The sequence below is a fragment of the Hypanus sabinus genome, unplaced genomic scaffold (genome assembly GCF_030144855.1).
Source record: "Hypanus sabinus isolate sHypSab1 unplaced genomic scaffold, sHypSab1.hap1 scaffold_1107, whole genome shotgun sequence".
In the NCBI taxonomy this organism is placed as follows: Eukaryota; Metazoa; Chordata; class Chondrichthyes; order Myliobatiformes; family Dasyatidae; genus Hypanus; species Hypanus sabinus.
Window position 1 is genome coordinate 38,006 of NW_026779164.1, and position 71,758 is coordinate 109,763.

Genomic DNA, 71,758 nt, shown 5'->3' on the forward strand with positions numbered 1-71,758 from the left:
TATGCAAAACCTCACCCATCTCGAATATGAACACGGATGAGATCTGGGCCTGATTGTTGATGATTTGCATGTTTGTAACAACAGGCTGTCTCTGGCAAGGCAGTGGACAAAACACTGTTATAAGGTGGGGAATATCTGGAGAGAGAGACCCGTCACTGTTCCCTCTCAACTGCGCGTCTGCGTAGCCAAAATGCTCCCTCGAACGGAGCCTTTGTTGCAGCGCAGATGGAATTAAACACTGTTGGATAAACGTTTATGAAACCTGAAAGTTTTTTCTTTTTGTACTGCATTTTTATCCTATCCTTTAATTAGTAATTAAAATCAAAAGAATGTTTGTTTTTTCTCTTGTCTGTCTTCATCCTAAAATATTCATAGATGCATTTTACAAAAGAGGATGTTGTGCTTTTCTCAGTCCGTGTGAAAATTCCCGGCTCAGAGCAATGGCTGATCCATGCAGCTGCAAAAATAGTCATTAGATGGAAAATTGGAGACCGACCCACGTTACATTCTATGCATATTAATCACGATTGAATATGATACATTATCGTGCTTCCTGTTATAGAGAAGTTGTTAAAATTCAATAGAGTGGACAAAACAGTTTCACCGGGAGCCTGTCTGGTATCCAGGAAATAGTAATGAATAACGCAAGAAAAATTATTAATAATTTCGCCTTCTCCGTGGGAGCGTACAGTGAGGCAAAGACGCTCAGGTGCATAAAAATACAGAACTATTTCTGAACAGCGAATAACTAGACGGTCCATTAACTATAAATTCAAGAGCTTTTCGTTTTCGTCTCTCGAAAGATCCCCATTAATGCCCCGATAATCACTTTTACTACCTTTTCAGAACACTGTGTGTAGTACCTCCCCCATTATAGGTATGAGCAAGGATGAGATCTGGGCCAAATTACGCAATTAAGCGTTCAGCATATCACCCGTCATCCTGGATAATCCCAGTTCTGATACTGGGTCTTCCACAGTGTCTTTTTCCACAGATGCAATCTGATGTACCGAGTTTCCAGCACTTTATAAGAGGACGCAGGAATATGGCATTGAGGCAAAAAAAAAACATCAACCATGATTGAATGATGGAGGAGACTCGATGGAATGAATAACTTCATTCTGTTCTGATATCTTATCATGACTGAATGATGAATCCTTTATATCCCGTATCAGGATTTGTGATGTGTGAGGGACAATTACAAATTTGTTCAATGAGATCTTTTTATTTGTCTTCAGCGTTTAAATTTCAGTGAGATTCGCTTTTGAAAAAAATGAGCAGAAATATTTTTTTCTCCTTTGTATTGTTAATGTGCTTCATTATCTCTCTGGTTATAGTTAGACCTGCGGTGAGAGATTTATTGGAAGAAAAGCCCACAGCTGGAAAGAAGCCACGACTGAGAACGAGGGAACAGCGACAAGTGAACCAGCCCTAGGACTGAGAGTACCAACTGAAGAGAACCCTCTTACTCAGAGTTTCCATTGATTCAGTCAGGAGAAAGTTTGGTGAGCCTCATTCACTCGAACACTGGTCCTGTAGACATTACAGACCTTTACAAAGGAAGGTACGAAATAGGTGGAATGCCTCGGTCAGAGCAAGTTGCAATCACTCCAGGTCTGGTAATGTGCTTTCAGAAGCCCAGCTCTTTAAAGTCACTCACATTCTCTGAGTGTTTGCTCATTTGAAGGTGCTGCATCATCTGAAGTAGCTTTTGGTTAGTTCTGATGTTTCCTTGTTACGTTATAATCAGCTTAAAATGCGTTGACAATTTCCTCACTTTATAAGAAGCCCCAACTGTGTCATGTTGTAGTGATTGTAGAAATGTGGAATTACCATGAACTGCAGCAACATGCCCTTGATCCCATTGGCTATTGCAATCTGCAGTGATATACTTACCCTCGAATATATCGTCGCGTAGGCCTCTGCAGAGAACAGACCATTTATAAAGCAACATATCCCAACACTGCATTTTATTCAGTCCTAACTAGCACATGGCAACCCATAATTTACATTGACATACCTTGGCCTCATCAATTACTTTTCTGCTAATTACATTGCCAGAACCTATGAACGTGACATTAAGCAGAGGTGGAAATTCAAAGTTATGTTTCCATGGATGTTGTGCAAGGGCCTTCAGCAAAGCCTTTGACAAGGTGTCACATGGCAGCTTGGTCTCGATGATCAGGTCCCACGCTGTCCGGAGAGAGCAAATTGGATGTATTCAAAATTAGCTTCAAGGTAGCAAGCAAAGAGTGGTGGTTGAAGATTTCTCCTCGCAATGGAGGCGAGTAATTAGCGGTGTGCCGTGAGGCTACAAGTTGGGACCTTTGATATTCGTTATTTTATAGCAATGATTTGGATGCGGTTGCACAAGGATTACTTGACTGGTAAGTTCGCAGAATGCACAACGTTAGTAGTTGTTGTTCACAGAGAAGATTATCGTAGCATCTAGGGGATCTAAATGGACAGGGGCTGGTAAAGAGATTGCAAACCCAATCTGATCAGCAGCGGATTCATGCAGATGTTGGGGATCATGTGGAGGAAACAACCAGAGGAAGTGGATGAGGCAGGTGCAGTTCCATAATTCAAAAAGCATTTGGGGTGTGTAGATGGAGTGAAAAGGCCAGAACGGAGATGGCCCCATCACAGGAAATTGTGACCATCTCAGTGGGCACTGTGGTTGGCATTGTCTCGTTGGGCTGAACACTCTGAATTTGCATTTTATTGCTCTGTGACTCTGTCAGTAGATGCGCCAGGTATCAGTGAACAGGTATGGTGTGGAAGTGGTTACTAACAGGGAATGTTTGGTCCCCATGCCAAATGCTACAGGGGATGGAAATACTGTCATATTTGCAAAGTAGTCGTGCTCTCTGACTCACAGTCTGCTTGTTGTGAAATTTAGAGAATCACCAGCAGGTGGCGGTGTCCTGCAGAGCGACCGAAGTGTGAACAAGACGACGACAATCAACAATCGTCAGTCAGAATCAGAATGGACAAAGGTATGATCACAAGGGTCTTTGAATTAAACTTTTGTCGCGTTTGTACACAATAGTTCAGATGAAAAAAAAAGCTGACAGAGGTGTTAACAGTGCATAGAAAGCAGTGTCATTTATCCCACTGGTAAAGCGGCCTTGAGTAATTGATCAACCCAACAGTTCCAGCGCAGGGACCTGACACCAGTAATGGTCGAATCACTCCGCTCATCATACAAAGCTTCAGGTGAGTGAAAGGAGCAGGGACTCCTGAATCAGGTGGTCGTGAATGAAACACAGACAGGAATGTGACAGTGATCTTGTGGTTTATGTGAATGTTCAGGGTCAGGGTCCATTTCACCTCCAGACAAGCCCTGATATGTAAGACATCTTCAACTTTCATTTATAAAATTCAGAAGCAGATGATAGGAGCATTTCCGGTATTTCAGAGATTCTATGATAACACAGTATTTCAGGTTTTGGAAGGAAAGCTACCAACTCCCCCCTGGTTTTTCTTGCCTGCTACTCAAAGGAGGAGGGGTGTCACCGAAATCTGTTTTCTGTAGCGGAGCGGAGATCATTGCCGGTGCTGGGAATGGCTGAGGATCAGGAGGCAGCTCATTGTAGATACATTTGTGATCTGCTTCGGAGTTTTAACACCCCAGTGAATGTCTGGGCTGTGGAGAAATGGTGAACCTGAGTTTCTAAGTATTTCTCTCTTGATGCGATCTTCTACCTGAATTTAAATTCCCAGGATCTTGGCTGGGAAATCCGGCATACCCAATGACCAAATATCTCTGTCACCTGTAGACATTGTGATTGTGCTCAAATCTGAGATTCCAGGTGGAATAGAAACGATGCTCCAGCCTGGAAACGGATCCTTCGGCCCATATAATTCAAGCTGATCTAGATTTCCCATATTCCTGCAGTTTGCCCAAACTTCCCTCGTAAACTTGCACTCCCCTTTTTCCTGCCCACATGCTCTCCATTTTGTAATTTTATTTGTGCTTGTGGCCTCTTCCGGATGAATGTAATTTATAACCATCAGCCACCACGTGAAAAAGTGCCCCTTTGGTCCCTTTTAAATCTCTGCCCTCGAGTCTCAGACTCCCCTACGCGGGGAAAAAGACTGTGACCATCTACCCTATCTGCACCCCTTATTACTGTGTGTGTGTGTGTGTGTGTGTGTGTGTGTGTGTGTGTGTGTGTGTGTGTGTGTGTGTGTGTGTGTGTGTGTGTGTGTATGTGTGTGTTTATGTGTAGGTGTGTGTGTAAGATCACCCTTCAAGCTCCTGAGCTCCAGGGCAAGCTGTCCCAGCCCAACCATATAACACAAAAAACAACACCCTAGCCCAGTACCGTAGTGTTCATTCTTCACTTCACACTTTCCAGCTTCATCACCTCCATCCTATAGATTAGCAACTGCAACTACACACAAAGCTCTATAACCAAGACTTTGCCAATGAACTGCATAGTTGTTACATGATGATCAGCAGGTAGGGGAGAAGATGGCAACCAGTGGAGAGGACAGCATAGATCGCAAGGGAATGTTCAGCCTGCGACCCGGCGACTGGACAACGTGTGTCTCAAGGGAATGGTCAGTCGGTGACCAAGGGGACTCCAGTCCCCTTGTCCAGTCTCCAGCTCCTCGTGTGACAAAGCAACTGGAGAATGTGTGATCCAGCAGACTGGACCATGTGTAATCCCGTTGCTGGTCTTTGTGTGACACAGACTACTGGACAGTTAGTGACCGAGGGAGATTTTAGCTTGTGGAAGATAATCACAGTGATATTTCCCAGTATCACGGGACACCGCTGCATTATGATCCCGTGGTCATCCGTGCGTTCAACTGCTGTGATTACTATTACTGTGCCGATCCTGCTATTTTACTGGGAGTAAATGTGTCCGGTCACCGGCTTATCGGGATGATCACCTGACAGGATGTACGGTTCACATTCGGGGAAATGTGTGCGCCAGGATGGAGAGAGTAACTCCGGGAAGCGAATATTACCAACAGTCCCATCTTTTATGCCCATCCAAATTTAAATATGTGAATGGGTCGTATGGGGGATAGACTGGCTTATATTAAATTTGGTCCTTCTATTACGTAATGCCTAGAACATTGTTGGGTAGGCTTTAAGGCAAGTGTTAGATTCAAGTCAAGTCAAGTCACTTTTATATTGCCATTCAACCATAACTGCTGATACAGTACATAGTGAAAATGAGTCGTTTTTCAGGACCATGGTGTTAGATGACATATTACACAAACTAGACTGAACTACATAAAAAAAACACAACAGAGGAAAAGAAAAAAAAACACACAACAACTACACTAAACTACACACCTATCTAGGACTGCATGAAGTGCACAAAACAGTGCAGACATTACAATAAATAATATACGTGACAATAGGGCAATAAGGTGTCAAGCCAGGCTCTGGGTATTGAGGAGTCTGATAGCTTGGGGGAAGCAACTGTTATTTGGTCTGGCCGTGAGAGGCCCAATGCTTCGGTGCATTTTCACAGATGGCAGGAGGGAGAAGAGATTGTTTGAGGGGTGCATGGATCCTTTATAATGCTGCTGGCTTTACGGATGCAGCGTGGGGTGTAAATGTCCATAATGGCGTGAAGAGAGACCCTGATGATTTTCTCAGCTGACCTCACTATACGCTGCAGAGTCTTGCGATCGGAGACGGTTCAATTTCCGAACCAGGCAGTGGTGCAGCTGCTCAGGATGCTCTCAATACAACCCCTGTAGAATGTGATGAAGATGGGGGGGTGTAGGAGATGGACTTTCCTCAGCCTTCGCAGAAAGTAGAGACGCTGCTGGGCTTTCTTTGCTATGGAGATGGTGTTGAGGGACCAGGTGAGATTCTCCGCCAGGTGAACACCAAGACATTTGTTGCTCTTAACGATCTCTACTGAGGAGCCGCCGATGTTCAGCGGGGAGTGGTCGCTCCGTGCCCCCCTGAAGTCAACAACCATCTCTTTTGTTTTGTTCACATTGAGAGACAGTTTGCTGGCTCTGCACCAGTCCGTTAGCTGCTGCACCTCCTCTCTGTAAGCTGACTCGTCGTTCTTGCTGTGTGTTGCAGCACAGTCGTGGGTCAGCAGAGTGAACAGCAGTGGTCTGTGCACACAGCCGTTGGGGGAATCCGTGCTCAGTGTGATGGTGTTGGAGATGGAGAATTAATTCAGTTTTGTATCTGTTGGCAGGTTCAAGTCACGGTTTTTTGTTTTTTGAGTTGGGTGAGAGCGGTGGAGACGAGGGGTATCTGAGTTCAAGCCTACATTTTCCTTTTTATATTCACAGAGCCAGAGTTTACAATCTCCGACCTCCTGGCACAGGGGGAGGAATATCGACTGTACCAACTGACAAAGTTCTACAGGGACAGACTCATACAAGCAATTGAAGAAAAGGTTGAGAGACTGGGTTGGATGTTGACAAAGGAGGGACATTTCAGTAGAGAAGAAAATGAGGTGAGAGCAGTTCGTGTATTGTCACTGATCTGCTGGTTTCAGAGGGAATAGCGATCAACATTAATCTCCTGCATGTTTTAGGAGATCAACTTGGGAATGGAGACTTTGATCTCTGACTTGTCTCTCGCAGATCTGGTTTCAGTTTTTAAGGTGGGGAGCACTGGGAACTGCAGGTTTAGCATCACCTTTTCTTGTATCACCTGCTGTATTTATCAGTGTGAAGTAAGAGCAGTGGCTGCATATCTGGACTTCCAAAAGGCATTCGGTCTGAAACATTTCAAATCTTGGCTGAACCGACGGGTAGCTTCACCTCATCTCATTAATCCAGGATGAGCATTAAACTGTCAATTGGGCCAACCGGCTTCACTGCGGTACCTGAGGGAGGGAAACCAGATAACCACAGCTTGTCTTGGCTCCGTGAGTTCCCAAACAATGTGTGGCTGACTTGTCATAGTCAGAGCAAAGTACAGTACAGAAACAGGCCTTTTGGCCCATCTATTCCATGCCAGACTACAGAATCTACTTATTCCCACTGACCTGCACCGGGCCATGGCGCTCGATACACTCATTACGCAAGCATCTATTCAGAATTCTCTTCATCATTTGCACTACTTGCCCTGCTAGCTAGTTTTGCACTCTCACCACCCTCTGAGTAAACCGGTTTCACCTTTGTACCCTTTGAACTTCTCACCTTTCACCCTTTAGTGATAACCTCTTGTTGTAGTACCTCTTTACCTCAGTACAAAATGCCTGCTTGCATTTATCCGATCTATATCCCAATGTAATTGTGTACACTTCTATCAAATCTCTGCTCAATCTTTCATGTTCCAACGAATAAAGTCCTAATCAGTTCACTCTTTTCTTATAATTTAGGTCTTCCAGTCCAGGTAACATCATTGTAATGTTTTTTTTTCTGTACTCTTTCAAACTTATTTCCATCTGTCCTGCAGTTAGGTGTGCAGAACTGCACATAATATCCAAATGAGGCCTCTCCAGCGTCTTATATAACATCATATCGTACACGATATTTTCATTTACCAAGGTTAATGCACTAACAAACTTTCTTTCAGAGCCTAGCAACATTTGCTGCCACTTTCAATGGCTTATGCACCTGTATTCCCGATCACTTTGTTCTACCGGTCTCTCTGTAAGATCTACCCTGATCGGTCCATCCAAAGTGCAACATCTTGCACCTGTCTGCATTAAATTGCATCGGCCCCTTTTAAGTCCATTCTGCAGTTGGTCCAGACCTCACTGCAATCTCGTGTAATCTTCCTCTTTGTCCACTGCTCCTTCCCAATGTTGGAGTTATCAGCAAATGTGCTGATGCTCTTAACCGTAATTTCATCCAGATCATTGATATAGATGACAAACAACAACAGGCACAGCACCGATCCCCGTGACACTGCACGAGATACAGGCGCCAAACAGAAATGCAACAGTCTATAGTGACACTCCGGATTCTTTCCAAAAAGTTAGTGTCTAATCCAGTTTACTACTTTATCTTGAATGCTAAGCAACTGAATCTTCTAGACCGACCTCCTATACGGGACCTTGTAAAAAACCGTGCTGAAGTCCATGTAGACAACATCCACAACCTTCCCTTCATCAACTTTCCTGGTAACTTCCACGAAATACTCCGAGATTGATTGGATGTGAAAGATCACGCACAAAGCTGATATCTCATGACCACAAACATCAATAGTTTGATCTGAAAGGGCGGAAGAAAGCACAAAACATAGAATAAATCTGGTGACTTGCTGATATCCCATGATCCCAAAAAATCAACAGGTTGTCCTGAAAGGGAAGAAGATCAATAGGATTTCCTGAAAGGGAAAGGGCAAACAAAAAGAACTGCTAACTTGCTGAATATCTGACTAAAGAGAGACAGGGACACACCATTTCAGGTCACTCTCTTTGGAGCTCAAAAACAATGATTGTCTTGTCCTAGATCTGACCTATTCAGCCATGAGTGGTATTAGAAAATCAAGTGTGTTACACCCGTGAGTAACTCTGTTCTCGTTGGGATTCATTGGCTCTGTCTGTAATGAATCACACAGGCATTATCCAAAGGCAAGAGATAATCTGTAAATCTGATGCTGATCTATAAATTCATCATATAACCATATAACAATCACAGCACGGAAACAGGCCATCTCGGCCCTCCTAGTCCGTGCCGAACTCTTAATCTCACCTCGTCCCACCTACCCTCACTCAGCCCATAACCCTCCACTCCTTTCCTGTCCATATACCTATCCAACTTTACCTTAAATGACACAACTGAACTGGCCTCTACTACTTCTACAGGAAGCTCATTCCACACAGCTATCACTCTGAGTAAAGAAATACCCCCTCGTTTCCCTTAAATTTCTGCCCCCTAACTCTCAAATCATGTCCTCTCGTTTGAATCTCCCCTACTCTCAATGGAAACAGCCTATTCACGTCAACTCTATCTATCCCTCTCAAAATTTTAAATACCTCGATCAAATCCCCCCCCCCAACCTTCTACGCTCCAATGAATAGAGACCTAACTTGTTCAACCTTTCTCTGTAACTTAAGTGCTGAAACCCAGGTAACATCCTAGTAAATCGTCTGTGCACTCTCTCTAATTTATTGATATCTTTCCTATAATTCGGTGACCAGAACTGCAGACAATATTCTAAAATTAGCCTTACCAATGCCTTGTACAATTTTAAAATTACATCCCAATTTCTGTACTCAATGCTTTGATTTATAAAGGCTAGCGTTCCAAAAGCCTTCTTGACCACCATATCTACATGAGACTCCACCTTCAGGGAACTATGCACTGTTATTCCTAGATCTCTCTGTTCCTCTGCATTCCTCAATGCCCTACCATTTACCCTGTATGTTCTATTTGGATTATTCCTGCCAAAATGTAGAACCTCACACTTCTCAGCATTAAACTCCATCTGCCAAAGTTCAGCCCATTCTTCTAACCGGCATAAATCTCCCTGCAAGCTTTGAAAACCTACCTCATTATCCACAACACCTCCTACCTTAGTATCATCGGCATACTTACTAATCCAATTTAACACCCCATCATCCAGATCATTTATGTATATTACAAACCACATTGGGCCCAAAACAGATCCCTGCTAGTCACCGGCCTCCATCCCGATAAACAATTATCCACCACTACTCTCTGGCATCTCCCAACTAGCCACTGTTGAATCCATTTTATTACTCAGCATTAGTACCTAACGACTGAACCTTCTTAACCAACCTTCCATGTGGAACTTTGTCAAAGGCTTTGCTGAAGTCCATATAGACTACATCCACTGCCATACCCTCGTCAACATTCCTCGTAACGTCTTCAAAAACTCAATAAGGCTTGTCAAACATGACCTTCCACGCACAAATCCATGCTGGCTACTCCTAATCAGATCCTGTCTATCCAGATAATTATTAATACTATCTCTAAGAATACTTTCCATTAATTTACCCACCACTGATGTCAAACTGACAGGTCTATAATTGCTAGGCTTACTTCTAGAACCCTTTTTAAACAATGGAACCACATGAGCAATACGCCAATCCTCCGGCACAATCCACGTTTCTAATGACATCTTAAAGATCTCAGTCAGAGCTCCTGCTATCTCTACACTTCCCTCAAGGTCCTGGGGAATATCCTGTCAGGACCCAGAGATTTATCCACTTTTAAATTTCTTAAAAGCGCCAGTACTTCCACCTCTTTAATTGTCATAGGTTCCATAACTTCCTTACTTGTTTCCCACACCTTACACAATTCAATATCCTTCTCCTTAGTGAATACCGAAGAGAAGAAATCGTTCAAAATCTCTCCCATCTCTCTCGGCTCCACACATAACTGACCACTCTGATTCTCTAAGGGGCCAATTTCATTCCTCACTATCCTCTTGCTTTTAGTATAACTGTAGAAACCTTTCGGATTTACTGTCACCTTATTTGCCAAACCAACCTTGTATCTTCTTTTAGCTTTTCTAATCTCTTTCTTAAGATTCCTTTTACATTCTTTATATTCCTCGAGCAATTCCTTTACTCCATGCTGCCTATATCTATTGTAGACATCCCTCTTTTTCCGAACCAAATTTCTAATATCGCTTGAAAACCATGGTGCTTTCAAACCTTTAACCTTTCCTTTCAACCTAACAGGAACATAAAGATTCTGTACCCTCATAATTACACCCTTAAATGACATCCATTTCTCTATTACATCCTTCCCATAAAACAACTTGACCCAATCCACTCTGTCTAAATCCCTTCGCATCTCCTCAAAGTTAGCCTTTCTCCAATCAAAAATCTCAACTCTAGGTCCTGTCCTGTCCTTCTCCATAATTATATTGAAGCTAATGCTATTGTGATCACTGGACCTGAAGTGCTCCCCAACACATACATCTGTCAGCTGACCTATCGCATTCCCTAACAGGAGATCCAACACTGCCCCATCTCTAGTCGGTAATTCTATGTATTGTTGCAAACAACTATCCTGCACACATTTCACAAACTCTAAACCATCCAGCCCTTTAACAGAATGAGCTTCCCAGTCTACGTGTGGAAATTTAAAATCTCCCACAATCACCACCTTGTGTTTACTACAAATATCTGCAATCTCCTTACACATTTGCTCTTCCAATTCACGCTCCCCCTTAGGTCCTATAATACACTCCTATCAGTGTTACTACACCCTTCCCATTCCTCAATTCCACCCAAATAGTCTCCCTAGAAGAGCTCTCTAATCTATCCATCCAAAGCACCGCCATAAGATTTTCTCGGACAAGCAATGCAACACCTCCTCCTCTGGCCCCTCCTACTCTATCACACCTGAAGCAACTAAATCCAGGAATATCATCTGGAGACGTCTGCTTTACTGGTTAAATCTCTTTCACAACGGTAACTCATCAGACCTGGTAGCAGTGAAACTGAAGGATTATTTTACAGTGCAGTGGACCATCAGGGAATTATGATGATTTATTTCAGTACAGCACAGTACGGGCACTTTGGCCCTCAATGTTGTGCTTCCCCTTAAACCCTGCCTCTCTTATTTCTCAGAACAATGTCCTAAGCCCATCCATATTCTGTTACCTTAATTCCATCATCGGTGTATGTTGCTTGAAGACTAGTCAACGTTTTGTTCATAATTCCTGAGTTAATCAGGAAACCCATGCCTGCATTCAGGAAGTCATTACCATTTTACGGTATGACCGCCAGGCAGTAACCACCTCCATTATAAGATAGCCTCACTGATTGATACTGAATCTTCTTTTGTCTTTACACATCATGAGACCATAAGGCATCAGAGCACAATTGGCCATTAGGCCCATCGATTCTGCTCCGCCATGACATCATGGGTGATGTACTATCCCTCTCAACCCCATTCTCCTGCCTTCTCCCAGTGAACTTTGCTAACCAGACTAGTCAAGAAGATACCAGCCTCTGTTTTAAATATACTCAATGACCTGGTCTCCGCAGCTGTCAGTTCCAATGGATTCTGCAGATTCACTACTCCTAGGCTAAATAATATCCTCATTTCTGTTCCAAATGGACGTCCCTCTAATCTGAGGCTGTTTCGTCTGGTTCTAGACACCCCCACGTAAAACAACATCTCCACATCCTCTCAATGTCTTTCGATATTCCACAGGTTACAATTAGATTCCCCCTCATCCTCCCACACTCCAGCTATTACAGGTGCATCCAGGATCCATTCCCATCAAAATCTGGTTTAATATCACTGGTTCTGTTCATTTAGATTCCTCTCTGGACTTTTCACAATGCCATCACAAACTTTCTCTGATCAGGGGATCAAATTATGCGAGTGCGGTCTGGCCAGTGCTTGTTCTTATATTCTGATCCTCTCGAAGTGAATGCTAGCTTTGTATTTGCCTTTCATAACACCGACACAAACTGCACGGAATCATGCACCAGGTCTCCAGAGACTCTTTACAAATCCAATTTCTGAATTTTCTCCCAGATTCAGAAAAAGACTACGTCTTCATTATTTCTGCTTAAGTATATGGCCACGTACCTCACTACTACATTCCAATTGCCACTGATGTGTCCATTTCTTCATAGGTCCATGTCCTCCCGCGAACTCCCTGCTTCCTCAACACTTCCCCTCCCTCCCCATATCTTCGTAATGCCTACAATAACGGCCATAAAGCCTACAAATCATTGACATAACGGAAAAAGAAACTGTCCCAAAACCAACCACTGCAGAACACCACTGGTCACCAACATTCGACCAGAGAAAGCCCTATTTGTTCCCATTCTGTGCTTCCTGGCAGTCAGACAAATCTGTCTGGAGAAAATCTTGGATCCTCTATCCATGCCAGTGTCTTTCTTGTCCTACTGTCGGCCCTTGTTAAACGGCGTCATGTGGGACACCTGGTCAAAGGTCCTCGGGAAGTCCAAGTAAACAACTTGCACTGACTCTCTGTTGTCGACCCAACATGCTGTTCTCTCAAAAAATTCCAACAGTTCTGTCAGGCAGGATTCCCTTCCATGGATGTTGGCCTTTTTCTTATCATGTGCATCCAAATACCCCGAAACCTTATCCTCAATTATCGACTACTGACATCTTCCCAAACGCTGATCAGACTAACTGGCCTATAGTTTGAAATGATCAGTCCTCCGGAACCATTCCAAAATCTAGTGATTCTTGAGTGATCATTACTAATGTCTCCACAATCTCTTCCGCCTCCTCTTTCAGAAGCAATCGGGTGAGTTGATCTGGACTCATCTATCTTCAGAACTTTCAGCTTACCAAGCGCCTTCTCCGCAATAATTGCAAATACGCTCACTTCTGCCAGCTGACATTCTCAAATATCTGGCACGTTCTAGTGTTTTTACAGTGAGGACTGACGCAAAATGCCGACCAATATCTTCCGGCATTTCCTTGTCCCCTGACAGTACCTCTCCACAGTCATTTTCCGGTGGTCCAATATCCACTCTCCTCTATTTCAATCTTCATATATCAGATGTACATTTAGGTAAGCTATTTTACATCATTCTCTAGCCTGCCTTCCTATTAAATATTTTCTCTATTTACGGCTTTTGAATTGCCTTCTGTTGGTCTGTAGAAACATCCCAGTCCTCCAGCTTTCTACTATATTTTGTAATACCCTGTGCTGTTTCCTTTGCTTTTCTGCTGCTTTGACTACCTCGTCAGCCATGGTTAATCATCCTCTCTTTAGAATTGTGATCATTTGTCCTGCACCTTCTGAATTGCTCCATGAAACTTCAGCCATTCCTGCTCTGCCATTGTCCCTGTTAGTGTCATTTCCGAATTTATTATTGCCCAGCTCCTCTCTCATGCCGAGGTAATTCCTTTATTCTCGTGTAGCACTGATACCTCTAACTTTACCTTCTCCCTTTCAACCTGCTGGCTGAGTTTTGCTATTTTATGATCACTGCCTCTTAAGGGTTTATTTAGCTGAAGCTCCCTAATCAAATCTGGTTCAATACACAACACAGAATCCAGATCTGCCTTTCCTATAGTGGGCTCAACCATAGGCTTCTCTCAAAAGCCATCTCATAGGCATTCTATAAATTTCCTCACTTGGGATTCAGCACCGACCTGATTTTCCAAAGCTACCTGAATATTGAAATTCCCTGTGAAAATTTTAGCATTGACCATTTTCCATGCTCTTCTCTCCCCCGTTGTAATTTGTAGCCTACATCCTGGCTACTGTTAACACGCCTGTATATAATTTCCATCAGGGTCATTGTACCTACGCAGTTTCTTAACATCCTCATCGTCTAATCCGACATCACCTCTTTCTCAGGACTTTTCATTTTTATTGACAGCAGCTTCGACCCAACACTTTCACCTACCTGCGTATCCTTTTGATTCAATATTTATCCTTGGGTTTAAGCACCCAACTATAAACTTCTGTCAGCCACGATTCAGTGATGCCCGCCATCCATTTGTTTTTGTTCTCTCTCTCTCCCCTCTCTTCCGTTCTTGTTGTCACATCTTGTTGATGTAATGCTGCACATTGACAGATCGAGGAAATTAATCACATTGCATCTACTGCAGGGTGTCAGTAAATCCTTATTCTTACACACTATTGATTTAGAATTTCCTTCAGTTACTGTTTCTCTGTTAATGACTGAACCCAGGGAGGATGAGGCAGCAGCCCAGTGACTGCATCTGTTCTGAAGCTACTGGGGCCATGAACAGATACTTTCCTGCACATTCTCCATGTCTGTCTGTCTGCTCCACAATAAGTCCATTGTTTCCTTTTCTAGAAAGTCACTGAGCTGACAGAGAAGGGAAACCGGGCAGAGAGTTCCAGACTCTTCCTCAGTCTGGTGAATGGCAAAGGCTCCCGGGCCCGGAGGGCGATGTGGGAATCCTTTCTGATGTGGAGGACTGAGTTACCGAAGTTGGACAGAATACTGAGGGAAATACAGGAACTCGGTATGTTAAGACCACGCTCTGAACACAAAGGCACATTGAGATAAACATTTTAGTTATTTTAATTATTTTAGCTCTGTTTCCATGGTTTTTTTTTCATATTTAAACAGGTCCTGATCCACAAGAATACATGAACATCGGCCAAGGTTTATCTGAATTACCCCCTCAGCTGATAGGTGAGTGATCAAATGCCACATCTCAAGTGTTAGTCTGTGACTTGGCAAAGCCTGGGAATCAAAGTTCGCCATTAATCATTCACTGATCTCTGGATTTTAGTAACAGTTCAACGAGTGTCTCTTTGCAGCCTGAATATTCTACAATATACTTTTCTATTAATCCAGCTGTTGGTTCTGCTGAAGCCTTCACTCCAGGTCCTCACGCTCTGGGAATCCCAACACACCCCAGGCAGGCTCCTGATACACTGTATGACCCAGTCCAGGTGACTTTTCTATCTTCAGACCTTTCATCTTCCAAGCACTTTTCCTTTGTAATAGGCCTACACGCAATTGTGTTCGCTGATGTTCTTTACCTTTTGGAATTCTGCCAGTGCCTTGGACAGAGTTTGTCTGGCATTTCCTTTTCACCCGTTACTGCAACTACAACAGCAGTTTCTAGTGGTCCGATATCGACCCTCTCCCATTTTCCACTCTTTATATATCCGGGAAAGAAAGGAAAAATACTTTGGTATCCTTTCTTATATTATTGACCATTTCCTTGCATTTCCTGCACATTCATGTATAACTAGAAGCATCTATAACATAGTTGCCTCCGACATGACCCTAGTCACTACACTCTAGACACTAGAATACTACAGCACAGTACAGGCTCTTCCGCCCCGGATGTTGTGCCGACCCATGTATTCCTTTAAAAAGGGTACTAAACCCACACTACCCCGTGACCCTCTATTTTTCTTTTATCCATGAGTCTGTCCAAGAGGTTCTTAAATACCCTTAATGTTTTAGCCTCCACCACCATCCCTGGCACGTTGTTCCAGGCACCCGCAACCCTTTGTAAAAAACTTACCCCTGATGTCTCCCCTAAACTTCCCTCCCTTAACTTTGTACATATGCCCTCTAGTGTTTGCTATTGGTGCCCTGGGAAACAGGTTCTAGCAATCCACCCCATCTATGCCTCTCATAATTCTTTAGACCTCTATCAAGTGCCCTCTCATCCTTCTACGCTCCAAAGAGAAAAGTCCCAGCTCTGCTAACCTTGCTTCACATGACTTGTTCTCCAAACCAGGCGACATCCTGGTAAATCTCCTCTGCACCCTCTCCACAGCTTCCACATCCTTCCTATAATGAGTTGACCGGAATTGAACACAATACTCTAAGTGCGGTCTCACCAGAGTTTTATAGATTTGCAACTTGTCCTCTCTACTCTTGAACTCAATCCCCCTATTAATGAAGCCGAGCATCCCACGGAGTTCTTAACTATCCTGTCAACCCGTGCAGCGACCTTAAGGGATGTATGGGTTTGAACCCCAATGTCCCTCTGTTCATTCACACTCTTAAGTAACCAACGATTAAATTTGTACTCAGCATTCTGGTTTGTCCTTCCAAAATGCATCACCTCACACTTATCCGGATTGAACCCCATCTGCCACTTTTCCGCCCAAATCTGCACCCTGTCTATATCCTCTTGTAACCTTCAACAACCAGCTCCATCCACAACTCCTCCAATCTTCATGTCATCCACAAGTTCACTCACCCATTCTTCCACCTCTACATCCAGGTCATTTATAAAAATCACAAATAGCAGGGGTCCCAGGACAGATCCCTGCGGCACTCCACTAGTCACCGACCTCCAGGCAGAATACTTTCCTTCCACTACTAAACTCTGCTTTCTTCCAATTATTTATTATTTATCCAAACAGCCAAGGTTCCAATTATCCAGTGCCTCATGATTTTCTGGATGAGTCTCTCGTAAGGGACCTTGTTAAATGCCTTGCTAAAATCCATCTAGAGCACATATTACACCGTACCTTCATCAATTGCTATTTGTTACCTCGTCAAAAAACTCAATTAGCGTGAGGCACGATGTTCCCTTCACAAAGCCATGTTGACCCAGACAGTAAATTCCAGGCATCCACAACTCTGTTAAAAAACTACCCACAATTGCTGTAAATTTACCCCATCTCACCTTAACCAAATGCCCTCTGGTATTAGACACCAGTCATATGAAAACAAAAACAACAAGCAAAATACAGGCTATCGACCCAGACTTATATCTCTCAAACTTGTACACCTCAGTCAGATCTCTATTCTAACTCCAGAATAAACAAACCAAGTTTATCAAAACTCTACTTGTAGCACATGTCACCGAATCCAGGCAACATCCTGATGAACCCATTCTGCACCCTCTCCAATCCTTCCAAGAGCTGGACAATCAGAAGAAAACACAATACTCCAGATGCTCCCTAAAACCATAAGACCTAGTAGCAGAATTAAGCCATTCGGCTCAGTGAATTTGCTCTTCAATTCCTCTCCACCCCATTATCCCAGTAAACGTGGACACTCTTCCTAATCAGGAACATATCGACCTGCATTTTAAATATATCCAATGAAGAGTCTTCCTCAGCCGTCTATGACAATAATTTCACAGATTCACCACCCGCCTGCCAAGACATTTCTCCCAGTTTGTCCCCGGCAGCCAGGACAATTCCCCACAGTTCTCAAGCATGTTAATATTCTGTATGAGCCTCCCTTGTGGGACTTTGTCAAACACTCTCACAATATACAAGTAGACAATATCCATGTGTAACTACATGCATCACCTTTGTCACCTCCTGGAGGAACTCAATCAAGCTGGCAAGACACAAACCCGACTCAAAGCCTTTCTACTTAACCCCAAACCACCTCATACATCCTCTCTGTCACACTCCCATGGGGGAGAACATATAAAAGGCTGAAGGTATGTACCACCAGCCTCAACGACAGCTTTATTCTGCATTTATAAGACTACTAAATGGTCACCTACTATGTTATTATTGGCTCTTAATAATAATAAGACAATTTTATATCTACAATTATAGCATCTTACGTCTTGTAACTAATAACAACTCAGATAACAACTTAGATAACCACAATATACTCACAGGAGAGCAGACAGAATACAGTAATTCTAAACAGATTATGTAATTCTATTTCAAACCCTGTGGAAAGCAGAAAACTTTCACTGTTATATTGTCAATCAGAAAAAAAATCACATCTGATTCTGTTCCTCGTGTGTTTAAGAGAAGTTCCAAATATATATACAATTCATACAATGCTTGTGAAATTTCTAGAAATGATGAAGCATTCGCGTAAAATAATCGTCCTAGTAACAACCAGAGAGGAACAACGACCACTATCAAAATAAATGGAAGGATTTTCCAGAACGACTCACTGAGCCCACTATGGTTTTGTCTCGCTTTAAGCCCACTCATAATTTACTGAAACAGATAAAAATCAGGTATCTAATCAGAAAAAAAATACGAATTATACCTTGACACAGCTATACATTGATGATTTGAAATTATTTGCTCGCATCAGTAAAGCTGAAATAAACAATTCAAATAATGGAACTAATTTCCATATATGCAAGCATGAACTTTAGACTAGAAAAGTACAGAACATGATTAAACATAAAGAAAGGTACAATAGAACCGGTAGAATATCAAACAGAGCATCAGGATGCAATGCAACAGAATATGAAACGGATATTTAGGATATCAATAAGCAAAGAAGATAGATCATCGTGTGATAAAGGAAAACCTTCCAACAAAATTTACTTCAAGGCTGAAGAAAATCTGCATTTACTGCAAGGCTGAACAAACTTTGAATTTACATCAAGGATCAAGAAAATCTGCAAAACAGAGCTGAACAGTAAAAATATAACAAAGGTAGTAAACGCTCACTGTGCCCATTTTGATGTATAATTTTGGTAAAATCTCCTGGTCTGAAACAGATCTGGAAAATATGCAAAAAAATAAGAACTTAGATAACAATTTCTGGAAAATACCATGTGCACTGGAGCGCACTTGGATTGATATGAACGAGGATGATGAATAACAGATCTAAAAAAAAAAATGTGACAACAGCCAGATAAAAAATTTCAGGATCAGGGTTAATATCATGGACATGTCGTGAAAATTGTTTTTCTGCTCCAGCAGCACGATTACGATAAAGTGCGGGCAGTGAGTCTGTATTTATGTATACAATTGTGGAAATAGAATTGTATCAGCGTGAATTAATCAGTCTGATGGCCTGGTGGAAGAAGCTGTCACGGAGCCTGTTGGTCCTGGCTTTTCCGCTGCGGTACCATTTCCCGGATGGCAGCAGCTGGAACAGTTTGTGCTTGGTGTGCCTTCAGTCCAGATTGATCCTTCGGGCACTTTTTACCCCGTCACTGAAATTACCTGAATAGTAGGAAGTTCACACCTACAGGTGCACTGGGCTGTCCGCACCACTCTCTGCAGAGTCCTACGATTGAGAGAAGTACAGTTCCTATGCAAGGCAGTGATGCAGCCAGTCAGGATGCACAAATTGTGCTCATATAGAAAATCGTTAGCATTTAGGAGCCCATCCCAAACGTCCTCAACCATCTCAACCATCTGTTTTTCTGTTTTCCTTTTTTTTGTTCAGACTAGAGAATATGCCAGGCAGGATGTTGGAATGCTCCTCTTGCAGGATGTGGGAAGTCAGGGAGACCTCCAGTGTCCCTGACAACGATACCTGCAAGAAGCGCATCCAGCTGCAGCTCCTAACAGACCGTGTTAGGGAACTGGAGCAGGAGCAGGATGACCTCCGTATCATTCGAAAGACTGAGCAGATTATAGATAGTAGCTTCCAGGAGGTAGTTACACCTAAGGAACAGGGCTCAGGTAATTGTGTTACCGTCAGGCGAGTGAAGGAGAAAGGGCAGTTAATGCAGAGATCTTCTGTGGCCATTCCCCTCCAAAATAGGTATACCAATTTGGATACTGTTGGGGGGCGGGGGGAGGATGGCTTACCTGGGACAAGCTGCGGCAGCTGGATCTCTGGCACTGAGTCTGGTTCTGCAGTGCAGAACGGAGGGAGGAGGAAGAGGAGAGCGGTAGTGATAGGGTTCTCCATAGTCAGGGGTACAGACAGGAGATACTGTGGTTGTGACAGAGACTCCCGGATGGTTTGTTGCCTCCAGGGTGCCATGGTCAGGGATGTCCCTGATCGCCTGCACAGCATTCTGAGGTGGGAGGATGATCAGCCAGATGTCTTGGTACACATCGGTACCAATGACATAGGTAGAAATAGTCAGGATGTCCTGAAGAGTGAGGACAGAGAGCTTGGTAGGAAATTGAAAAACAGGAGATAGAGGGTAGTAATCTTCGGATTGCTGCCTGGATCACGTGCCAGTGAGGGTAAGAGTGCGATGCTCTGGCAGATGAACACGTGGCTGAGAAACTGGTGTAGGGGGCAGGGTTTCAGATTTCTAGATCATCGGGACCTCTTCAGGGGCAGGTGGGACCTGTACAAGAGAGACGGGTTACACATGAACTACAAGGACACCAATATACTTGCAGGGAGGTTTGCTAGTTTTATTGGGGAGGGTTTAAACTAGATGGGAACTAGAGTGCCAGAGTCGATAGTGGAACGGGGGTAAAAATAAATGATGTTGGTAGTTCATGCAAAGTCACAAATAGCAAGGTTGTGTGTGTTGGTAATAATCTTCTGAGGTGTGTCTATTTCAAAGCGTGGAGTATTGTGGGAAAGGCAGACGAGCTGAGGGCCTGGATTGACACATGGAGTTATGACATCATAGCCATTACTGAAACTTGGCTACAGGAGGGGCAGGACTGGCAGCTCAGTGTTCCAGGGTTCCGATGTTTCAGACGTGATAGAGACAGAGGGATGAAGGGTGGGTGGTGGGAAAATATTACAGCAGTGATTCAGCAGGACAGATTAGATGGCTTGTCTACTGAGGCCATATGGGTGAAGCTGAGAAACAGGATGGTACGACCACATTAATAGAGTTGTATTATGGACTACCCAATAGTCAGCGAGAATTGGAGGAGCAAATCTGCAAACAGATAACAGACAACTGCAGGAGACAGAAATTTTAATTTTCCACACAAGTATTGGGACTCCCATACTGTTAAACGTCTAGATGGGTTAGAGTTTGTAAAATGTGTTCAGGAACGTTTTCTAAAACAATATATAGATGTACCAACGAGGGAAGATGCAATATTAGATCTCCTATTAGGAAATGAGTTAGGGCAGGTGACGGAAGTGTGTGCAGGGGAGCACATTCGTTCCAGTGATCATAACGTCATTAGTTTCAACTTGATCATGGATAAAGATAGATCTGGTCCTCGGCTTGACGTTCTAAACCTGAAAAGGGCCAAATTTGAAGAAATGAGAAGGGATCTAAAAATCGTAGATTGGGACAGGTTGTGATTGTGATTGGTAAGTGGGAGACCTTCAAAGGAGAAATTTTGAGAGTGCAGAGTTTGTATGTTCCTGTCAGGGTTGAAGACAAAATGAATAAGAATAAGGAGCCTTGGCTATCGAGGGATATTGGAACTGTGATAAAGAAGAAGAGAGATGTATAACATGTATAGGCAACAAGGAGGAAATAAGATGCTTGAGGAGTATAAAAAGAGTAAGAAAATACTTAAGAAAGAAATCAGGAGGGCTAAAAGAGGACATGAGGTTTCTTTGGCAGTCAGGGTGAACGATAATTTTAAGAACTACAGGTATGTTAAGAGCAAAAGGATAATAAGACATAAAATTGATCCTCTTGAAGATCAGAGTGGTCGGCTATGTATGGAACCAAAAGAAATGGGAGAGATATTAAATGGGTTTTTTGCATCTGTATTTACTAAGGAAAATGGAATGGAGTCTATGGAAACAAGGCAAACAAGTAGGGAGGTTATGGAACTTATACAGATTAAATAAGAGGAGGTGCTTGCGGCAAATCAGAGTAGATAAATCCGCATGACCTGATGTCGATATCCACGGATCGAGTGCCAGAGGATTGGAGGATAGCTCATGTAGTTCCGTTGTTTAAAAAAGGCTCAAAAAGTAAGCCGTGAAATTATAGGCTGGTAAGTTTGACATCGGTAGTAGGTAAATTAATGGAAGGAATACTAAGAGATAGGGTCTCCAGGTATTTGGATAGACAGGGACTTATTAGAAAAAGTCAGTATGGCCTTGTGCGTGGTAGATCATGGTTAACCAATCTATTAGAGTTTTTCGAGGAAGTTACCAGGAAAGTGGATGAAGGGAAGGCAGTGGATGTTGTATACATGGACTTCAGTAAAGCCTTTGATAAGGTCCCGCATGGGAGGTTAGTTAGGAAGATTCAGTCGCTAGGTATACATGGAGAGGTAGTAAATTGGATTAGACATTGGCTCAATGGAAGAAGCCAGACAGTGGTAGTGGTGGATTGCTACTCTGAGTGGAGGCCTGTGACTAGTGATGTGTCACGGGGATCAGTGCTTGGTCCAGTTATTTGTCATCTATCTCAATGATCTGGATGAGAATGTGGCAAATTGGATCAGCAAATTTGCTGATGATACAAAGATTGGAGGTGTAGTGGACGATGAGGAAGGTTTTCAAAGCTTGCAGAGGGATTTGGACCAGTTGGAGAAATTGACTGGAAAACCGCAGATGGAGTTTAATGCGGACAAGTGTGAGGTATTGCACTTCGGAAGCTCAAACCAAGTTAGAACATAGAAGGTAAATGGTAGGACACTGAGGAGGGCAGTAGAACAGAGGGATCTGGGAGTATAGATACATAATTCCCTAAAAGTGGCGTCACAAGTAGATAGGGTCATAAAGAGAGCTTTATAAATCATAAATCATAAATCAAAGTACTGAGTATAAGAGTTGGAATGTAATGGTGAGGTTGTATAAGACATTGGTGAGACCGAATGTGGAGTAATGTATGCAGTTTTGGTCACCTAATTACAGGAAAGATATTAATAATGTTGAAAGAGTGCGGAGAAGGTTTACAAAGATGTTGCCGGGACTTGAAAAACAGAGTTACAGGGAAAGTTTGAATAGGTTAGGACTTTATTCCCTGGCATGTAGGAGAATGGGAGGTGATTTGATAGAGGTGTATAAAATTATGATGGGTACAGATAGAGAGAATACAAGCTGACTTTTTCCACTGAGGCTAGGGGAGAAAAGAAATCAGAGGTCATGGGTTAAGGGTGAAAGGGGAAACATTTAAAGGGAACATTAAGGGGGGAGCTGCTTCACACAGAGAGTGTTGGGAGTGTGGAATGAGCTGTCAGATGGAGTGGTGAATACGGGATCACTTTGACATTTAAGGAAAACCTGGACAGGTATATGGATGAGAGGGGTCTGGAGAGATATCGTCCAGGTGCAGGTCAGTGGGACCAGGCAGAAAAATGGTTCGGCACAGCCAAGAAGGACGAAAATGCCTGTTTCTGTGCTGTAATGTTCTATGGTTCTATCTGAGGTGAAAGAGGTGCTGTTGTGCCCTTTTTCACCACACAGTTGATGTGTACAGACCACGTGAGGTCCTCAGTGATGTGAATGCCGAGGAACTTGAAGCTGTTCACTCTCTCATCCCCAGATCCATTGATGTCAATACGGGTTAGCCCGTCTCCATTCCTCTTGTCTTTGAAACATTGCATCCAGCTCCTTTGTTTTTGCGACATTGAGGGAGAAGTTGTTTTCCTGTCAACACTGTGTCGGGGTGATGACTTCTTCTGTGTAGGCTGCCTCGTTATTATTTGAGATTTGGCCAATAAATATAGTATCCTCAGCAAATTTAATTAGCAGATTGGAGCTGTGGGTAGCGACACAGTCATGCGCATACAGAGAGTAAAGGAGGGAGCTTAGGACACAGCCCTGAGGGGCTCCTGTGTTGAGGGTCAGAGGGGCAGAGGTGAGGGAGCCCACTCTTACCACTTGCTGGTGATCTGACAGGAAGTCCAGGACCCAGCTGCACAAGGCAGGGTGAAGGCCGAGGTCTCTGAGTTTCTTGTCAAGCCTGGAGGGAATGATGGTATTGAATGCTGAACTGTAGTCTAATAACATCATTCTCACACAAGCATCCCTCTTCTCCAGAAGTTTAAGGAGGTGTGCAGAGCAGTGGCTGTTGTGTCATCTGTTGATCGGTTGTGTCGGTAGGTGAATTGTAGGGGATCCAGTGTGGGTGGTAACAAGCTGCAGATGCAGTCGTTGACCAGTCTCTCAAAGCATTTGCTTATTATTGAGTTGAGTGCGACAGGACGCCAGACGTTCAGACATGTTGCCTTAGTTGTTTTAGGTACAGGAACAATGGTGGATGATTTGAAGCTGAAGGGAACTCTACACTGGGAGAGGGTGAGATTAAAAATATCCGTAAATACACCTGCCAGTTGTGGCGCGCGCATCCTGAGTACCCGCCCTGGGACGCCGTCCGGTCCCGCAGGCTTGCGACTGTCCACTCGTTGGAAACACCTGCGAACTTCAGCCTCAGAGATGACCAATGTGCAGGTCGCTTTGTCGGCTCTCCCCGGGGTCTCAGTGTTGGCGATATCGAACCGAACGTAAAGAGACTTAGATCCTCTGGGAGACAGGCAGCGATGTTGGCAGCACCATTGCACTTAGCTCTGAAGTCTGCATTGGGGTGCAGAGCTTGCCATAAGCTGTGTGTGTTGTTGGTGGAGAGCTGTGCCTGAATACGATCTCTGTATTGTCGTTTCGCTGCCTGGATGACTTTACACAGATCGGAGCTGAATTTCGTGAGCTCCTGCTGTTCACCGGCAATGTAAGCAGTCAGTCACACGGCAAGTGCTGTTCACACAGAACTGTTGTTACAAATTTTGTGGTTTGGAAAGTCCTGACCGATTTCTGAAGGAAATCATCTCCCCTCTGTGACAATAACACACAAATGGGAGATGTTGTTATTACACAGCTGTGATAATAACAGCCGGGAACTCCCTTGGCAGCCGGAAAGGTTTACACAGCAGCACCAGGTACTCCAGATCCGGGGAACAAAAGGGTTTGAGGGCATGGACATTCCGGGGTTCCACCAAGCATTAATGATCATGAAACATACCCTAAATCCTGTTCTCTTCCCAAATAGGTGTGTGTGTGTGTGTGTGTGTGTGTGTGTGTAGTGTTACTGGATGACAACATGATTGTTGGTTACGGTAGGGGCCAATTCTGGATCCGTGGACTCGGGAGCAGTTGGGACAGAGGGACAGCTGGGATGCAGGCGCTTGGGTTGTTGGAATCTTCTTGTATCCCCTCTTCTTTTCAGCAGTAGCTCTTCGGGGTTCCTCAAAATTCCTGGCTTTTCCGTGGATCAGCGGCTGCCACTCGTTGACCTCCATATTTGCCTGAGAGAGCCTCTGCTTAATTTGGCCCTTGTACCGCCCGCGCGGGGCACCACGATCTCTCTTGCCCTGAGAGAGTTCTCCGTAGTGTACTGCTTTCGGTAACCTGGAGCTGTCCATGCGAGACATGTGGCCTGTCAGATGGTGGATCTGGCTGAGCAGCGAAGTGGCTTCAGGGCCTGGATGTTGAACATATATAGCTGTGCATGTCTGTGTGTTTATGTGAAATATTAAACTAAATAAGTAGTGCAGAAATAGAAATTTAAAAAAGAGATTAGTGAGGCAGTATCGATGGGTTCAATGTCCATTCGGACTGCCACGGTGATGCAGCCAGTTACAATGCTCGGCAAGTTACATCTGCAGAAATATTCGAGTGATGTTGGAAACTCCGGATGAAATATTGCCACTGTTGTGCCTTCCCTGTAGCTGTATCGATATATTCGGTCCAGGTTAGATACTCGGAGATATTGACAGCCAGGAATTTGGAATTGCTCACTCTTTCCACATCAAATCCCTCTGTGAGGACTGGTGTGTCGTGCTCCCTCATCTCGCCTTTTCTGAAATCCACAATTAGCTCCATTGACATAGATGTCGACAAGGAAGCGTCGAGCTCCTGGCTCAGAGTTGGAGACTTCTTCCCAGAAACAGAAGAGATCACTGTAGCAATACAGGACAAGGTTGTTTACACATGTAGTTATCAATAATACAGAATAAACGACTAATAGGTCCATGATGATATATGCTGAAAATTATAAGAGAAACTACAAACAAACCGACTTTAAAAGATCCTGCAGTAGTTCAACTGAATCTCATTACTTGCACAAGCAAAATAAAATGGCGAACAACATTCACAAAAACGTTGCTTAAACTGCAACTGATGAAAAACCCCATAATTTACTAAATATACAAGCCTCTTCCACTTTTGGAGTCCTTCATATCATACTGCATCCAATCATTATTTCAGATAGGATAATATATGATCTGTGTTCGGATGTAATTTTACAGGATAAACAAGCAAAAGCAACCTTTTAAATAGATATAGCCATTCCAAACACACAAACTTACAGAAATGAATTAGTATAAAAAATATACCAGAAATATGTTGAATTGAAAGGGCAAAATGAAAGACTATGGAACACGAACAGGGTATTATTTATCCCAATCGTAATATCGATAACTGGTATCATCCTAAAGGCTTTACAGAAAAGTGTTAATAAATTAGGCCCACACGGCGATACTCGTGTAAATCTTCGCAAACCCATAGCATTATACACCACGAGAATAGTCTGAAATCTCCTATCAATTGAGACATGAGTGTGCTTGGCTATGCCTGGGCCTCAAGTTTTACCAGTTTAGGCTAAGATAATAATAATAATAATAATAATAATAATAATAATAATAATAATAATAATAATAATAATGACTTATTTATAAAGCACCTTTCATCCAGACGATGCCGTTCAAACCGCATCACAACGGGATAACGTGCAAACTAGAAAACAAAAGACAGAATGTGTCAGTCCTAATATACACCTCAGACTTCTGCACAGTACTGTAGTTTAAGCTGTTGAATTCTACAGTTTAGTAACATAGTCCCAAAAAAACTCAACGCTGACCTCCCAATGATCCTTTGGCCTTCTACCTTATCGTCTGCCTGCACTGCATTTTCTCGGCAACTGAAACACTGTTTCCCTGAATTATTCTGTTCCATTTTTCCTTGTACAACCTCATTGCACCGATGTGATGTAATGATCTATTTGGATCGCATGCAGAAAAGTTTTCCATTTTACAGTGGTGCATGTCACAATAATAAACCAATTTATCAATTCGTTGTCAATAATACAGCGCCCCTCGGTTGCTTAAGATTGTTATAACCGGGGGGGGGGGAGGGGGGGTGACAGTGCGGATGAGCTGCCACGACCTATTAAATGCTCCCTGTGTCGAGTAGCCTCTGTCCAGCTCTTGGCCTTCACGTGCGGTTTAGCCACTAATCCCGGTGGAAGCGTTTCTTCTGACAGGAGAAGGGGCAGAGGTGGGTTACTGGTGCCTTACAACCAGTCGCTTTGGGCAGATGGGGCTTGTCGGCTGTGATTGGCAGCTCACCCAGGAACAAGAAAACTCTGATCTCAAAACTCCACTGCTTTGCAACTGTAACCCCTCATGGGGAAGAGCTTGGGAGTAAACCCAGTGGGAAAGCCTGGAGCTGGAGTCCCTGAGTCAGTGTTAAATGGTGTTCAACGCAGACTGGCATCTCCTGCGACACCTCTGGTGCCAAGCTGTGTCAGTCTCTGCTGTTCCTTTGTGCACATCAGATGCATGGAGAGAGGGAGCTTGCTACTTCGGCAGAAGCTTCCTCTCCATATCGGAGTGTCCCGGCTTGCAGGGGCAGGACATCCATGGTCGACTCTGACAGACGGAGGCCTCATTAGACAGAGCCCCACACCCCCACAGCAAGACTGATGAGTAGCAGTTGCCAAGACTTCACCACCCTCTCCCACAGACACGATGTACATCACTGAGACAGACCCTTGTGGCTTCTTCCATTAACAGAGATTCCATCTTTCCACCAATCCTCCATCACTGCGATTGAAAACTACCCTTTTTCATTACTGTCATTCCGATGGGTTATCGATCCACAACTTCACTGTGATTCTCCCCCAGACGCTGCCCGACTTGAGTATTTCCCGCGTATTCTGCTCCTGTTTTGATGCAAGAGCAGTGGACACCTGTGACTCCCCAGTGTGCAGCCTTGCCAAAATGCACAGTGACCTGCTCTCCATAGTTCCAAACCAGATCAACATTAACATCGTCTGTTAATGAGTCAAACAATGCTTTAAATATAGTGAATTGTTGTAACGGGAGTGCAGTCAGGATTGCAATAGGGTATTTAAGATTCAAAAACTTTATTGTCGTTCCAACCGTACATCAGCTCTGCAGGGTAGAATGAGACAGCGTTTCCCAGGAGCAGTGCAATCATAACATAACAAACACAACACTAAATAATAAACACAACAATAAATAATAAAACACAACAGCCACATGTTGCTTTAAATCGAGTTATAAGTGTCCGATGCAAGTTAAAAGTGTCCAAAGCAGAGTCAGATAGAGCAGCTATTTAGCAGTCTGACTGCCTGTGGGAGGAAGCTGTTTAGCAGCCTTGTGGTTTTAGTTTTGATGCTCCTGTAACATTTACCTGATGGCAGAAGAACAAACAGTTCATGGAGAGGGTGTGAGGGGTTTTTAATGATGTACCGTGACTTCTGGAGGCATCGACGTTGAAAGAGATCTTGGAAGAAGGTGGGGAGACACCAATAACCTTCTCTGCTCCCCTAACCACCCCCTGCAAGGCTTTCTTGTCGGCAGCACTGCAGCTGGAGTACCAGGTTGTGATGCAAAAGGTCAGCACACTCTCAACCACGCCTCTGTAGAATGTAGTTAAGATGTTAGTGGGGAGTGATGCTTGTTTAAGCTTCCTGAGAAAGTGCAATCAGGGGAATGTTCACCTTCACAAATAACTAGAACCAGAACCTGAGGATTGGACATTTTCAGGGACATCCATTGCTGTCAATTCCGTGTCTGCGAACAGAATTTTACTTTCTGTCCTAATATCCATGGAAGCATTGAATTGATTCATGTAATCTCAAACACTGAATGCTGAAATACCGTTATAAAGTTCTTTGTCAGATGAGCCATTTAACGTTTTGAATATGTTCTCTGTTCCCATGGAAGATGTCCAACAGAAACACAAGGAGACTCTGCGGACACGAACTGAAACACTGAGAGTGAACACGATCCTGATGACGGAGAAGGTGAAGGTTTTCCAGCTGGCTGATCGTTACGCTGAGCTCACGGTCATTTCTACTGTTCGAGATCGGAGACTGGTGGAACATGAGCTGCTGGCAAGAGGCAGAGACCATGAGGAATATAGAGAGAAACAACTCCGCAGACAGCTGGAAAAAATCCGTACTGATCAGTTATTCCAGAGCAGTTTTTCCCGGAGTAAATCCAAATCTGGGAGCTCAGCAGCAGTGGCCGGAGTCCCGGGGATCGGGAAAACAACGATGGTACAAAAGATTGTTTATGACTGGGCCATGGGGAAAATATACCAACAGTTCCAGTTTGTCTTCAGTTTCAAATTCCGAGATTTAAACACCATTAATTGTAGAATAAACCTGAGGGAACTGATTCTGGATCAGTATCCTTACTTTGGGAATTTCCTGAGAGAAGTCTGGAAGAACGCAGAGGGATTACTGTTTATATTCGATGGTTTAGATGAATTCAAACACAAAATCGATTTTGCGGACAGTCGGAGAGATACAGAACCAAAGCACCAGTGCCCAGATCCCGAGTGGAGGTGTGAAGTGTCTGTCATTGTGTACAGTTTAATCCAGGGCAAGCTGCTCCCAGGGTGTTCAGTGCTGGTGACCACCCGCCCCACTGCGTTACATTTATTGGAAAAGGCGGATATCAGTGTCCGGGCTGAAATCCTGGGGTTTGTTGATGAGGAACGGAAGGAATACTTTATCAGACATTTTGAAGATCAGATGGTTGCGGAAGCTGTTTTCAAACATGTGAAGGAGAACGAGATCCTGTACACCATGACCTACAACCCCTCCTACTGCTGGATCCTCGCTCTGGCACTGGGCCCCTTCTTCACACAAAGAGTCAGGGACCCACAGCGAGTTCCCAAGACCATCACCCAACTGTACTCCTACTATATTTACAACATCCTGAAAAACCACGGCCGTGAGATTGAGAGACCCCGTGATGTGTTACTCAGGGTTGGTCAGATGGCCTTCAGAGGAGTGTCCGAGAACAAGATTGTGTTTACAGATGGAGATTTGATCAAGTACAATCTTCAGCCTTCCCAGTTCCTGTCCGGGTTCCTGATGGAGCTTTTGGAGAGAGAGGATTCTGCCCAGAGCGTGGTGTACACATTCCCACACCTCACCATCCAAGAGTTTGTAGCTGCAGTCGCACAATTCCTAACTATACATCCCGAGGAAATCCTGAAATTCCTTACTGATGCCCACAACAGGAGAGATGGACAATTTGAGGTATTTCTCCGTTTTTTTGCTGGTCTCTCCTCCCCAATGACAACTCGGGGCCTGGTGGAGTTTCTGGGTCCATTTCCAAATGAAACAACCTGCCGGGTGATTGACTGGGTGAAGGAGGAGGTTAAACGTCAGATTGGAAACACAGGGAGTGAAGCTGGTAAAAGGAGCCTCCTGAACACATTGCACTACCTGTTTGAGTCTCAGAATCGTGGACTGGCTCAGGAAACACTGGGATCTGTGGAAACACTTTCATTCAGTGGAATGACACTGACCCCGATTGACTGCGCGGTCCTGTCTCATGCCATCGTACTCTGTGATACAATAAAACACCTCAACCTGCAGGACTGCCACATTCAGTGTGAAGGAATCCAGCGGCTGGGATCCGGGCTACACAAGTGCCAGGAGTTGAGGTAACTTGATTTATCTCTCACTCGGAACAGTGAAACTGTTCTATTGTGTCATTTCAATGTAAATGGATTTCGGATAAACTGTGATAAATCAGATTGTGAAGAATTGTGACAAATGCCCAGGGGATCGGTCAGCAATTCCCCAAGGACAGGAGGGTTCTGTGGTTCCTTGTGAAGGGATGTTGGAGAGTTCATCAGGTCAGTGAACAACGACCATTGGTTTAATGGTAGTAAATCACAGGAATGGCCGTGTTTCCTGCTGCCTGTGACACGTCCATTGACAATGTTCCTTCTCACTGTTACTGACACCCAGACCGACACTGACTGCAGGAGGTGGGTCAGAGATTCACACCCCCTTCCCGGTGAGGGACAAGAGACCGTCTGCAGACTGTCCCAGTGAGAAGGAAAGAAATACCATTGTCAGATTGCCCTCCCCTGCCCTTTCCTGTTTGTGACTTTGCTCACTACCAGATACACAGAGAGCGAGGCCGCATCTCCTCTGGGTCTCTGTTCAGACCCAACACACATACAAAAATTTCTGCATTCTCTCGTCTTGTAGGATTATCGTTTACCCTTGGAATCCTCCTGTGGGACTTTTTATCCCAATCCCCCTTCGATTCTTAGGGATCTGAGTGAGGACGTTCCCCCTAAACCTTTCCCCTTTCACCCTGAAGCCAAGTCCTTTTGTAATTTATCTCTCCTAATCCGTGTGGAAAGAGCCCATTCGCATCTACCCTGTCTATGCCCCTCGTAATTGTGTAAACTTTTATCAAATCTCCCCTCATTCTTCTGCACTCCAAGTATTAAAGTCCTAACCTGTTCAATCTTTCCTTGTAACTCAACTCCTGAAGAGCCGGCAACATCCTCGCAGATCTTTTCTGCACACTTTCAGTCTTACTGATATCCGTCCTATAGTTCAGTGACCAGAACTGCACACAATACTCCAAATTTGGCTTCACCAATGTCTTGTACAACCTCACCATAACTTTCCAACTCCTATACTCAACTTTGATTTATGAATGCCCGGATGCCAAAAGCCTTCTTTACAACCCTGTCTCCCAGTGATGCCACTTTCAGGGAATTATGTATCTGAACTCCCAGATCCCTTTCTTCCTGCGCATTCCTCAGTGCCCTACCCTTTACTGTCTATGTCCTACCTTGATTTGTCCTTACAAAATGGAACACCTCACACTTGTCTGCATTAATTTCCATCTGCCATTTTCTGGCACATGTTGCCAGTTGGTGCAGATCACTCTGCAAGCTTTGAAAGCCTTCCTCGCTGTCCACAACGCCTCCAATCTTAGTGTCATCAGCAAACTGGCTGATCCAACTTATCACACTATCATCTAGTACATTGATATAGACAACAAACAACAATGGTCCCAGCACAGATCCCTGAGACACACCACTAGTCACAGGCCTCCAGTCTCAGAAGCAATGATCCACTAAGACTCTCTGTCTTCTCACACACAGCCAATTTTGAATCCAATCTACAAACTCTCCATGGATACCTACTGTCTGAAACTTCTGAACTAACCTCCCATGTGGGATCTTGTCAAAAGCGTTACTAAAGTTCATGTAGACAACATCCACAGCCATTCCTTCATGTGCATTCTTGGTAACCTCCTCGAAAAACTCTACAGGATTCATTAAACACGATCTTCCATGAACAAAGCCATGCTGACTATCTTTAATCAGCCCTTGGTTGTCCAAATCCTTGTATATCCGATCTCTCAGAACACTTTCCAATAATTTACCTAATACCGATGTCAGGCTCACTGGCCTGTAATTACCTGGTGCACTTTTGGAGACTTTTTCAAACAACGGAACAACATGAGCTACCCTCCAATCCTCCGGCAATGCACTTGTGGCAAAATACATTTTAAATATTTCTGCCAGGACCCCTGAAATTTCTACTCTCGTCTCTCCCAAGGTCCGAGAAAATATCATGTCAGGCCTGGGGGATTTATTTACCTTTATTTGCTGTAAGGCAGTACGCACCTCCTCCTCTTTAATCTCTATATGTTTCATAAAACATAGAATAGTACAGCACATTACAGGCCCTTCGGCCCACAATGTTGTGCCGAACCTCAAACTCTGCCTGCGATATAAACCCCCACTTTAAATTCCTCCATATGCCTGACTAGTGGTCTCTTAAACTTCACTTGCGTATCTGCCTCCACCACTGACTCAAGCAGTGCATTCCACGCACCAACCACTCTCTGAGTGAAAAACCTTCCTCTAATATCCCCCTTGAACTTCCCTCCCCTCACCTTAAAGCCATGTCCTCTTGTACTGAGCAGTGGTGCCCTGGGGAAGAGGCGCTGGCTGTCCACTCTGTCTATTCCTCTTAATATCTTGCGCACCTCTATCACGTCTCCTCTCATCCTCCTTCTCTCCAAAGAGTAAAGCCCGTGCTCCCTTCATCTCTGATCATAATCCATACTCTCTAAACCAGGCAAAATCCTGGTAAATCTCCTCTGTACCCTTTCCAATGCTTCCACATCCTTCCTATAGTGAGGTGACCAGAACTGGACACAGTACTCCAAGTGTGGCCTAACTGGAGTTTTATAGAGCTGCATCATTACATCGCATCTCTTAAACTCTATCCCTTGACATATGAAAGCTAACACCCCATAAACTTTCTTAACTACCCTGTCTACCTGTGAGGCAACTTTCAGGGATCTGTGGACATGTACCCCCAGATCCCTCTGCTCCTCCACACTACCAACTATCCTGCCATTTACTTTGTACTCTGCCTTGGAGTTTGTCCTTCCGAAGTGTACCACCTCACACTTCTCCGGGTTGAACTCCATCTGCCACTTCTCAGCCCACTTCTGCATCCTATCAATGTCTCTCTGTAATCGTCGACAATCCTCTAGACTACCTACAACACCACCAAACTTTGTGTCGTCTGCAAACTTGCCAACCCACCCTTCTACCTCCACATCCAGGTCGTTAATAAAAATCACAAAAAGTAGAGGTCCCAGAACAGATCCTAGTGGGACGCCACTAGTCACAACCCTCCAATCTGATTTTTCTACCTCCTCCATGACCATCTGCCTTCTGCAGGCTAGCCAATTCTAAATCCACATGTCAAACTTCCCTGGATCCCATGCCTTCTGACTTTCTGACTAAGCCTACCATGTGCAACTTTGTCAAATGCCTTATTAACCTCCTTGTAGATCACATCCACTGCACTACCCTCATCTATATGCCTGGTCACCTCCTCAAAGAACTCTATCAGGCTTGTTAGGCACAATCTGCCCTTCACAAATCCATGCTGACTGTCCCCGATCAGACCATGATGCTCTAAATGCCCATAGATCCTATCTTTAAGAATCTTTTCCAACAGCTTTCCCACCACAGATGTAAGGCTCACTGGTCTATAAATACCCGGACTACCCCTACTACCTTTTCTGAACAAGGGGACAGCATTTGCCTCCCTCCAATCCTCCCGTACCATTCCCGTGGACAACGAGAACATAAAGATCCTAGCCAGAGTTTCAGCAATCTCTTCCCTTGCCTCGTGGATTAGCCAGGGGAATATTCCGACAGGCCCCGGGGACTTATCCATCCCAACAACTCCAACACCTCCTCGAGCTTAATATCCACATGCTCCAGAACATCAACCTCACTCACATTGTCCACACCGTCATCAAGTTCCCTCTCAGTGGTGAATACCAAACAGAAGTATTCACTGAGAACCTCGCTCACTTCCACAGCCTCTAGGGACTCCTTCCCACTCTTATCTCCAATCGGTCCTGCCTTCACTCCTGTCATCCTATTGTTCCTCACATAATTGAAGAATGCCTTGGGGTTTTCCAAGGCCTTCTCATCCCCCTTCTTGCTCTTCGCAGCCCCTTCTTAAGCTCCTTTCTTGCTACCCTATATTCCTCAATAGACCCATCTGATCCTTGCTTCCTAAACCTCATGTATGCTGCCTTCTTCCACCTTACTAGATTTTCCACTTCACTTGTCACCCATGGTTTCTTCACCCTACCATTCGTTATCTTCCTCAGCGGGAGAAATTAATCCCTAACATCCGACAACAGATCCTTAAACATCGACCACATCTCCATAGTACATTTCCCTGCAAAACCATCATCCCAATTCACACCCGCAAGTTCTCGTCTTATAGCCTCAGAATTTCCCCTTCCCCAATTAAAAATATTCCTGTCCTCTCTGATTCTATCCTTTTTCATGATAATGCTAAAGGCCAGGGAGCGGTGGTCACTGTCCCCCAGATGCTCACCCACTGACAGATCTGTGACCTGACCCGGTTCGTTACCTAATACTAGATCTGGTATGGCATTCCCCCTCGTCGGCTTGTCAATATACTGTGACAGGAGTCCATCTAGGACACACTTAACAAACTCTGCCCCATCTGAACCCTTGGAACTAATCAAGTGCCAATCAATATTAGGGAAGTTAAAGTCACCCATGATAACAACCGTGTTATTTTGGCACAAATCTGCCTCCCAATCTGCTCCTCGGTATCTCTGCTGCAACCTGGGGGCCTGTAGAATACCCTGGTAGAGTAACTGCTTGCTTCCTGTACCTGACTTCCACGCATACTGACTCAAAAGAGGATCCTGCTATGTTACCCACCCTTTCTGTAGCTGTAATAGTATCTCTGACCAGTAATGCCACCCGTCCTGCCCTTTTCCCCCCTCTCTATCCCTTTGAAAGCACTGAAATCCAGGAATACTGAGAATCCATTCCTGTCCTGGTGCCAGCCAAGTCTCCGTAATGGCCACTACATCATAATTGCATATAAATATCCAAGCTCTCAGTTCATCACTTTTGTTCCTCATGCTCCTTGCATTGAAGTACACGCACTTTAGCCCTTCTACGTTACTGCCTTTATACCCTTTATTCTGCTGCCCTTTCCTCAAAGCCTCTCTATGTGTCAGATCTGGCTTTACTCCATGCACTTCTTTCACTACTTTATCGCTCTGGGTCCCATCCCCCTTGCAAATTAGTTTAAACCCTCCCGAACCATGCTAGCAAACCTACCAGCAAGGATATTGCTCCCCCTTGAGTTGCGGTGCAACCCATCCAATCTGTACAGGTCCCACCTTCCCCAGAAGAGATCCCAGTTGTCCAAAAATCTAAAACCCTGCCCCCTGCACCAACTCCTCAACTGCCATCTCCTCCAATTCTTACCATCACTATCACGCATTACCGGCAGCAATCCTGAGAACACCACCCTTGAGGTCCTGTTCTTCAACCTTCTGCCGAGTTCCCGAAACTCACACTTCAGGACCTCATCCCTCTTCCTGCCTATGTCGTTGGTCCCAACATGTATCACGACTTCTGGTTGCTTTCCCTCTCGTACCAGGATGTCATGTACCCGGTCAGAGACAACCCGGACCCTGGCACCCGGGAGGCAACAAACCATGCGGGTTTCCTTCTCACGTCCACAAAATCTCCTCTCTGCTCCCCTGACTATAGAGTCTCCAATGACGACAGCTCTCCTCCACTCCGTCCCACCCTTCTACACCACAGGGTCAGACTCAGTGCCAGAGGCCCTGCCACCGTGGCTCACACCTGGTCGGTCGTCCTCACCAACAGTAACCAGGACGGTAAACTTATTATTCATGGGAATGGCTACACGGGTGCTCTGCACAACCTGTCTACTCTCCTTCGCTTTCCCGCCTCGGACTGTCACCCAACGACCTGCTTCCGGCAGCCTAGGTGTGACTACCCCCCTGTAGCTCTCATCTATGGCAGCCTCATTCTCCCTTATGAGTCGAAGGTCATCCAGCTGCGGCTCCGGATTCCTCACACGGTCTTCCAGATCGCCCAGCCGCAAGCACTTCTGGCAGATGTGACTCTGCAGAAGAGGGGATTTCCCCAAGACTGCCTCATCTCACAGGAGAGGCACATCACCGTCTCAGGAGGCATTGTAAAGACCTGTCAAAGCCTCAAATCTCCACTCACTCACTGGCCACTTTCCACGGGCCGCTCAGCTTGAGCTACCCCTCTATTTATTTGTTCGAGCTTTTCAAACTGCTTGGATAATCAGCTGTTTTCTGCTGAGTCTGAGCTATTCAAATCTTGGTAGTCTTGATTTGCACAGTCCAATTGCCAAAACTGCCAGAATCTCTCAAGTCAAAGCCTCATATTTCCACTCCTTCACTGGCCCACTCACTCACTGGCCGCGTTCCATGACACTACTGTTTGTTTCCTTTAATTCCATATCCACTATGCCAGTTTTCTAAGTAGACACTGATGCAAAAAACTGTTTAAGATCTTCCCCATCTCGTGATGCTCCACACATAGACAACCACTCTGATCTTCTAGGGGACCAATTTTGTCCTTTACTATCCTTTTACTCTTAATATACTTGTAGAAACCCTTCGGGTTTACCTTCACATTATCTGCCAACACAACCTCATGTCTTCTTTTTGCCTTCCTGATTTCCTTCTTTAGTATTCCCTTACATTCACTATACTCTTCAAGTATCTCATTTGTTCCTTGTTGCCTGTACCTGCTAAACACCTACTTAACCAGATCGCCAATATCCCTTGAAAAACAAGGTTCCCTATCCCTGTTAACTTTGCCTTTAATCCTGGCAGTAACATGCAAACTCAGGATGTAAGCGCAGTTCAGTAACTCCACTTACTGAATACATCACTGCCAGAAAACAACTTATCCCAATCCACTCTTCACAGATCCTCTCTCATTTCCACCAAATTGACCCTTCTCCAATTCAAAACCTTAACTGGCAGACCAGTCCTATCCTTATCCATAATTATCTTAAAACTAATGACATTATGGTCACTGGACCCAAAATGTTCGCTGACACATACTTCTGTCACCTGACCTGTCTGATTCCCTAATAGATCAGGTACTGCACCCTCTCTTGTTGGTAACTCAATATATTGATTTAGAAAACTTTCCTGAACACATTTGACAAACTCCACGCCATCTAACCCTTTCACAGAGTGGGAGTCCAGGTCAATATGTGGGAAGTTAAAATCCCCTACGATTACAAATTTCCGTTTCTTACATTGGTGTGCTAACTCTCAACTGACTTGCTCCTCCGATTGGGCCTTATATAATAATACCCTATTAGTGTGGTCACAGCTTTCCCGTTCCTCAGCTCCACCCATACGGCCTCTGTAGACGAGCCCTCCGGGCTGTCCCGTCTGCACACAGCTGTGAGATTCCCCTGACTAGTAATGCCACTCCTCCCCCTTTCATCCCTCCCCCTCTATCACGTCTGAAACAACATAACCTCGGAACATGAAGCTGCCAGTCCTGCCCCTCCTGCAAACCAAGTCTTACTAATAGCAATAATGTCGAGATCATCATGTGTCAATCCACGCCCTAAACTCATCTGCCTTACACACAATACTCCTTGCATTGAAATAGATGCACCTGAAAACATTTCTATCACGTACCAACCATCGAAACAGGCAGTCCTCGCATGACCATTATCCTCCTCCACATCACTATCTGCTCTAAAACTCTGCCCCGTCCCCCTGCAACCTTGTTTAAAACCCCCAGAGCAGAACTTGCTAGCCTACCGATAAGGATGTTAGTTCCCCTCCAGTTCAGGTGCAAACTGCCCAATTCGAACTGGTCTCACCTCCCCTGGAAAAAGCCCAATTGTCCAGAAACATGAACCCCTCCATCATGTACCATCCCCTCAGCCACGTATTTAGCTGCATTATTTCTAGCCTCACCATCACGTGGCACGGGTAGCAAACCACCTGTGGGATCTCACGTTCCCATCCCCCATTCATTCTCTGGGCTCTCTGTTTCCACTCCCCCTTTCTACTGTTGGATCTCTCCTCAGCATCCCCCTTCCTCCTGTGGGATCTCTCTCCCCAATCCCACTTCCTCTTGTGGGATCTCTCTTCCACATCCCCCTTCCTCCTTTGGGATCTGTCTTTTCCTGAGGTATCCTGAGGTATCTCTCTTCTGCATCCTGCTTCCTGCTGTTGGGCCTCTGTTCCCAATCCCCCTTCCTCTAGTGGGATCTCTCTTCCCGATCCCCCTTCCTTCCGAGAGATCTCTCTTTCCTAACCCCTTCCTCCTGTGAGTCCTCAGCTCCTTGCCCTCTCTTCCTGTCGGATCTCACTTCCCCATGCTCCTTCCTCCTGTGGAATCTCTCTCCCCCATCCCCCTTCCTCCTGTGGGATCTCTCTGCCGCATCCCCCTTCCTCCAGTGGGATCTGTCTTTTCCATACACATTCATCCTGTGGGATCTCTCTCCCTCATCCTTTCCTCTTGTGGAATCTCCCTTCCCATCCCCTTCCTCCTGTGGGATCTCTCTCCCCCATCCCCCTTCCTCCTGTGGGATCTCTCTGCCGCATCCCCCTTCCTCCAGTGGGATCTGTCTTTTCCATACACATTCATCCTGAGGTATCTCTCTTCCGCATCCAGCTTCCTGCTTTGGGCCTCTGTTCCCAATCCCCCTTCCTCCTGTGGAATCTCTCTGCCCATCCCCCTTCCTCCTGTGGGATCTGTCTTTTCCATACACATTCATCCTGTGGGATCTCTCTCCCTCATCCTTTCCTCTTGTGGAATCTCGCTTCCCATCCCCTTCCTCCTGTGGGATCTCTCTCCCCCATCCCCCTTCCTCCTGTGGGATCTCTCTGCCGCATCCCCCTTCCTCCAGTGGGATCTGTCTTTTCCATACACATTCATCCTGTGGGATCTCTCTGCCCATCCCCCTTCCTCCTGTGGGATCTGTCTTTTCCATACACATTCATCCTGTGGGATCTCTCTCCCTCATCCTTTCCTCTTGTGGAATCTCCCTTCCCATCCCCTTCCTCCTGTGGGATCTCTCTCCCCCATCCCCCTTCCTCCTGTGGGATCTGTCTTTTCCATACACATTCATCCTGAGGTATCTCTCTTCCGCATCCCGCTTCCTGCTGTTGGGCCTCTGTTCCCAATCCCCCTTCCTCTAGTGGGATCTCTCTTCCCGATCCCCCTTCCTTCCGAGGGATCTCTCTTTCCTAACCCCTTCCTCCTGTGAGTCCTCAGCTCCTTTGCCCCCTCTTCCTGTCGGATCTCACTTCCCCATGCTCCTTCCTCCTGTGGGATCTCTCTCCCCCATCCCCCTTCCTCCTGTGGGATCTCTCTCCCCCATCCCCCTTCCTCCTGTGGGATCTCTCTGCAGCATCCCCCTTCCTCCTGTGGGATCTGTCCTTTCCATACACATTCATCCTGAGGTATCTCTCTTCCGCATCCTGCTTCCTGCTGTTGGGCCTCTGTTCCCAATCCCCCTTCCTTCCGAGGGATCTCTCTTCCCGATCACCCTTCCTTCCGAGGGATCACTCTTTCCTAACCCCTTCCTCCTGTGAGTCCTCAGCTCCTTTGCCCCCTCTTCCTGTTGGATCTCACTTCCCCATGCTCCTTCCTCCTGTGGGATCTCTCTCCCCCATCCCCCTTCTTCCTGTGGGATCTCTCTCCCTCATCCTTTCCTCTTGTGGGATCTCCCTTCCCATCCCCATCCTCCTGTGGGATCTCTCTCCCCCATCCCCCTTCCTCCTGTGGGATCTCTCTCCCCCATCCCCTTTCCACCTGTGGGATCTCTCCCCCATCCCCCTTCCTCCTGTGGGATCTCTCTGCCCCATCCCCCTTCCTCCTGTGGGATCTCTCTCCCCCATCCCCCTTCCTTCAGTAGTATCTCTCTTCCCCATCCCCCTTCCTCCTGTGGGATGTCTTCCCCATCCCCCTTCCTCCTGTGGGATCTCTCCCCCATCCCCCTTCCTCCTGTGGGATTTCTCTTCCCATTCCCCCACCCTCCTAAGGGATCTCTTTGCCCCATCCCACTTCCTCCTGTGGGATCCCTCTTCTCCATCTCCCTTCCTCCTGTGGGATCTCTCTGCCACTTCCCCCTTACTCTTGTCGGACTCTCACCCCCATCCCCCTTCCTCCTGCGGAATCTCTCTGCCCCATCCCCCTTCCCCCTGTGGGATCTCTCTCCCCCATCCCCCTTCCTCCTGTGGGATCTCTCTGCTCCGTCCCCCTTCCTCCTGTGGGATCTCCCTCCCCCGTCCCCCTTCCTCCTGTGGGATCCCCTTGCCCCGTCCACCATCCCCCCTGTGGGATGCCTCTCCCCCGTCCCTCTTCCTCCTGTGGGATCTCCCTCCCCCGTCCCCCTTCCCCACTGTGGGATCCCTCTTCCACGTCCACCTTCACCCCTGTGGGATCTGCCTCCCCTGTCCCCCTTCCTCCTGTGATATCTCTCTGCCACATCCCCCTTCCTACCATGGGATCTCTCTTCCCCGTCCCCCATCCTCCTGTGGGATCTCTCTGCCCCGTCCCCCTTCCTACCGTGGGATCTCCCTTCCCCGTCCCGCTACCCTCCTGAGGGCTCACACTCCCCCGTCCCCCTTCCCTCCCGTGGGATCTCCCACCCCAGTCCCCCTTCATCCCTGTGGGATCCCTCTTCCCCGCCCCGCTTCCCTGCTGTGGGAACCCTCTCCCCCGTCCACCTTCCCCCCCGTAGGATCTCTCACCCCTGTGTCCCTTCCCTCCTGGGGGCTCCCTCCCCCATATCCCCCCTCCTGTGGGATCTCTCTCCCCCGTACCCCTTCCCTCCAGTGGGCTCTCCCTCCCTGGTCACCCGTCCCTCCAGTGGGATCTTCCTAACCCATCCCCCTTCCCAACTGTGGGATCTCCCTCGGCCGTCCCCCATCCCACCTGTGGGATCCCCCTCCCCCGTCCCTCTTCCCACCTGGGGGATCTCCCTCCCCGGTACCCCTTTCCCTCCCGTGGGATCTCTCTCCCACATTCCCCCTTCCCTCCTGTGGGATCTCCCTACCAAAGTCCCCCTTCTCTCCTGTGGGATCTCTCTCCCCCGTCCTCCTTGCCCCAGTGGGATCTCTCGTCCCCGTCCCCCAACCTCCTGTGGGATCTCTCTGCCCCGTCACCCTTCCCCCCTTTGGGACCCCCTCCACTTGCACCTTCCCCATTTTGAGATCCCCGTCCCCCATCCCCCCTGTGGGATCTGACCCCCGTTTCCCCCTTCTTCCTGTGGGATCTTCCTCCCACGTCCCCCTTCCTCCTGTGGGAACCCTTTCCCCCATCCCCCTTCCTCCTCTGGGATCTCTATGCCACATCCCCCTTCCTACTGTGGGATCTCTCTTCCCCGTCCCACATCCACCTGTGGGATCTCTCGGCCCCGTCTCCCTTCCTCCTGTGGGATCTATCTTCACTGTCCCCCTTCTTTCTGTGGGATCTCTCTGCCCCGTACCCCTTCCCCGCTGTGGGATCCCCTTCCCCCGTCCACCTTCCCCACTGTTGGATCCCCCTCCCCTTCCCCCTTGCCCATTTTGGGATCCTGTCAGCCTTCCCCCTGTGGGATCTTCCTCCCGTGTCCCTCTTCACCCCTGTGGAATCCCTCTCCGTCGTCCCCCATCCCCCTGTGGGATCTTGCTCACCCGTCCACCTTCCCCCCTGTGGGTTCTCCCTCCCGCCTCCCCCTTCCCCCCTCTGGGATCCCTCTCCACCGTCCCCCATCCACCTGTGGGATCTGACCCCCGTGTCCCCTTCCTCCTGTGGGATCTCCCTCCCACGTCCCCCTTCCTCCTGTGGGATCTATCTACCCCGTCCCCCGTCCACCTGTGGGATATCCCACCCCCGACCCCTTTACTCCTGTGGGATCCCACTCCCCCGTCCACCTTCCCCCATGTGGGATCCCACTCCCCCGTCCCCCTTCCTCCTGTGGGATCTCCCTCCCACGTCCCCCTTCCTCCTGTGGGATCTCTCTGCCCCATCCCACCTCCACCTGTGGGATCTCCCACCCCCGAACCCTTTACTCCCGTGGGATCCCCCTCCCCCATACCCCTGTGGGATCTCTCTTCCCCGTCCCCCTTACACCCTGTGGGATCCCGCTCCCCCGTCCACCATCCCCCATGTGGGATCCCACTCCCCCGTCCCACTTACCTCCTGTGGGATCTCCCTACCAAAGTCCCCCTTCTCTCCTGTGGGATCTCTCTGCCACATTCCCATTCCTACCGTGGGATCTCTCATCCCCGTCCCACATCCACTTGTGGGATCTCTCTGCCCCATCTCCCTTCCTCCTGTGGGATCTCTCTTCCTCGTCCCCCATCCTCCTGTGGGATCTCTCTGCCCCGTCCCCCTTCCCCCTGTGGGATCACTCTGCCCCGTCCTCCTTCCCCCCTGTGGGATCCCCCTCCCCCACGTGGGATATCCCTCCCCCTTTCCCCTTTCCCATTTTGTGATCCCCGTCCCCTATCTCCCCTGTGGAATCCCTCTCCACCGTCCCCCATCCCCGTGTGGGATCTGACCCCCGAGTCCCCCTTTCACCTGTGGGATCTGACTCCCGTGTCCCCATTCCTCCTGTGGGATCTCCCTCCCCCGTCCACATTCCCCCCTGTGGGATCCCACTCCCCCATCCCTCTTCCCCCTGTGGGATCCCTCTCCCCCGTACCCCTTACCTCGTGTGGGATCTCCCGACCAAAGTCCCCCTTCTCTCCTGTGGGATCTCTCTGCCACATTCCCATTCCTACCGTGGGATCTCTCATCCCCGTCCCACATCCACCTGTGGGATCTCTCTGCCCCATCTCCCTTCCCCCTTGTGGGATCTCACTCCCGTGTCCCTCTTCACCCATGTGGAATCCCTCTCCACCGTCCCCCTTCCCCTTGTGGGATCTTGCCTCCCCCGTCCCCCTTCCCCCATGTGGGTTCTCCCTCCCGCCTCCCACTTCCCCCCTGTGGGATGCCTCTCCACCGCCCCCCTTCACCGTGTGGGATCTGATTCCCGTGTCCCCCTTCCTCCTGTGGGATCTGATTCCCGTGTCCCCCTTCCTCCTGTGGGATCTCCCTCCCATGTCCCCGTTCCTCCTGTGGGATCTCTCTGCCCCGTACCCCATCCACCTGTGGGATCCCACTCCCCCGATCAACTTAACCCCTGTGTGATCCCTCTTCCCCGTCCACCTTCACCCCTGTGGGATCTCTCTCCCCCGTCCACCTTACCCCCTGTGGGATCCCCCTCCCCCGTCCACCTTCCCCCCGTGGGATATCCATCCCCCTTTCCCCTTTCCCATTTTGTGATCCCCGTCACCAATCACCCCTGTGGAATCCATCTCTACTGTACCCCTTCCCCCTGTGGGATCCTGCTCCCCCGTCCCCCTTCCTCCTGTGGGATCTCTCTGCCGCATCCCCCTTCCTCCAGTGGGATCTGTCTTTTCCATACACATTCATCCTGTGGGATCTCTCTCCCTCATCCTTTCCTCTTGTGGAATCTCCCTTCCCATCCCCTTCCTCCTGTGGGATCTCTCTCCCCCATCCCCCTTCCTCCTGTGGGATCTCTCTGCCGCATCCCCCTTCCTCCAGTGGGATCTGTCTTTTCCATACACATTCATCCTGAGGTATCTCTCTTCCGCATCCAGCTTCCTGCTTTGGGCCTCTGTTCCCAATCCCCCTTCCTCCTGTGGAATCTCTCTGCCCATCCCCCTTCCTCCTGTGGGATCTGTCTTTTCCATACACATTCATCCTGTGGGATCTCTCTCCCTCATCCTTTCCTCTTGTGGAATCTCGCTTCCCATCCCCTTCCTCCTGTGGGATCTCTCTCCCCCATCCCCCTTCCTCCTGTGGGATCTCTCTGCCGCATCCCCCTTCCTCCAGTGGGATCTGTCTTTTCCATACACATTCATCCTGTGGGATCTCTCTGCCCATCCCCCTTCCTCCTGTGGGATCTGTCTTTTCCATACACATTCATCCTGTGGGATCTCTCTCCCTCATCCTTTCCTCTTGTGGAATCTCCCTTCCCATCCCCTTCCTCCTGTGGGATCTCTCTCCCCCATCCCCCTTCCTCCTGTGGGATCTGTCTTTTCCATACACATTCATCCTGAGGTATCTCTCTTCCGCATCCCGCTTCCTGCTGTTGGGCCTCTGTTCCCAATCCCCCTTCCTCTAGTGGGATCTCTCTTCCCGATCCCCCTTCCTTCCGAGGGATCTCTCTTTCCTAACCCCTTCCTCCTGTGAGTCCTCAGCTCCTTTGCCCCCTCTTCCTGTCGGATCTCACTTCCCCATGCTCCTTCCTCCTGTGGGATCTCTCTCCCCCATCCCCCTTCCTCCTGTGGGATCTCTCTCCCCCATCCCCCTTCCTCCTGTGGGATCTCTCTGCAGCATCCCCCTTCCTCCTGTGGGATCTGTCCTTTCCATACACATTCATCCTGAGGTATCTCTCTTCCGCATCCTGCTTCCTGCTGTTGGGCCTCTGTTCCCAATCCCCCTTCCTTCCGAGGGATCTCTCTTCCCGATCACCCTTCCTTCCGAGGGATCACTCTTTCCTAACCCCTTCCTCCTGTGAGTCCTCAGCTCCTTTGCCCCCTCTTCCTGTTGGATCTCACTTCCCCATGCTCCTTCCTCCTGTGGGATCTCTCTCCCCCATCCCCCTTCTTCCTGTGGGATCTCTCTCCCTCATCCTTTCCTCTTGTGGGATCTCCCTTCCCATCCCCATCCTCCTGTGGGATCTCTCTCCCCCATCCCCCTTCCTCCTGTGGGATCTCTCTCCCCCATCCCCTTTCCACCTGTGGGATCTCTCCCCCATCCCCCTTCCTCCTGTGGGATCTCTCTGCCCCATCCCCCTTCCTCCTGTGGGATCTCTCTCCCCCATCCCCCTTCCTTCAGTAGTATCTCTCTTCCCCATCCCCCTTCCTCCTGTGGGATGTCTTCCCCATCCCCCTTCCTCCTGTGGGATCTCTCCCCCATCCCCCTTCCTCCTGTGGGATTTCTCTTCCCATTCCCCCACCCTCCTAAGGGATCTCTTTGCCCCATCCCACTTCCTCCTGTGGGATCCCTCTTCTCCATCTCCCTTCCTCCTGTGGGATCTCTCTGCCACTTCCCCCTTACTCTTGTCGGACTCTCACCCCCATCCCCCTTCCTCCTGCGGAATCTCTCTGCCCCATCCCCCTTCCCCCTGTGGGATCTCTCTCCCCCATCCCCCTTCCTCCTGTGGGATCTCTCTGCTCCGTCCCCCTTCCTCCTGTGGGATCTCCCTCCCCCGTCCCCCTTCCTCCTGTGGGATCCCCTTGCCCCGTCCACCATCCCCCCTGTGGGATGCCTCTCCCCCGTCCCTCTTCCTCCTGTGGGATCTCCCTCCCCCGTCCCCCTTCCCCACTGTGGGATCCCTCTTCCACGTCCACCTTCACCCCTGTGGGATCTGCCTCCCCTGTCCCCCTTCCTCCTGTGATATCTCTCTGCCACATCCCCCTTCCTACCATGGGATCTCTCTTCCCCGTCCCCCATCCTCCTGTGGGATCTCTCTGCCCCGTCCCCCTTCCTACCGTGGGATCTCCCTTCCCCGTCCCGCTACCCTCCTGAGGGCTCACACTCCCCCGTCCCCCTTCCCTCCCGTGGGATCTCCCACCCCAGTCCCCCTTCATCCCTGTGGGATCCCTCTTCCCCGCCCTGCTTCCCTGCTGTGGGAACCCTCTCCCCCGTCCACCTTCCCCCCCGTAGGATCTCTCACCCCTGTGTCCCTTCCCTCCTGGGGGCTCCCTCCCCCATATCCCCCCTCCTGTGGGATCTCTCTCCCCCGTACCCCTTCCCTCCAGTGGGCTCTCCCTCCCTGGTCACCCGTCCCTCCAGTGGGATCTTCCTAACCCATCCCCCTTCCCAACTGTGGGATCTCCCTCGGCCGTCCCCCATCCCACCTGTGGGATCCCCCTCCCCCGTCCCTCTTCCCACCTGGGGGATCTCCCTCCCCGGTACCCCTTTCCCTCCCGTGGGATCTCTCTCCCACATTCCCCCTTCCCTCCTGTGGGATCTCCCTACCAAAGTCCCCCTTCTCTCCTGTGGGATCTCTCTGCCACATCCCCCTTCCTACCGTGGGATCTCTCATCCCCGTCCCACATCCACCTGTGGGATCTCTCTGCCCCATATCCCTTCCTCCTGTGGGATCTCTCTTCCCCGTCCCCCTTCCCCCTGTGGGATCTGCCTCCCCTGTCCCCCTTCCTCCTGTGGGATCTCTCTGCCACATACCCCTTCCTACCATGGGATCTCACTTCCCCGTCCCCCTTTCCCCCTGTGGGATCTCCCTCCCCCGTCCCCCTTCACCCCTGTGGAATCCCTCTCCACCGTCCCCCTTCCCCCTGTGGGATCTTGCTCCCCTGTCCCCCTTCCCCCCTGTGTGATCACACTTCCCCATCTCACTTCCCCCTTTTGGGATACCCCTTCCCCCCTGTGGGATCTCTCTCCCCCGTCCCCCTTCCCCCATGTGGGTTTTCCCTCCCGCCTCCCACTTCCCCCCTTTGGGATGCCTCTCCACCGTCCCCCTTCACCGTGTGGGATCTGACTCCCGTGTCCCCCTTCCGCCTGTGGGATCTCCCTCCCATGTCCCCGTTCCTCCTGTGGGATCTCTCTGCCCCGTACCCCATCCACCTGTGGGATCACCCTCCCCCGATCAACATCACCCCTGTATGATACCCCTCCCCCGTCCACCTTCCCCCCTGTGTGATCCCTCTCCCCCGTCCACCTTCACCCCTGTGGGATCTCTCTCCCCCGTCCACCTTACCCCCTGTGGGATCCCTCTCCCCCGTCCCCCTTCCTCCTCTGGGATCTGCCTCCCCTGTCCCCCTTCCTCCTGTGATATCTCTCTGCCACATCCCCCTTCCTACCGTGGGATCTCTCTTCCTCGTCACCCATCCTCCTGTGGGATCTCTCTGCCCCGTCCCCCTTCCCCCCTGTGGGATCCCCCTCCCCCGTCCACCTTCCCCCCGTGGGATATCCCTCCCCCTTTCCCCTTTCCCATTTTGTGATCCCCGTCACCAATCACCCCTGTGGAATCCATCTCTACTGTACCCCTTCCCCCTGTGGGATCTTGCTCCCCCATCCCTCTTCCTCCCTGTGGGTTCTCCCTCCCGCCTCCCCTTCCCCCCTGTGGGATCCCCCTCCACCGTCCCCCATCCCCGTGTGGGATCTGACTCCCGTGTCCCCCTTGCTCCTGTGGGATCGCCCTCCCACGTCCCCCTTCCTCCTGTGGGATCTCCCTCCCGCCTCCCCCTTCCCCCCTGTGGGATCCCTCTCCACGGTCCCCCATCCCAGTGTGGGATCTGGCTCCCGTGTCCCCCTTCCTCCTGTGGGATCTCCCTCCCCCGTCCCGCTTCCAACTGTGAGATATTCCTCCCCCGTCCACCTTCCTCCTGTGGGATATCTCTGCCCCGTCACCCTTCCCCCGTGTGCGATCCCCCTCCCCCGTCCACCTTCCCCACTGTGGGATCCCCCTCCCCTTCCCCCTTGCCCATTTTGGGATCCCGTCAGCCTTCCCCCTGTGGGATCTCCCTCCCGTGTCCCCCTTCACCCCTGTGGAATCCCTCTCCATCGTCCCCCATCCCCCTGTGGGATCTTGCTCACCCGTCCACCTTCCCCCCTGTGGGTTCTCCCTCCCGCCTCCCCCTTCCCCCCTCTGGGATCCCTCTCCACCGTCCCCCATCCACCTGTGGCAAATGACCCCCGTGTCCCCCTTCCTCCTGTGGGATCTCCCTCCCATGTCCCCCTTCCTCCTGTGGGATCTCTCTGCCCCGTCCCCCGTCCACCTGTGGGATCTCCCAGCCCCGACCCCTTTACTCCCGTGGGATCCCCCCCCCTGTCCACCTTCCCCCATGTGGGATCCCACTCCCCCGTCCCCCTTCCTCCTGTGGGATCTCCCTCCCACGTCCCCCTTCCTCCTAAGGGATCTCTCTGCCCCATCCCCCCACCACCTGTGGGATCTCCCACCCCCGAACCCTTTACTCCCGTGGGATCCCCCTCCCCCATACCCCTGTGGGATCTCTCTTCCCCGTCCCCCTTACACCTTGTGGGATCCCCCTCCCCCGTCCACCATCCCCCATGTGGGACCCCACTCCCTCGTCCCCCTTACCTCCTGTGGGATCTCCCTACCAAAGTCCCCCTTCTCTCCTGTGGGATCTCTCTGCCACATTCCCATTCCTACCGTGGGATCTCTCATCCCCGTCCCACATCCACCTGTGGGATCTCTCTGCCCCATCTCCCTGCCTCCTGTGGGATCTCTCTGCCCCGTCCTCCTTCCCCCCTGTGGGATCCCCCTCCCCCCCATGGGATATCCCTCCCCCTTTCCCCTTTCCCATTTTGTGATCCCCGTCCCCTATCACCCCTGTGCAATCTCTCTCCACCGTCCCCCTTCCCCCTGTGGGATCTTGCTCCCCCGTCCCTCTTCCTCCCTGTGGGTTCTCCCTCCCGCCTCCCCCTTCCCCCCTGTGGGATCCCTCTCCACCGTCCCCCATCCACGTGTGGGATCTCTCTCCCCCTTCCCACCTGCGTACTCTCCGTCGCCCGTCCACCTTACCCCCTGTGGGATCCCTCTCCCCCGTCCCCCTTCCTCCTGTGGGATCTCTCTGCCACATCCCCCTTCCTCCTGTGGGATCTCTCTTCCTCGTCCCCCATCCTCCTGTGGGAACTGTCTGCCCCATCCCCCTTCCTCCTGTGGGATCACTCTGCCCCGTCCTCCTTACCCCCTGTGGGATCCCCCTCCCCCCAGTGGGATATCCCTCCCCCTTTCCCCTTTCCCATTTTGTGATCCCCGTCCCCTATCACCCCTGTGGAATCCATCTCTACTGTCCCCCTTCCCCCCTGTGGAATCCCTCTCCATCGTCCCCAATCCCCCTGTGGGATCTTGCTCACCCGTCCAACTTCCCCCCTGTGGGTTCTCCCTCCCGCCTCCCCCTTCCCCCCTGTGGGATCCCTCTCCACCGTCCCCCATCCCAGTGTGGGATCTGGCTCCCGTGTCCCTCTTCCTCATGTGGGAACGCCCTCCCACGTCCCCCTTCCTCCTGTGGGATCTCCCTCCCCCGTCCCGCTTCCAACTGTGAGATATTCCTCCCCCGTCCACCTTCCTCCTGTGGGATCCCTCAGCGCCGTCCCCCTTCCCCCCGAGGGATCCCCCTCCCCCGTCCACCTTCTCCCCGTGGGATCACCCTCCCCCGTCCACCTTCCCCCCTGTGCGATCCCTCTCCCTCGTCCCCCTTCCTCCTGTGGGATCTCTCTCCCCCTTCCCACCTGCGGGCTCTCTATCCCCCGTCCACCTTCCCCCCTGTGGGATCCCTCTCCCCCGTCCTCCTTGCCCCAGTGGGATCTCTCGTCCCCGTCCCCCAACCTCCTGTGGGATCTCTCTGCCCCGTCACCCTTCCCCCCTTTGGGACCCCCTCCACTTGCACCTTCCCCATTTTGAGATCCCCGTCCCCCATCCCCCCTGTGGGATCTGACCCCCGTTTCCCCCTTCTTCCTGTGGGATCTTCCTCCCACGTCCCCCTTCCTCCTGTGGGAACCCTTTCCCCCATCCCCCTTCCTCCTCTGGGATCTCTATGCCACATCCCCCTTCCTACTGTGGGATCTCTCTTCCCCGTCCCACATCCACCTGTGGGATCTCTCGGCCCCGTCTCCCTTCCTCCTGTGGGATCTATCTTCACTGTCCCCCTTCTTTCTGTGGGATCTCTCTGCCCCGTACCCCTTCCCCGCTGTGGGATCCCCTTCCCCCGTCCACCTTCCCCACTGTTGGATCCCCCTCCCCTTCCCCCTTGCCCATTTTGGGATCCTGTCAGCCTTCCCCCTGTGGGATCTTCCTCCCGTGTCCCTCTTCACCCCTGTGGAATCCCTCTCCGTCGTCCCCCATCCCCCTGTGGGATCTTGCTCACCCGTCCACCTTCCCCCCTGTGGGTTCTCCCTCCCGCCTCCCCCTTCCCCCCTCTGGGATCCCTCTCCACCGTCCCCCATCCACCTGTGGGATCTGACCCCCGTGTCCCCTTCCTCCTGTGGGATCTCCCTCCCACGTCCCCCTTCCTCCTGTGGGATCTATCTACCCCGTCCCCCGTCCACCTGTGGGATATCCCACCCCCGACCCCTTTACTCCTGTGGGATCCCCCTCCCCCGTCCACCTTCCCCCAAGTGGGATCCCACTCCCCCGTCCCCCTTCCTCCTGTGGGATCTCCCTCCCACGTCCCCCTTCCTCCTGTGGGATCTCTCTGCCCCATCCCACCTCCACCTGTGGGATCTCCCACCCCCGAACCCTTTACTCCCGTGGGATCCCCCTCCCCCATACCCCTGTGGGATCTCTCTTCCCCGTCCCCCTTACACCCTGTGGGATCCCGCTCCCCCGTCCACCATCCCCCATGTGGGATCCCACTCCCCCGTCCCACTTAACTCCTGTGGGATCTCCCTACCAAAGTCCCCTTTCTCTCCTGTGGGATCTCTCTGCCACATTCCCATTCCTACCGTGGGATCTCTCATCCCCGTCCCACATCCACTTGTGGGATCTCTCTGCCCCATCTCCCTTCCTCCTGTGGGATCTCTCTTCCTCGTCCCCCATCCTCCTGTGGGATCTCTCTGCCCCGTCCCCCTTCCCCCTGTGGGATCACTCTGCCCCGTCCTCCTTCCCCCCTGTGGGATCCCCCTCCCCCACGTGGGATATCCCTCCCCCTTTCCCTTTTCCCATTTTGTGATCCCCGTCCCCTATCTCCCCTGTGGAATCCCTCTCCACCGTCCCCCATCCCCGTGTGGGATCTGACCCCCGAGTCCCCCTTTCACCTGTGGGATCTGACTCCCGTGTCCCCATTCCTCCTGTGGGATCTCCCTCCCCCGTCCACATTCCCCCCTGTGGGATCCCACTCCCCCATCCCTCTTCCCCCTGTGGGATCCCTCTCCCCCGTACCCCTTACCTCCTGTGGGATCTCCCGACCAAAGTCCCCCTTCTCTCCTGTGGGATCTCTCTGCCACATTCCCATTCCTACCGTGGGATCTCTCATCCCCGTCCCACATCCACCTGTGGGATCTCTCTGCCCCATCTCCCTTCCCCCTTGTGGGATCTCACTCCCGTGTCCCTCTTCACCCATGTGGAATCCCTCTCCACCGTCCCCCTTCCCCTTGTGGGATCTTGCCTCCCCCGTCCCCCTTCCCCCATGTGGGTTCTCCCTCCCGCCTCCCACTTCCCCCCTGTGGGATGCCTCTCCACCGCCCCCCTTCACCGTGTGGGATCTGATTCCCGTGTCCCCCTTCCTCCTGTGGGATCTGATTCCCGTGTCCCCCTTCCTCCTGTGGGATCTCCCTCCCATGTCCCCGTTCCTCCTGTGGGATCTCTCTGCCCCGTACCCCATCCACCTGTGGGATCCCACTCCCCCGATCAACTTAACCCCTGTGTGATCCCTCTCCCCCGTCCACCTTCACCCCTGTGGGATCTCTCTCCCCCGTCCACCTTACCCCCTGTGGGATCCCCCTCCCCCGTCCACCTTCCCCCCTGTGGGATATCCATCCCCCTTTCCCCTTTCCCATTTTGTGATCCCCGTCACCAATCACCCCTGTGGAATCCATCTCTACTGTACCCCTTCCCCCTGTGGGATCCTGCTCCCCCGTCCCTCTTCCTCCCTGTGGGTTCTCCCACCCGCCTCCCCCTTCCCCCCTGTGGGATCCCTCTCCACCGTCCCCCATCAACGTGTGGGATCTGACTCCCGTGTCCCCCTTGCTCCTGTGGGATCGCCCTCCCACGTCCCCCTTCCTCCTGTGGGATCTCCCTCCCGCCTCCCCCTTCCCCCCTGTGGGATCCCTCTCCACCGTCCCCCATCCCAGTGTGGGATCTGGCTCCTGTGTCCCTCTTCCTCCTGTGGGAACGCCCTCCCACGTCCCCCTTCCCTCCTGTGGGATCTCCCTCCCCCGTCCCCCTTCCTCCTGTGGGATCTCTCTTCCCCGTCCCCCTTGCACCCTGTGGGATCCCTCTCCCCCGTCCACCTTCCCTCCTGTGGTATCTCCCTACCAAAGTACCCCTTCTCTCCTGTGGGATCTCTCTGCCACATTCCCATTCCTACCGTGGGATCTCTCATCCCCGTCCACATCCACCTGTGGGATCTCTCTGCCCCATCCCCCTTCCTCCTGTGGGATCTCTCTTCCCCGTCCCCCTTCTTCCTGTGGGATCTCTCTGCCCCGTACCCAATCCCCCATGTGGGATCCCCCTCCTCCTTCCCCCTTCCCCATTTTGGGATCCCCGTCCCCCTTGCCCCCTGTGGGATCTCCCTTCCGTGTCCCCCTTCACCCCTGTGGATTCCCTCTCCACCGTCCCCCATCCCCCTGTGGGATCTTGCTCACCCGTCCACCTTCCCCCCTGTGGGTTCTCCCTCCCGCCTCCCCCTTCCCCCCTCTGGGATCCCTCTCCACCGTCCCCCATCCCACTGTGGGATCTGACCCCCGTGTCCCCCTTCCACCTGTGGGATCTCCCTCCCACGTCCCCCTTCCTCCTGCGGGATCTCTCTGCCCCGTCCCCCGTCCACCTGTGGGATCTCCCACCCCCGACCCCTTTACTCCCGTGGGATACCCCTCCCCCATTCCCCTGTGGGATCTCTCCTCCCCGTCCCCCTTACACCCTGTGGGATCCCCCTCCCCGGTCCACCTTCCCCCATGTGGGATCCCACTCCCCCATCCCTCTTCCCCCTGTGGGATCGCTCTCCCCCGTCCCCCTTACCTCCTGTGGGATCTCACTACCAAAGTCCCCCTTCTCTCCTGTGGGATCTCTCTGCCCCGTCCCCCTTCTCTCCTGTGGGATCTCTCTGCCCCGTCCCCCTTCCTCCTGTGGGATCACTCTGCCCCGTCCTCCTTCCCCCCTCTGGGACCCCCCTCCCCTCCGTGGGATATCCCTCCCCCTTTCCCCTTTTCCATTTTGTGATCCCCGTCCCCTATCACCCCTGTGGAATCCCTCTCCACCGTCCCCCTTCCCCCTGTGGGATCCTGCTTCCCCCGTCCCTCTTCCTCCCTGTGGGTTCTCCCACCCGCCTCCCCCTTCCCCCCTTTGGGATCTCTCTTCCCCGTCCCCCTTGCACCCTGTGGGATCTCCCTACCAAAGTCCCCCTTCTCTCCTGTGGGATCTCTCTGCCACATTCCCATTCCTACCGTGGGATCTCTCATCCCCGTCCCACATCCACCTGTGGGATCTCTCTGCCCCATCTCCCTTCCTCCTATGGGATCTCTCTTCCCCGTCCCCCTTCTTCCAGTGGGATCTCTCTGCCCCGTACCCAATCCCCCCTGTGGAATCCATCTCTACTGTACCCCTTCCCACTGTGGGATCCTGCTCCCCCGTCCCTCTTCCTCCCTGTGGGTTCTCCCACCCGCCTCCCCATTCCCCCTGGGGGATCCCTCTCCACCGTCCCCCATCCCCGTGTGGGATCTGACTCCCGTGTCCCCCTTGCTCCTGTGGGATCGCCCTCCCACGTCCCCCTTCCTCCTGTGGGATCTCCCTCCCGCCTCCCCCTTCCCCCCTGTGGGATCCCTCTCCACCGTCCCCCATCCCAGTGTGGGATCTGGCTCCCGTGTCCCTCTTCCTCCTGTGGGAACGCCCTCCCACGTCCCCCTTCCTCCTGTGGGATCTCCCTCCCCCGTCCGGATTCCAAATAAGATATTCCTCCCCCGTCCACCTTCCTACTGTGGGATCCCTCAGCGCCGTCCCCCTTCCCCCCGAGGGATCCACCTCCCCCGTCCCCCATCCCCGTGTGGGATCTGACCCCCGAGTCCCCCTTTCACCTGTGGGATCTGACTCCCGTGTCCCCCTTCCTCCTGTGGGATCTCCATCCCCGTCCACATTCCCCCCTGTGGGATCCCACTCCCCCATCCCTCTTCCCCCTGTGGGATCCCTCTCCCCCGTCCCCCTTACCTCCTGTGGGATCTCCCTACCAAAGTCCCCCTTCTCTCCTGTGGGATCTCTCTGCCACATTCCCATTCCTACCGTGGGATCTCTCATCCCCGTCCCACATCCACCTGTGGGATCTCTCTGCCCCATCTCCCTTCCCCCTTGTGGGATCTCACTCCCGTGTCCCCCTTCACCCCTGTGGAATCCCTCTCCACCGTCCCCCTTCCCCTTGTGGGAATTGCCTCCCCTGTCCCCCTTCCCCCATGTGGGTACTCCCTCCCGCCTCCCACTTCCCCCCTTTGGGATCCCTCTCCACCGTCCCCCTTCACCGTGTGGGATCTGACTCCCGTGTCCCCCTTCCTCCTGTGGGATCTCCCTCCCATGTCCCCGTTCCTCCTGTGGGATCTCTCTGCCCCGTACCCCATCCACCTGTGGGATCCCACTCCCACGATCAATAACCCCTGTGTGATCCCTCTCCCCCGTCCACCTTCACCCCTGTGGGATCTCTCTCCCCCGTCCACCTTACCCCCTGTGGGATCTCTCTCCCCCATCCCCCTTCCTCCTGTGGGATCTGCCTCCCCTGTCCCCCTTCCTCCTGTGATATCTCTCTGCCATATTCCCCTTCCTACTGTGGGATCTCTCTTCCTCGTCACCCATACTCCTGTGGGATCTCTCTGCCCCGTCCCCCTTCCCCCCTGTGGGATCCCCCACCCCCGTCCACCTTCCCCCCGTGGGATATCCCTCCCCCTTTCCCCTTTCCCATTTTGTGATCCCCGTCACCAATCACCCCTGTGGAATCCATCTCAACTGTACCCCTTCCCCCTGTGGGATCCTGCTCCCCCGTCCCTTTTCCTCCCTGTGGGTTCTCCCACCCGCCTCCCCCTTCCCCCCTGTGGGATCCCTCTCCACCGTCCCCCATCAACGTGTGGGATCTGACTCCCGTGTCCCCCTTGCTCCTGTGGGATCGCCCTCCCACGTCCCCCTTCCTCCTGTGGGATCTCCCTCCCGCCTCCCCCTTCCCCCCTGTGGGATCCCTCTCCACCGTCCCCCATCAACGTGTGGGATCTGACTCCCGTGTCCCCCTTGCTCCTGTGGGATCGCCCTCCCCCATCCCCCTTCCTCCTGTGGGATCTCCCTCCCCCGTCACCCTTCCTCCTGTGGTATCTCCCTCCCCCATCCCCCTTCCTCCTGTGGTATCTCCCTCCCCCGTCCCCCTTCCTCCTGTGGGATCCCCCTCCCCCGTCCCCCTTCCTCCTGTGGGATCTCCCTCCCCCATCCCCCTTCCTCCTGTGGGATCCTCCCCCATCCCCCTTCCTCCTGTGGGATCTCCCTCCCCCGTCCCCCTTCCTCCTGTGGTATCTCCCTCCCCCGTCCCCCTTCCTCGTGTGGTATCTCTCTCCCCCGTCCCCCTTCCCCCTGTGGTATCTCCCTCCCCCATCCCCCTTCCTCCTGTGGTATCTCTCTCCCCCGTCCCCCTTCCCCCTGTGGTATCTCTCTCCCCCGTCCCCCTTCCTCCTGTGGGATCTCCCTCCCCCGTCCCCCTTCCTCCTGTGGGATCTCCCTCCCCCGTCCCCATTCCTCCTGTGGTATCTCCCTCCCCAGTCCCCCTTCCTCCTGTGGGATCTCCCTCCCCCGTCCCCCTTCCTCCTGTGGGATCTCCCTCCCCCGTCCCCCTTCCTCCTGTGGGATCTCCCTCCCCCGTCCCCCTTTCTCCAGTGGTATCTCCCTCCCCCGTCCCCCTTCCTCCTGTGGGATCTCCCTCCCCCGTCCCTCTTCCTCCTGTGGGATCTCCCTCCTCCATCCCCCTTCCTCCTGTGGGATCTCCCTCCCCCGTCCCCCTCCTCTACTGGTATCTCCCTCCCCCATCCCCCTTCCTCCTGTGGTATCTCCCTCCCCCATCCCCCTTCCTCCTGTGGGATCTCCCTCCCCCGTCCCCCTTCCTCCTGTGGGATCTCCCTCCCCCGTCCCCCTTCCTCCTGTGGGATCTCTCTGCCACATCCCCCTCCTCTACTGGGATCTCTCTGACCCATCCGCTTCCTTCTGTGTCTTTCCATCCTTTACCTTCGGTGATGTCTCTTCCTCCATCTCCCATCGACATTTCCCGATTCTCAAATCTTCCTCACTGTTTGACTTCTCCCCTTCACACCTGCCCTTTCCGACCGTCTCACGTCAGGAACACTTTTCTAACCATTAGGGAATGAGAGAGAATATGTGGAGTTTACAGGGTCACACCGACAGACGAAATTACTGACATTCGGTGAATTCATTGGAGCTGGGCAGTGAGGGACATTGACAGTGATGGGATCTACGATCAGTGAATTACTGAAGGGTTTAACGTTCCCTGAAATATCCGGGTGAGAGAAATGCCCTCAGACGGACGATTTTAATCACAATGTTCATCAATTTGTCTGTTTGTGTTTAGCCTGAACAATAATAAACTGGGGGATTCAGGAGTGAAACTGGTGTCTGCGGCTCTGAGGAACCCGGAGTGTAAAATACAGAGACTGTGGTAAGTACCAGACTGTGGGAGATTGTGTTTACAGTCACTGGGTGTCTGACACTGAACATTAATGTGATCAGTAATTGTGTTACTGATAAACACTGGGGATTTGTACCGTCTCCTGTCTCTCTGTGTCCTTCACCCTCACTCTCTCTCATCTCCAGGCTGAGGGATGTCGGTCTCACAGATTCTGGTGCCGAGGATCTCGTCTCCGCTCTCAGTACAAACCCATCACTGACGGAGCTGAACCTGAGTGGTAATAAACTGGGGGATTCAGGAGTGAAACTGGTGTCTGCGGCTCTGAGGAACCCGGAGTGTAAAATACAGAGACTGTGGTAAGTACCAGACTGTGGGAGATTGTGTTTACAGTCACTGGGTGTCTGACACTGAACATTAATGTGATCAGTAATTGTGTTACTGATAAACACTGGGGATTTGTACCGTCTCCTGTCTCTCTGTGTCCTTCATCCTCACTCTCTCTCATCTCCAGGCTGAGGGATGTCGGTCTCACAGATTCTGGTGCCGAGGATCTCGTCTCCGCTCTCAGTACAAACCCATCACTGACGGTGCTGAACCTGAGTGATAATAAACTGGGGGATTCAGGAGTGAAACTGGTGTCTGCGGCTCTGAGGAACCCGGAGTGTAAAATACAGAAACTGTGGTAAGTACCAGACTGTGGGAGATTGTGTTTACAGTCACTGGGTGTCTGACACTGAACATTAATGTGATCAGTAATTGTGTTACTGATAAACACTGGGGATTTGTACCGTCTCCTGTCTCTCTGTGTCCTTCACCCTCACTCTCTCTCATCTCCAGGCTGATCAATGTCGGTCTCACAGATTCTGGTGCCGAGGATCTCGTCTCCGCTCTCAGTACAAACCCATCACTAACGGGGCTGGACCTGGGATCAAACTCACTGACAGACCGATCTGTCCCCGCTCTCCGCCGCCTCATACTGACCCTCCCGAGTCTGGAGCGGATCCGGTGAGTGTTTGTGTTAATGTTCAATGTGATAAAATATCAGCGGATCCGCGGGTTTTCTGGTGATATTTGTCTGTGAGTGTTGTTGAAACATTAACCCCGGTCCCCTGTTACTGACACTGTTGTGTGATCTGTTTATTCCATCTTTATTCTCCCATCTGTTTCAGGCTGTGGGGGAATCGGTTCAGTGAGACCGGGATGAAGGAACTGAGATCTCTACAGGAACCCAGACCCGGACTGATGGTGGATCTGTGAACATCTGAATGTGGGGAATCGGTTCAGTGAGACCAGGATGAAGGAACTGAGATCTCTACAGGAACCCAGACCCGGACTGATGGTGGATCTGTGAACATCTGAATGTGGAGAAACGGTTCAGTGAGACCGGGATGAAGGAACTGAGATCTCTACAGGAACCCAGACCCGGACTGACAGTGGATCTGTGAACATCTGAATGTGGGGAATCGGTTCAGTGAGACCGGGATGAAGGAACTGAGATCTCTACAGGAACCCAGACCCGGACTGATGGTGGATCTGTGAACATCTGAATGTGGGGAATCGGTTCAGTGAGACCGGGATGAAGGAACTGAGATCTCTACAGGAACCCAGACCCGGACTGATGGTGGATCTGTGAACATCTGAATGTGGGGAATCGGTTCAGTGAGACCGGGATGAAGGAACTGAGATCTCTACAGGAACCCAGACCCGGACTGATGGTGGATCTGTGAACATCTGAATGTGGGGAATCGGTTCAGTGAGACCGGGATGAAGGAACTGAGATCTCTACAGGAACCCAGACCCGGACTGATGGTGGATCTGTGAACATCTGAATGTGGTGAATCGGTTCAGTGAGACCGGGATGAAGGAACTGAGATCTCTACAGGAACCCAGACCCGGACTGATGGTGGATCTGTGAACATCTGAATGTGGGGAATCGGTTCAGTGAGACCGGGATGAAGGAACTGAGATCTCTACAGGAACCCAGACCCGGACTGATGGTGGATCTGTGAACATCTGAATGTGGGGAATCGGTTCAGTGAGACCGGGATGAAGGAACTGAGATCTCTACAGGAACCCAGACCCGGACTGATGGTGGATCTGTGAACATCTGAATGTGGGGAATCGGTTCAGTGAGACCGGGATGAAGGAACTGAGATCTCTACAGGAACCCAGACCCGGACTGAGAGTGGATCTGTGAACATCTGAATGTGGTGAATCGGTTCAGTGAGACCGGGATGAAGGAACTGAGATCTCTACAGGAACCCAGACCCGGACTGATGGTGGATCTGTGAACATCTGAATGTGGTGAATCGGTTCAGTGAGACCGGGATGAAGGAACTGAGATCTCTACAGGAACCCAGACCCGGACTGATGGTGGATCTGTGAACATCTGAATGTGGGGAATCGGTTCAGTGAGACCGGGATGAAGGAACTGAGATCTCTACAGGAACCCAGACCCGGACTGAGAGTGGATCTGTGAACATCTGAATGTGGGGAATCGGTTCAGTGAGACCGGGATGAAGGAACTGAGATCTCTACAGGAACCCAGACCCGGACTGATGGTGGATCTGTGAACATCTGAATGTGGGGAATCGGTTCAGTGAGACCGGGATGAAGGAACTGAGATCTCTACAGGAACCCAGACCCGGACTGATGGTGGATCTGTGAACATCTGAATGTGGGGAATCGGTTCAGTGAGACCGGGATGAAGGAACTGAGATCTCTACAGGAACCCAGACCCGGACTGATGGTGGATCTGTGAACATCTGAATGTGGGGAATCGGTTCAGTGAGACCGGGATGAAGGAACTGAGATCTCTACAGGAACCCAGACCCGGACTGATGGTGGATCTGTGAACATCTGAATGTGGGGAATCGGTTCAGTGAGACCGGGGAGAAGGAACTGAGATCTCTACAGGAACCCAGACCCGGACTGATGGTGGATCTGTGAACATCTGAATGTGGTGAATCGGTTCAGTGAGACCGGGAGGAAGGAACTGAGATCTCTACAGGAACCCAGACCCGGACTGATGGTGGATCTGTGAACATCTGAATGTGGTGAATCGGTTCAGTGAGACCGGGAGGAAGGAACTGAGATCTCTACAGGAACCCAGACCCGGACTGATGGTGGATCTGTGAACATCTGAATGTGGTGAATCGGTTCAGTGAGACCGGGATGAAGGAACTGAGATCTCTACAGGAACCCAGACCCGGACTGATGGTGGATCTGAATGTGTGAACATCCCCGCCCGCGGGATGGGGACATTTGGCCGACTCCCCGCCCTCCCCTTTAACTCCCGCCCTTACCTTTAACGGCCGCGCGCCGGGGCTGATTCCCAACGGTTTTAACGGAACCGGCTCGGGCCTCGCGCTGTGTGCGTCGCTCGCAGCGGTCCCGCAGTGACGTGTTTCCGCCTGTTGTCCGGCGGGGCAGCATCCGCCGGAAGTGCGTGGAGGAGACTCCCCACGTGACTCCCCGGGGAATTACCCGGACAGGAAGAGCCTGGGGTCCGGGGCTCAGTCTGGGACACCGGTGTCCCGGGGTGGGGGGGATGGTCCCGGGAGAGAATCCTTTTGCCCCCTTTGCTGAGGACGGTGCATTCGGCAGCCTGGCCGATATAATGATGTTAAATGGACAAATCCCTCGGCAGTGACCCTGGATCTGCAGCGATCCCGGACACGACCCTGAAGTGTGATTTTATAATCAGTTTTATAATTTTATAATCAGTTCCCCGATGCAGAGTGACGGTGAGAAACGGGACTGGTTATTATTCAACCGGTCACCCCTTGTCGCCGGTCAGTTAATTGTGTGAGAATGTGAGCAGATTATTTATTCCCGCACGTTAGCAGCTCACACATTGTTTCATTGATATATCTCATAAAAAATCAATAAAACACTGTATCTTCCTGTCTTGTGTCGGACTCGAGTTTTATTTGAGGTTTCTTTTGCCCTCCACACCCTGTGCACTGCAACAGTGGGTCGGAGCTCCTCACACTGACACAGTAGCGTCTCAGCTCCAGGCTGAGGGAGGTCGGACAAGCAGAGTCTTGGAGCCCCGGATCTCATGTCCACCAAAGCCCATTTCTGGCAAATTGACCCCCGCCTGTCCCCCGGTGTCAGACACAGAGTGAATCTCCCTCCACACCGTCCCATCACACACTCCCGGGGTCAGACACAGAGTGAATCTCCCTCCACACCGACCCATCACACACTCCCGGGGTCAGACACAGAGTGAATCTCCCTCCACACCGTCCCATCACACACTCCCGGGGTCAGACACAGAGTGAATCTCCCTCCACACCGACCCATCACACACTCCCGGGGTCAGACACAGAGTGAATCTCCCTCCACACCGTCCCATCACACACTCCCGGGGTCAGACACAGAGTGAATCTCCCTCCACACCGTCCCATCACACACTCCCGGGATCAGACACAGAGTGAATCTCCCACCACACCGTCCTATCACACACTCCCGGGGTCAGACACAGAGTGGAGCTGTTCTGATTGCGCTGGGAGAAATCGGGGAAAAACTACTTTATGAAGGTCTTGAATTGCTTGGAAATTGGTTTCCAACGTCCCTTGAACATCTAAGTGAGCGGCTCGTTTAGAGTGGAAGCTTCGTTTGGAGTTTTTCTGCCAGTTTGGACCGGGTTCGTTGACGGCTTCGAACTGCGTAGCAGTCAGCTGTGGCGGCTGGCGACTCGCCGTGAAGCAGTTTCGCTCCCAAAACCGGAGGCAAACGACGTTGTTTGTCCCTACTGACATCGGGGCGACCTCCTTCCATCTCTATCGTCAGGATTCTCGTTCGGTGTTGGAGCCGAACCGTCGTTTGGGACGTCTCGACCTCTCACGGCCTGGAAGTTTCTACAGGACTAACGGAGCCTTTCCTGGCGTTGGAATTTCTGGCACGGAGCCAGCAAGGTACCGTCGAGTACAAACTTTTCCCGCCAGTTACTCAACTCACTCCGAGACTTTATAACCAGCACCACCGTATCATTCTCGGTTCGGACACACAAGTAACATGCCGGACCAGTCTACAGGGAGTCGCAGGCCTGCGGGGAGTTATGCAAAGGCGGCTGCCTCTCCGGCCTCGGACAACGCCCTGTTTCGGACGGTGAAAGTTGCGAACTGGAACTACCCTGGAAAAGTGCGCGGAGGCCATGGAGGACTTGTTGGGGAGAGATGGTGTTTTGGCCGCTGAGAAAGAGTTCAGGAAGGCGGTGTTTTACCTGAGGAATGTTGAGTTGGTGCATCGGGCCCTCAGTAGAGCGATCACGGTGGAGAACATCTTTTCACAGATGGAGCTTGTGACAGCTCCCACACAACGCATCGTCCTCGGTCACAAAAACCTTTCATCCCCAACGAGGACCTGCTTCCCGCACTAACACGCTTGGGGCAAGTACGATCAGAAATAACTGCCATCAGGCACAAATTCAGGAGACGCTCCCTCCGGACCGTAATCTCTTTCCGGCGACAGGTATTCATGAAACTGGAAAATGAGGACGAAGTTGAGGGCCGGTTCACTGTCCGGCACAAGGGGGTAGATTATCAGGTGTATTGGAGCTCTGAGCGCCCACGGTGCCATGCGTGCGGGGAGGTGAGGCACTTTCAGAGGGACTGTCCAAGCACCCGAAAACCCAGGGAGTCCACTTCGGGAACTAGTGCCCCAGCTACCTCTGCCCCGATCCCATTCTTGCTCCTACACCTGTTCCGGCCCCTGCTCCTGCCCCTGACCCTGTCTCTACTCCTGTCCCTGTTCCTACGTCTGTTCCAGTCTCTGGTCCTATCCCTGACCCTGTCTGTACTCCTGTCCCTGTTCCTACGTCTGTTCCAGTCTCTGGTCCTATCCCTGACCCTGTCTCTACTCCTGTCCCTGTTCCTACGTCTGTTCCAGTCTCTGGTCCTATCCCTGACCCTGTCTGTACTCCTGTCCCTGTTCCTACGTCTGTTCCAGTCTCTGGTCCTATCCTTGACCCTGTCTGTACTCCTGTCCCTGTTCCTACGTCTGTTCCAGTCTCTGCTCCTACCCCTGTGGTTCAGGCGAGTGTTCCTGAGGCTACGTGCGGGGAGGTTCGGGTGAGGGACGGGGTGGAGTCTGTGCGGGGAAGGAAAGTTATGAAGAAATCCAAACACATGAAGAAGTCAGTCCCCGAGACCGCAGAGCTCACGCCCATTTGCCCTGAAGTGGAGAGGGAGGCTCAGGGAAGTGCACAGTCGGACGGGGTGATGGAAGCAGAGAGTAACGCTCCATCGGTGAATCACGCACCTGTGTGCTCCTCCGGCTTGAAGAGGAGAAGGGAATGTTCCCCCAAGAGGGCAGATAATGTAGATGCGGGGGAGTCCCAGAAAGGGGTGGGAATCCGGGTGGTTCTATCTAACCCTGAATCCCCAGATGTGGCCACCTGTCCTGTGGTTGGTGGTGTGGTTGTGCAGGAAGCTAGTGCTGGGTCTGTTTGCACAACTAAAACAGACCTGGAGCCCTCCACCCAGGACTTAGCAGTCAGCGCCTCCCTGGAGGCAAATGTATTAAGTAGTACAGGTGGAGAGGAGACCAGGCTCTCTCACAGTCAGCATCAGGCTGCCGGTGAATCCATTGGGCCAGAGCTGCTGGGGTCCCCTTCATGCCTGTCTCCTGGGGAGGGTGATGTAACCTGCATGCCGACCCCATCAACTAATGGCCTGCAGGGAGTCCCAGGGGATTTTCCCTCCATCGTCGCAACTGTGGATAAGACTGATGCGACGATGGAGCGGGAAGGTATGAGGGAGGTACCCGTTGTGCAGTGTGGGTTACAGGGGCAGCCACCTTATACACCACATGAGGAGGACGGTGGGGGATCTGTCTGCAGTGAGGGGTTGGAGGGAGACTCGATTGATAGCGAGACAATGGACATCCTCACCCCTCCTGAAAAATCCCCATTGATACCTGTGGAGGAGATCAGAGAGTTTATTCACTCCTCCGTTGGTGCAAAGCATCGGCCTAAACTAGCCTCGCTTCGCTGGCCTAGCATGCCGAGGCTGGTGAAGTCCCTGAGGGTCATCCTCAGACGGAAGGGGAAGGGGAACAGGAATTCTGTGTCAGGGAATGACAGGCGGCAGCTGAAATCCTTCCTGGATGACCTGGTGCGGGACATCAGGATGAAAAGCAGCCTCGCTCCTTCGGGAGATGGTGGGTCACAGGGTAGCGATGGTAGCAGTCGGGCCCGGAAAGCAAAGGATATTCTCGGTTTTCTTCGGGAGAGTGCGGCTGAGGGCGCCATCGCTCTCAATGGGAAGGGTACTGGTGCTGAGGCCTAGTGTGCTCCCGACATGAAGCTTACCATAGCTAGTCTCAATGTAAACGGTAGCAGGGGCTCTCTCCGCAGGTATAACAATCTCTCAGTCCTCAGGGACGGGAGATACGCGGTGGGTTTCCTGCAGGAAACCCATACCACCCTGGGGGACGAGTCAGCTTGGCTCTTGGAGTGGCAGGGCGGGGTCTACATGAGACACCTTAGCTCCAACGCTAGCGGGGCGGCGACCCTGTTGGCCCCAACCTTTCGGCCAGAAATGGTAGGAGCCCAAGATGTTGTGACCGGCCGTCTGCTCCACCTGGCTGTGCGCCTCGATGGTGTACCGTTACATTTTATCAACGTGTACGCTCCGAGGCGCGGGGTGATGCAGACGCGCCTATTCTGTCAGCTGTCCACCTTGCTGAGTTCCATCGACCCGGGGGACTGCGTCATCCTCGGGGGAGACTTCAAATGTACCCTCGAGGTGGAGGACCGCTCGGGCCTCCAACGCAACCCAGCATCGGCGAAAAAGTTAAAGGAGCTAGTCGGCTCCTTTGACTTGGTGGACAGCTGGCGGAATCTTTACCCTGACTCTAGCGCCTTCTCCAGAAGATCTAGAGAGGGGGGTTCTCGGATAGACCGCCTGTATATCTCTCGGGCTTATGTCTCCCGCGTGTCGGCTTCCTCCATGCGGCCGGTGTCGTGCTCGGATCATCACCTTGTGTGGATGGAATTTACTCCTCTGCACCCTCGGGTGGGATCCGGGTATTGGCACTTTAACAACCGGCTGCTGGAGGACAGCCGATTCCATGATTCATTCCGAGCGTTCTGGGCCACCTGGAGAGAGAGACGGAGAGAGTTCTGCTCCCTACGGCTGTGGTGGGATGTGGGCAAGGCCCACATCCGGTTTTTATGTCGGGAGTACACTAGGGGGTCGACAAAGAGGCGGGGCTCTGAGATTGAGCGGCTTGAGAGAGCGTTGCTTGACCTGGAGTCCCGTCTTGGTTCGACCGGTGGAGACCATCAAACGTGGCAGGAATACCAGGAGAAGAAGGACGCACTCAGGAATCTGCAGCTTCAGCAGTCCCGAGGTGCGTATGTGAGGTCGCGGATCCAAATGCTGCAAGATTTGGACCGCGGCTCACCCTTCTTCTACTCGTTGGAGAAGTGGCGGGGAGTTCAAAAGCAGCTGGTGCAGCTGCTGGCTGCTGATGGCTCCTCCATCACGGATCCTGACGAAATTATCGAAGAAGTCCGCACTTTCTATCGGTCCTTATTCTCACCGGATCCGTCAAATGCGGGGGCGTGCAGTGAGGTCTGGGAAGATTTGGCAAAGGTCAGCCCTGATGACGCAGCGCGTCTGGACGTTTCCCTGACTGGGGAGGAGCTGTCTGCTGCCCTTCGGCAACTCCGGAGGGGTAAATCCCCTGGCTTAGATGGTCTGAGTGTGGAGTTTTATCAGGCTTTTTGGGATGTCCTTGGGGTCGATTACAGCCTTGTTCTAGGGGAGAGCCTAGCGACCGGGGAATTGCCCCTCTCATGGCGGAGAGCTGTCGTGGTCCTGCTGCCCAAGAAGGGAGACCTTCGCCTGCTAATGAACTGGCGCCCGGTCTCCCTCTTGTGCACGGACTACAGGATCTTCGCCCGGGCAATGGCCAACCATCTTGGTTCAGTACTGAGACAGGTGATTCATCCTGACCAATCTTACACAGTCCCGGGCGGCTCCATCCAGGACAATGTCCACCTAGTACGGGACCTGATCCACCTGCACCAGGAGACTGGGTCCGCGGCAGCGTTTCTTTCTCTTGACCAGGAGAAGGCGTTTGACCGGGTAGACCACAGTTTCCTGGTGGGCACTCTGCAGGCCTTTGGGCTCGGACCACACTTTGTGGCCCGAGTTCGGCTCCTCTACTCTGCCGCAGAGTGTCTTGTTAAGGTCAATGGATCACTGGCAGCACCCATTCCCTTCAGGAGAGGAGTACGTCAGGGATGCCCCATGTCCGGTCAATTGTATGCGATCTGTGTCGAGCCATTCCTGAGCCTCCAACGGCGAAGGCTGACAGGTCTGGTTCTGGGTGAACCGGACACAGAGGTCGTCCTCTCGGCCTACGCCGATGATGTACTCCTCATGATGACAGATCCCAATGACCTGCGGAGGATGCGCGAGTGCCAAGACATTTTCTCGGCGGCATCCTCCGCCAGGATCAACTGGGCGAAATGTTCCGGACTCTTAGTGGGTCAGTGGCAGGTGGACTCCCTGCCGGAGGAGATGAGAGCTTTTGAGTGGAGTACTCGGCGTCTCCTCTATCTGGGAGTCTAACTGAGTCCTTCTGGGGAGACCTGGCTGGTGAACTGGCAGGACCTGGAGATGAAAGTCATGGCCCGGCTGGGGCGCTGGTCAGGCCTTCTCAGGGTGCTTTCCTATCGAGGCAGGGTGGTGGTCATAAACCAGCTGGTGGCCTCCATATTGTGGTATCGGATGGTCACCTTGGCCCCTCCTGCCCCGTTTGTTGCAAGACTGCAGAGGAAATTAGTGGACTTCTTCTGGAGCAACAGGAAACACTGGGTCTCTGCAGCGGTCTTGAGTCTCCCAGTGGGAGAGGGCGGACAGTCGCTGGTGTGCGTCCGAACGCAGCTGGCGGCACTCCGCCTCAGGACTCTGCAGAGATTCCTGTACGCCGAGCACCCTCCCAGGTGGCACGTGTTGGCGACTTTCTTCCTCCGGAGGGGCTGCTGTCTTCATGAAGACATGCGGCTACCACCGGCGGGTGTCAGCCGTACTGCTTTGCGGAGTCTGCCCGGCTTCTAGCAGGACCTACTGAGAGTCTGGAACATGGTCGCCTCAGGCCGGGAATCCCCTCTTCAGGCGGAGGGCGGGGTCCTGGCCGGCCCTTGCCCTACCTCAGTAGCTGTCGGTGCGGCTCAGTTGTGCGGACCGACTCAGGCCGAGCTGCTGGTCGGGCCCAGACCCCGCAATCTTCTCCGGGAGCCGTGTCCACACAAATTGAGCCGTCTCTCATCGATACCCACAGTCCCATTCAGGGATGCAAGTAGGAGGTATCTGTATGGGCTGCTACTCCACATTCTCCACTTCCTTGCCCTTGTGCACCGTCCCGACACGCCATGGCGGTCAGTCCTTCCACCCAGAGGTGAGGAGGGTCCCCACTGGAAGTCCCTTTACGCCGGGGTTCTTCCCATGCACCTGGGGGATCTCGGCTGGAGGGTACTGCATAAGGCGGTGCCCTGCAATAAGTTTTTCAGTTTGTACATGGACTTCCCACCCACATGCCACTTCTGCGGGCTGGAGGAGACCGTGTACCACATGTACATGGAGTGTGTGAGGCTGCAGCCTCTTTTTGCATATTTGCGTGGGCTGCTTCTCGCATTCTGGCTGCATTTTAGTCCAACCCTGTTTATATATGGTCATCCAGTAAGGAAGGGGGCATGGAGGGATGAGGACGTCCTAGTCAACTTGCTCCTGGGGCTGGCGAATTCCGCCATCCGTGGGTCTTGGAAAGGGGTGGCGGGAGGATCTCCCCGGGCAGACTGCCTGGCAATGTTTAGGGGGTATGTCGGTGCCCGGGTAACTACTGAAAAGGAACACGCGCAGTCCACAGCGGCGTTGGAGGAGTTTCGAGAACGTTGGGCTCCGCGGGGTGTAAATGCCATCGTAGATAGGGATGGCAACATTCTGGTGTAATGTCTATTGTCTATTTGTAGTGCAGTAATTGTGTTTGCCACTGTTTTTTATATATTGTATAGCACCGAAATTTGTAATAAAGGATTTTGTAATAAAAAAAAAGGGCTCAGACACATTTGAATCTCCCTCCACACCGTCCCATCACGTACTCCCGAGGTCAGACACAGAGTGAATCTCCCTGCACACCGTCCCATCACACACTCCCGGGGTCAGACACAGAGTGAATCTCCCTCCTCACCGTCCCATCACACACGCCCGGGGTCAGACACAGAGTTAATATTCCTCTGCACCGTCCCATCACACACTCCCGGGGTCAGACACAGAGTTAATCTTCCTCTGCACCGTCCCATAACACACTCCCGGTGTCAGACACAGACTGAATCTCCCTCCATACCGTCCCATCACACACTCCCATGGTCAGACATAGAGCGAAGCTCCCTCCGCACCGTCCTGTCACACACTCCCGGGGTCAGACACAGAGTGAATCTACCTCCACACCATCCCATCACACACTCCCGGGGTTAGACACAGAGTGAATCTCCATCCACACCGTCGCATCACATACTCCCGGGGTCAGACACAGAGCGAATCTCCCTCCACACCGTCCCATCACACACTCCCGGGGTCAGACACAGAGTGAATCTCCCTCCACACCGTCCCATCACACACTCCCGGGGTCAGACTGAGTGAATCTCCCTCCGCACCGTCCCATCACACACTCCCGGGGTCAGACACAGAGTGAATCTCCCTCCACACCATCCCATCACACACTCCCGGGGTCAGACACTGAGTGAATCTCCCTCCGCACCGTCCCATCACACACTCCCGGGGTCAGACACAGAGTGAATCTCCCTCCACACCATCCCATCACACACTCCCGGGGTCAGACACTGAGTGAATCTCCCTCCGCACCGTCCCATCACACACTCCCGGGGTCAGACACAGAGTGAATCTCCCTCCGCACCGTCCCATCACACACTCCCGGGGTCAGACACAGAATGAATCTCCCTCCACACCGTCCCATCACACACTCCCGGGGTCAGACACAGAGTGAATCTCCCTCCACACCGTCCCATCACACACTCCCGGGGTCAGACACAGAGTGAATCTCCCTCCACACCATCCCATCACACACTCCCAGGGTCAGACACAGAGTGAATCTCCCTCCACACCGTCCCATCACACACTCCCGGGGTCAGACACAGATCTGAATCTCCCTCCACACCGTCCCATCACACACTCCCGGGGTCAGACACAGAGTGAATCTCCCTCCACACCATCCCATCACACACTCCCGGGGTCAGACACAGAGTGAATCTCCCTCCACACCATCCCATCACACACTCCCGGGGTCAGACACTGAGTGAATCTCCCTCCGCACCGTCCCATCACACACTCCCGGGGTCAGACACAGAGTGAATCTCCCTCCGCACCGTCCCATCACACACTCCCGGGTTCAGACACAGAGTGAATCTCCCTCCTCACCGTCCCATCACACACTTCCGGGGTCAGATACAGAGTGAACCTCCCTCCACACCGTCCCATCACACACTCCCGGGGTCAGACACAGAGTGAATCTCCCTCCACACCGTCCCATCACACACTCCCGGGGTCAGACACAGAGTGAATCTCCCTCCACACCGTCCCATCACACACTCCCGGGGTCAGACACAGAGTGAATCTCCCTCCACACCGTCCCATCACACACTCCCGGGGTCAGACACAGAGTGAATCTCCCTCCACACCGTCCCATCACACACTCCCGGGGTCAGACACAGATCTGAATCTCCCTCCACACCGTCCGATCACACACTCCCGGGGTCAGACACAGAGTGAATCTCCCTGCACACCGTCCCATCACACACTCCCGGGGTCAGACACAGAGTGAATCTCCTTCCACACCGTCCCATCACACACTCCCGGGGTCAGACACAGAGTGAAGCTCCCTCCTCACCTGCCATCTGAAGGCTTGTTCATAAAGAGTCACTTCATGCCGGTCTGAATCCCGGCCCCTCCGCGACCCCTCAGCCCGGACGTCTTCACCTCCCCGAGGATCCAGTCCGCCCCCTTCAGCAGGATCTCCTTCGTCTTGTACCAGTCGCCCCGCCGTAGCGCTCCCTTCAGCCAGGGGGGACAAGAGTGGAGGGGAGCGGGAAGAAGGGGAAAAGAGTGAGGGGGATTGAAAAAGATTTATGTCCTGTTATCACCCTGATAGCGAGGGAGTGTCCCCAATTTCCTGTGAGTTATGGAGCGTCCGAATTTCCCTGGCAGATCAGGGAGTGCTGACGTTCACGTCCCAGATGGAGGCAACTCAGAATTGATAACCCTTCGCCTTGGGGGCTTCAGAAAAGACACCCCCTCCCGTTAAGTACGGCGGCATCACAAGTTCCCCCGCCCTTAAAAAATGAGCACCCAGAAAGATCCATTACTCAAACAGGGGACGTCCGCAAATACCCCAACCCCTGAATTAGGAGACGTCCACAAATACCTCAACCCCTGAATGAGGGAATGTCCACAAATACCCCAACCCCTAAATTAGGGGACATCCACAAATACCCCAACCCCTAAATTAGGGGACATCCGCAAATACCCCACCCCTGAATTAGGGGACGTCCACAAATTCCCCAAACCCTCTATTTCAGGACATCCACAAATACCCCAACTCCTCTGTCAGGGGACGTCCACAAATTCCCCAACCCCTCTATTTCAGGACATCCACAATTTCCCCAACCCCTCTGTCAGGGGACGTCCACAAATTCCCCAACCCCTCTATTTCGGGACATCCACAAATACCCCAACCTCTCTGTCAGGGGACGTCCACAAATTCCCCAACCCCTCTGTCAGGGGACGTCCACAAATTCCCCAACCCTTGAATTAGAGAACGTACACTATCTCCCCAATCCCTGAATTAGGGGACGTCCACAAATACCCCAACCCCTGAATGAGGGAACGTACACAAATATCCCAAACCCTGAATGAGGGAATGTCCACAAATTCCATCCCCCCTCCCCCCAGTGGAGTGCCTGCATTTTCCCTTCCACTGTCTGGAAGCGTCACCCTGATATTATCCCTGTGAGAGAGCGTCCCCGTTTTCCTCCCCTCACAGTGAGAGGACACCTCCCTCCATGAGCCTGCGACCATCTCCCCTCGGTTAGGGATCGCCTCTGAATTCCTCTCACCTCCAGTCGTGCCTGCCATACAGGTTGGTGAAGATACGGTCCTCATCCTTCAGCGGGCCGTATTTGGTCTTGGCGGGAGGGTAGGACACGCACTGTGAACGGTGAGGAGTGTCGAGGGACGGGGGACTCGGGGTACGAGGGTAGGACACGCACAGTGAACGGTGAGGAGTGTCGAGGGACGGTGGACCTCGGGGTACGAGGGTAGGACACGCACCATGAACGGTGGGGAGTGTAGAGGGACGGGGGACCTCGGGGTACGAGGGTAGGACACGCACCATGAACGGTGGGGAGTGTAGAGGGTCGGGGGACCTCGGGGTACGAGGGTAGGACACGCACAGTGAACGGTAGGGAGTGTCGAGGGACAGGGGGACCTCGGTGTACGAGGGTAGGACACGCACAGTGAACGGTGGGGAGTGTTGGGGGTCAGGGGGACCTCGGGGTACGAGGGTAGGACACGCAGAATGAACGGTGGGGAGTGTAGAGGGAAGGGGCATCTCGGCGTACAAGGGTAGGACACGCACAGTGAACGGTGGGGAGTGTCGGGGGTCAGGGGGACACCTGGAAAGGACTGTCTGGGGCCCTGAACGGAGGTGAGCGGGCAGGCGAGGTCCCGGAGGACTGATGGGTGATTCGCCGGTAAGGAAGGGGACCGGGATCATCCTGGGAACTAGAGAGTGGCGACTGTCCCATCAGCAGCCGGGCAGAATTCTCAGCAATAGGATTTACGGGCACTTGGAAACCCTTGGCCTAATTGTGGACTGCCAGCTTGGCTCTTTGCGGAGCAAGTCAGGAAAATGATTCCGGGATTGTGGGCAATCGCAAAAGGTCGGTTTGCAGGGGCAGCAGGCTATCAAGAAGGAAAATAGGAC

The 71,758-nt window shown here is 51.4% G+C and overlaps 1 protein-coding gene across 5 annotated transcripts; it reads left to right on the plus strand.

Moving 5' to 3' along the window:
- Positions 1–2,938: 2,938 nt before the first annotated feature.
- On the plus strand, positions 2,939–60,051 carry LOC132386350 (NACHT, LRR and PYD domains-containing protein 3-like). 5 transcript variants are annotated; one of them, XR_009509498.1, is made up of 11 exons: positions 2,939–2,999; positions 6,286–6,452; positions 14,700–14,871; positions 14,979–15,044; positions 28,916–30,653; positions 56,684–56,770; positions 56,926–57,096; positions 57,252–57,422; positions 57,578–57,745; positions 57,910–58,267; positions 59,636–60,051. XR_009509498.1 is itself a non-coding variant. In XM_059958605.1 (10 exons), exons 1-10 carry the CDS (start codon positions 2,990–2,992, stop codon positions 57,995–57,997), a joined length of 2,838 nt encoding a protein of 945 aa, XP_059814588.1. In that variant the 5' UTR covers positions 2,939–2,989; the 3' UTR covers positions 57,998–59,595. The 5 variants fall into 5 exon arrangements, 4 of the variants coding, with proteins under 4 accessions (XP_059814588.1, XP_059814589.1, XP_059814590.1 ...); XM_059958605.1 differs by lacking the exon at positions 59,636–60,051 and having other exon boundaries at positions 57,910–59,595; XM_059958606.1 differs by lacking the exons at positions 57,252–57,422; positions 59,636–60,051 and having other exon boundaries at positions 57,910–59,599.
- Positions 60,052–71,758: the final 11,707 nt, after the last annotated feature.

What these genes read in the sequence shown, in the direction of transcription:
- LOC132386350 (XM_059958605.1), top strand. An exon ending in ATTACCCCCTCAGCTGATAG is followed by an intron (nt 15,045 to 28,915) that starts GTGAGTGATCAA and finishes TTCCCATGGAAG; the next exon opens with ATGTCCAACAGAAACACAAG. An exon ending in TGTAAAATACAGAGACTGTG is followed by an intron (nt 56,771 to 56,925) that starts GTAAGTACCAGA and finishes TCTCATCTCCAG; the next exon opens with GCTGAGGGATGTCGGTCTCA.